Source organism: Sander lucioperca, chromosome 1 (genome assembly GCF_008315115.2).
Source record: "Sander lucioperca isolate FBNREF2018 chromosome 1, SLUC_FBN_1.2, whole genome shotgun sequence".
Lineage (NCBI taxonomy): Eukaryota > Metazoa > Chordata > Actinopteri > Perciformes > Percidae > Sander > Sander lucioperca.
In genome coordinates this window covers 18,602,228-18,671,547 of record NC_050173.1, presented here as the reverse complement: position 1 = coordinate 18,671,547, position 69,320 = coordinate 18,602,228, and the positions used below count along the sequence as shown (strand labels likewise).

The window sequence follows — 69,320 nt, the reverse complement described above, 5'->3', positions numbered from 1 at the left end:
TATACTATGACTTTTTTTTATCACTTTTATCAACATACTATACTATGACCTTTTTTATAAATTTTTTCAACATACTATACTATGACTTTTTTATCACTTTTTTCGATATACTATACTTTGACTTATTTTATAATTTTTTTTCGACATACTATACTATGACCTTTTCAATGCTTTTTTCGACATACTATACTATGACTTTTTTATCAATCTTTTTCGACATACTATACTATGACTTTCTATATCAATTTTTTCGACATACTCTACTATGACTTTTTAATCACTTTTTTCGACACACTATACTATGACTTTTTTTTATCACTTTTATCAACATACTATACTATGACCTTTTTTATAAATTTTTTCAACATACTATACTATGACTTTCTATATCACTTTTTTCAACATACTATACTGTGACTTTTTATCACTTTTTTCGACATACTATACTATGACTTTTTTTATAAATTATTTTGACATGCTATACTATGACTTTCTATATCAGTTTTTTCAACATGCTATACTATGACTTTTTTTTATAAATGTTTTCGACATACTATACTATCACTTTTTTTTACACTTTTTTCGACATACTATACTATGACTTTTTATCACTTTTTCGATATACTATACTTTGACTTATTTTATAATTTTTTTTCGACATACTATACTATGACCCTTTCAATGCTTTTTTCAACATACTACACTATGACTTTTTTTTATAAATTTTTTCGACATAGTATACTATGACTTATTTATCACTTTTGTTGACATACTATACTATGACTTTTTTATCACTTCTTTCGATATACTATACTTTGACTTATTTTATAATTTTTTTTCGACATACTAAACTATGACTTTTTTATCACTTTTTTCGATATACTATACTTGACTTATTTTATAATTTTTTTTCGACATACTATACTATGACCTTTTCAATGCTTTTTTCGACATACTATACTATGACTTTTTTTATAAATTTTTTCGACATACTATACTATGACTTTTTATCACTTTTTTCAACATACTGTACTGTGACTTTTTTATCACTTTTTTCGACATACTATACTATAACTATTTTTATAATTTTTTTGCGACATACTATACTATGACTTTTTATCACTTTTTTCAACATACTATACTATGACTTTTTATCACTTTTTTCGACATACTATACTATGACTTTTTTATAAATGTTTTCAACATACTGTACTGTGACTTTTTTATCACTTTTTTCGACATACTATACTATGACCTTTTCAATGCTTTTTTCGACATACTATACTATGACTTTTTATCACTTTTTTCGACATACTATACTATGACTTTTTTATAAATTTTTTCAACATACTGTACTGTGACTTTTTTATCACTTTTTTCGACATACTATACTATGATTTTCTATATCACTTTTTTCGACATACTATACTATAACTATTTTTATAATTTTTTTGCGACGTACTATACTATGACTTTTTATCACTTTTTTCAACATACTGTACTATGACTTTCCATATCACTTTTTTCAACATACTATACTATGACTATTTTTATAATTTTTTTCGACATACTATACTATGACGTTATATCACTTTATTCAACATACTGTACTATGACTTTCTTATCCCTTTTTTCAACATACTATACTATGACTTCTTATGACTTTTTTCAACACACTATACTATGACTTTTTCATGACTTTTTTGATCATACTAAACTATGATATATACTATAACTATGCTATTTCCCTCCTCAGGTGCTACAGGACTCTCCATTTCAGCACCAGCAGGCTAAGGAAAAGCTTCCTCACCTTAACCTTGCTGAAATCTGCAGTTCTATGACAGCAATCATAAACACTGTTAATACTGCGCCATAATATATCTAGTATATTCATACCCCTTACTGTTAATTCCACATACTGTTGATATAACATTTTCTTCTGTATATACACTGTACATACTCTCCACTTTACTGCTTTTTGACCTTCTGGTTAGATGCTCTACTGCATTTCCTTGACTCTGTGCCTGTACTCTGCAATGACAATGAAGTTGAATCTAATAATGAAATATTTTTTCTTGTCAAACTATACTATGAATAAGAATAAAGTTTATGTTTGTATACTGTTTCTTTTTCATTACTTTTTTCGACGTACGATACTATGCCTTGTTTTAATAATTTTTTTCGACATACTATACTATGACTTTTTTTTAACACTTTTTTCGACATACTATACTATGACTTTGTAATCACTGTTTTCGACATACTATACTATGACTTTGTAATCACTGTTTTCGACATACTATGCTATGACTTTGTAATCACTGTTTTCGACATACTATACTATGACTTTGTAATTACTGTTTTCGACATACTATACTATGACTTTGTAATCACTGTTTTCGACATACTATACTATGACTTTTTTTATCAATCTTTTTCGACATACTATACTATGACTTTCTATATCAATTTTTTCGACATACTATACTATGACTTTTTTTTAACTTTTTTTCGACGTACCGTTCCTGTACTCTGGAATGACAATAAATCTAATAATCAAATCTTTTTTTGTCATACTATACTATAAATAAGAATAAAGTTTCTGTTTGTAATACTATACTATGACTTTTTTTTTATTTCGACCTACTATAATATTACTTTTTTATCCCTTTATTGGACATAGGCTACTATACTATGACTTATTTATCCCTTTATTGGGCATACTATTCTATGACTATTTTATAACTTTTTTCGACATACTATACTATGACTTTTTTATCCCTTTATTCAACATATGACTTCATGACTTTTTTCGACATACTATTCTATGATATATAACTATACTATTTCCCTCTTCAGGCGCTACAGGACTCTCCATTTCTTTTTCAACATACTATTTGACATTTTTATGAATTTCTTTGACATAATATGACTTTTTTTCAACATACTATACCAATATTTTTACAACTTTTTTCGACATGCTATACTATGACTTTTCATGACTTTTTCAACATATTATACTTGGACTTTTTTGTAATCAAATGTTTATTTTAGAAATTGCAAAATAGAATAGAAATTTTACAAACATTTCAAAATAAAATAAACAAGTGGGAATACAAAGACAGAAAACAGACTAAGGTTACAACACAATAACATTAAAACAATAACAATAATAACAATACATAAATACACAATAAAAATAAATAAAATAATACAAAAATACTACTATTAATACTGCTCATATATCTAGTGTATTTATACCCCTTACTGTTAATTCCACATACTGTTGATATAACATTTTCTTCTGTATATACACTGTACATACTTTACTGCCTTTTGGACTTTTGGTTAGATGCCAAACTGCATTTCCTTGACTCCGTTCCTGTACTCTGCAATGACAATAAAGTTGAATCTAATATTTAAATCTAATTGAATTATTTTATTTGGTTTAAAAAGTCATAGTATAGTATGTCGAAAGAATTAAAAAAGTCATAGATAGTACAGTATGTTGATAAAAGTTTAAAAGGCATAGTATGGAATGCAGAGAAAAGTCATAGTATGTATAAAAAAAGTCAAGTCGGATAAACAGTAATAAGGGGTATGAATACATGAGACATATGACTTTTTCGACATATTATATGACTTTTTATGACTTTTTCAACTCACTACTGTGACTTAACACTCTGGAGACTTAATTTAAGAGTGAAATAAGTTTAATTAACATGGTGCTTAATAGGTGGATATGTAAGAGTCTTTGGCAATTAGACTTCTATTTTTACAAGGGGTAAAGAGGCCATGGAAATACAGGAATAGGACAGTGGTGGTGGCGATGAAGGGATTAAGGAAGAGCTGAGGAACCCTGGGCGCTGGGAATGATGAGAACTGGAGGTGAATGGGGTGGAGGAGGGTCACATCGATTTAGCCTGAAATGACAATGGACAGCAGCAGAGAGTAGAACAGATTTAAAGTTTGAATGCAAAAAAAACAAAGCTCACAGAGATTGTGGCAACATCTGGTTGGTTTAACTGAAAGAGTGAACGCCCAGAGTCAGCTGATCATAATGCAGCTGATTAGGTTGAGAGAGAGAGATGAGAGAGAGATGTGAAGCATGGAAGGCTTCCTGAATTATCTTACGATAAGCTTTATCATGATTTTCTATGACTTTTTTCAACATAATACTGTATACTATGACATTTCTGGGACTTTTTTCAACACACTATACTATGACTTATTTTACTTTTTTGACATATACTATACTATGACTTTTTTTCCGTCATATGACGTTTTTGTGAATCACAGTGAGTCCTTCTGTGAATGTGTCAGTGTGTCATGTAAATATCTATACTGGGCCCCTGACAAATTGCAACAGAAGCAAACTCAACTGATTTTGTATCCTCAATATGTCCTCAGTAAGGAAAGAAAATCCCTGAAGAATCCCATTAGGAGAAAGTTTCGAAAAAGACCCAAATATAGCCTATTCATATGCCTATTCATTCTTTTTCTCACGTGAACAGGGTAAACGTTTTAACCTTTAGATATCACCATAAAAATTACTGAGTTGATTATTTACATCAAGACAAACAAAAAATGTATTACAAGTTTTTTGAAATTGTTTGTTAATATGGGCAAACGGTGCATAATCTAATTACGTATGTGCTAATTTGCATAAATACCACAACATTGGGTATAGCCAGGTGAAAATGTTTTGTTGAATCTTGTTGACATATAACAGCAAAGGACTTAATGTTAAGGTCTGAATGGAACCCATTTAGGCTACCCATGAGCATTAATACATAGAGGCAGGGTGAAGTACTCAGCCTTTATTCATTTTTATTGCAGAGATGGGGTTTGGGGCTGGGTCCGTGGGACTGTTTCTGGGAGATGAGTCTGAGGGAAGGGTTAGATTGATGTAAGTAATCAACTCAGTAATTTTCATGGTGATATCTAAAGGTTAAAATGTTTACCCTATTCACGTGAGAAAAAGAATGAATAGGCGTATGAATTGGCTATATTTGGGTCTTTTTTGAGACTTTCCCCTAATGGGATTCTTCAGGGCTTTTTTTCCCCTTACTCAGGACATAGTGAGGATACAAAATCAGTTGAGTTTACTCCTGTTGCAATTTGTCCTAGGTTGACCCCCATTTTGGCTTAAAATGACTGGACTAATGTCCCATATGCCACACTTGCTACTGCACTGCAATACTGGAGTACTGTATATAAGCACATATATAAGCAGACATTCTGCCCCCGAAGTGTACTTGAATGAAGCACAAATGTCCAACCAGCTGCATCAAAGACCCAAAACTAACCTGTGAAAGAACTTGTGGAGCTAAAGAGTTCTCATCATCAACCGCCAGTCTTTTTAATCAGTATTAATCATCAGAGCTAAATGTGGCCCACTTAGAGTGTCAAATAAACCATTGTGAGAGGTTTATTTAAATGTATAATACAGCTGTTTCAACATCATATAACACAATAGAAAATAAGCATTGATGAGACAGGGAATACTTTTGAGTAATATAAAAGGCAAACATGTTTTTTAATTTTTTTTTTTTTTACTATATGGTGGTTACCAGTGTTTTCTATTTCAATTTTCAATATTGAGGCATCTAGAATTTTGATAAATTCCTGCAATTTAATTGACTTTTTTAGTTATTCAGTTGTATCCTGTAAAACACTAGTTTATTACCAAGCAAATATTTTTACTGGCAGCAAATTATTGCCTTTTTGGTAGCTTTATCCTACTAAACATTTCACTAAGTAGCCCTGGAAGTGGTGGGGTGTAAAACTGGAACACAACACAACTTTTATTACAGAAAACTGTATTGTCATAAATCATGTAAGCAACTAAAATATGTTTAATTTTCTTTCCAATAAAAATGTATCAGATTTTCAAATGTGTTTTTACAGTAAATTCTTAAAACATGAATATGTTTATCTGTTTATCTTTAAGTTTTGAAATACACTCAGTAGCCAGTTTATTAGGTCCACTTAGCTTAAATTGATTTGGTCTAATACAACAGCCCTGCAATAAACCATTCCTTCATTAATTGATATACATATATAATTGATGTGGATTCAACTTTATGGTTATTTTGTGGTTTTCTTGAGTTGTATTGTGTTATAGATCAGACCTTTAGGAGGGCTCAGCCCCTAATGAGAATGTGACACAGATACAGTGCCTTGCAAAAGTGTTAACCTCCCCCTGCTAAATCAGTAATTTCATTAGCCGATAATCTCTGAGCTAGCTACTGAACGTCAGCTAAAGTTTTGAACTAAACCTGACACTTTATAAGTCACAGTAATAACGACCAATTTGACACAATGTTCTAACATTCAGCAATTTTAGTTACTTACGTTTCAATTTGGGTTCTAATCTGCTCAATGAAATTACCAACTTCTTCTCTGGGGACTACAAACGTTAAATTTCACAACCGCACTCCTGCTCTCCCTCTGACAGATTAGATAGAGACTCAGCCAAAGGGGAGTCTGGCACAACCACCTCCGATTGGCCAAATCTGTTAACCCTTTCCTTGACTGGGTTACAGGTGCATAGCATCGGCGACAGCAACACAGGATATTAAACCTGTTTCAAGCCCTTTGAACCTGTAATTGTTTTTCCTCTGTCACTAACACAACTCTCACTTGAAGCACTAAAATTGATTTAAAAAAATTATTTTTATTATTGTTATTTTTAGGGGGGCTGAGATGAAATTTAGGGGCTTGAGCCCCCCTAAAAAGGGTCTAAAATCGCCCATGGCTACGGGACTCAGAACCTACACATTTGCGAGCCATAAGACATTTAGTGGATGAGTGAGGAAGTCATGATGAGCATTTGCCAGGTTAACTACATATAAGATGGTGAAAAAAAACCTTAACTCTAACCCTAACTTCACCAAAGATGGGGAGTAATATTTTATCACTACCTCATCTGGTGATTGTGTCTGTGACTTGCCCAGACATTGAAATGGATATATATCTCTGGAAGTGCTAACACTCACTGTCACCTGTACAGCAGCATGCTGATACCATAGAGATGGACGAGCCGCAGGAGAGCAGAGCTCTCAGCTGGGGGTAGATGAAGGTATAATGATAATAAGTACACACGGGGACTGTTATGCACTTGGTTTTTCCACAGCCGGTGATGTCAGCTGATATAACTGATATAATTAATTACTGAGATAAAAAGGAGCATATCTGTAAATCGGTCTGTAAAAATAGCCTGTAAGCAGAATATTGGAGTATTTAGGTATTGCAGAGTTTACATAAAACTCTGCAAAGCCATGCATTCTCTATATAGATGGTAACAGTGTAGACCAGCCAGTGACAGCCAATTATGATAAACTCTTTTATTTGACAATGTTTTTAATTCTACCTTTCTTTAGTGAAAACAACCAGCTACGTATATAAAATACACTTACATAACATCAAAACAGGATGCAGAGGTTGAATCAGAGGTCAGTGTTAAACCTCTAAGCCCTGCATTGCCATTATGTAGGATATCCATTGTAAAAACAAGGTCCTCACTCACAGGTGAACCACAAAACCAGCACATCCAATACAGAATATAATGCTGCTAGTGGGATCAATAGGATATTTTATTTCAGTGGTAGATTGTCTGCTTAGTGAATCTATATTTCATCCTTTGAAATAATCATAAATCAATCATAAAATACAGAATTGACACAGCACCTGTTCCAGTTCTAGTTCCCTATTTTGGTATTACTGTAGGCCAAATGATTTTGTAGTTTAGGTTTTGGTCATGGTTTTTGCTTACTTTTGTATAAAAATTCTGTGGTTGAGCCCAACGGTCCCTTAGATTCTGAACACTAGATGAAAAGCATTTCTTTTTCTTCCAAATTATTTTTGAATTTCCCGAGATGGAACTGGTTACACACACAAGCCCATCTCTCTCCAGAGTTCAGGGCCAAGTAATGAAGACCAATCTATGTCTCTATTATCTCAACTGGCCAGTAGCCAAGAAAATGAAAGAGAGCAAGAGAGTGGTGGCTCAACAGAATGCACTGAGGCTGTGTGTAAAATAAATGATCTCAGAATCACACTACTATTTGCCGCAATCATTTTGATAATGCTAATCACTTCATTTGAACCTAATCTGCTTTATAAGCCAGAAAATTGGCAAGCCCTATTAGTTTACAGCAAAGTGATGCCTTGTAGATATTCCAATAAAATGACTCATAGGCTGACACTTTAATGCTGGTTTTCCCCATGTGAGTTTTCATGAATCAGATGTAGAGTACCATCAATTCATATAGGTGTTTTTTTTCTAAAAGGGTTTTTTTTTGTTTTCAATATCACTTGAAACCACAAAAGCTTAAAATGCAGAAACAAAACCATTTGTCAAACATCACAATGTAGTATCTGCAGTAAATTAAACACGTAATTCATAGGAATAGGGAGGAAGTCACAAATAAAGTTCCTTCTACTTTTATTTTACAGAAGTATAATACTGAAAAAATAGACTATGATATCTTGTTTTAATTTCTGATAGGGTAGCCTACTGTAGGCTACTTGCTTTTGAATCTCAATTTGAATACTAAAGCATTATCGTACAGATAAATACAGAGAGAGAGAGAGAGAGAGAGAGAGAGAGAGAGAGAGAGAGAGAGAGAGAGAGAGAGAGAGAGAGAGAGAGAGAGAGAGAGAGAGAGAGAGAGAGAGAGAGAGGTCAGTCCCATCTAATCGGATTAGGCGACTATAGGTAACAGGCTGCTGTCCCTCTCCGCCCTACATGGGACGGTCGTGTGTGCCGCAAAATTAGGCTCCGCTGTAGCGTTTCTTTTTTTTTTTGTTGCAAAATTATTGTAAACTCAACGTGGTTTCGTTTTTGGGGCGCGCGAAAGTATTTCACTTCATGAGACGTTTAGGGCTCGGACGGGAATAATGTCAACTCTCCGAAAATGACTGATGGATAAATGCAAGCGCAATATGCTTAACTATAATATCGTACCAGAATTGTTGTAATTTAGACTCCCGTAGGTGATGTAAGTGACTTTTTAAGGTGAGTTAGTTTGATTCCGCTTTTCTGGAGAGACGGACAGTCCCATGCAAGCGACCCGCGTGCCAGGCTGCACTCTACCCCGAGGACAGTGCCCTAGGCTCGGGGGTTAGATGGTGCTGATCACGGACGACAGGGATGGAGGAGGCGCTTCGTCGGTCCGGGTCAAACAGCTCCAGCAGCAGCAGAAAGTCGGGGGGAACATCACCCAAGTTCACCCGACCATAGTCGAGGAGTCCAATGATGACGACTACCTAGGCTCGTGCGAGGAGGACGATGAAGAGGACGATGGAGGGGAGGCAGACGATGATGAATTCGAAGAAGTTGACTTTGAGGACTTGGAGGATTGTCGGAGCATCTTGTCGGACGACTCCTTCTACCCGCCGGATGATGTGTTCGCTGACTCGGAGCGCACCCCGTCACCGGAAAGCCCAAAACCGCTGTCTTTTTTCCAGGCATGCTGCACCAACAACTCTGCTATCGTCCGGATAATGATGCGGCATGGAGTGAAGAAGGAGGAGGTCAATGAGAAGGACAGGAATAACAGGGTATGAATAGGCTAACTTCACACAAGTAGCCTGGTGACTAGGCTAACGTTACTTTTACCTTCCGCTTTGACACCAGTGAAAACTTGAGCTTGTAAGCTATCACAAACAGACTATTAATGGATAAGGCTTTGTTGAAGTTTTTTAGTTCAGTTTTATTAAGTAGTAAATTGGCTCCAATTACATAGTAGGCTACTTAGCTAGATATTAGGCCTAGCCTATATATACCTACATAGTATTTTGGTGACATAATTTATGGACAAGATATGGAGCAAATAGGCTAGGTGGTCTTGCTCAGGGGCACTAGCTAAATATTTTTTTGTGTGGGCTATTATTAGTAAGCTAGTAACGTTATCTATTCTGGCTCAACGGATGCACATTGCTGGGATAAAGCCTGAAATAATATCTCCGCTTTTGGGGTTCGCTGCCCAGGACCGTTGTGATTGTTTAAAGAAATACAAATAAGCCGGATTGTTTCTTCCCCTATCCCTCAATCAATGGATAGGCTCCAGCGCTGAGGAGTCTGGCAAAGCGAGACTGATATATCCATGGCTAGTACCAAACTAGCCTTCCTGTCACTCAGTGCAACAAGTTAAATTAAAGAGCCTTAGATTCATTAGGTATTGACCTGGTATTGACATAATTACCTAAGCCCTAGGTTGCTTCAGTGTCTTTGGCCTACTTACCTATATTTCCCGGCCCATGCCGGCCTGCCTCACTGAAAATATAAGTTATTTTACAAATGTCTCATTAAATCTGTAACTTAATTGCAACAATGAATTAATAATCAGATTCATAATAAATTAAATAACATTCAATAATTTCTATGATGTTCATTGAAAAGGAGATGTGGGTTGAAAGTTTCAGTTGGCTTGAAAATGCTTAATTTAAATCTTCTGCATGTTTGTATTATTTCATTTTATTATAAGCTTATTTCTATAATAAGCTCACACTTCTATACTTTATAATTTTTCATACCAAACTGTTTTCTGACAGGTCTGTCTATGTTGGCAGACCTCAGTTTTGGAAGAGGGAGCAACCTCCAGCTCTATAAAACAAACAAGTCTCTCATGGTTAGCAGAACACACAATCCCCTGTGTGTGTGTGTGTGTGTGTGTGTGTGTGTGTGTGTGTGTGTGTGTGTGTGTGTGTGTGTGTGTGTGTGTGTGTGTTTGCGCAAGTGCGTGCGTGCATGGGCTCATGCAGGTACATTCATGTGTATGTGAGTCTGACTACATTTTCTTATTTGAGATTTGGATTCAGTTTGTGGGAGTCTGTAGGTAAACACATTATCTACCAATGAGATGATGGCATTAGTCTGTCTAAGAGCAATTTAAACAGTCTCGCTAATGAACAAAGATGCATTTTTAAGCCATAAATTCCACAATAGGGAAGTAGCAGTGGCAGTACCTGTTGGTTGAGTTATGGACTTTTACCAACATCAAACACTGATACAACTTTAGTCTGTTGACTTTAACTACATAATTACATAAACAAATGAATGTGTGTGTGTGTGTGTGTGTGTGTGTGTGTTTTTTAAGTAATTCATCATAAGAGTAACTGCTTATTGGAAAGTTATTGGAAATCCTTTCTGCAGTGCAATCAAAGTATGTGTCCATTTACGCCTTATGTATCGCTTCACTCCTGCCAAAGAACTACAGCCCAGGGCAAAGAGATAAATCCATAATGATGGAACGCCAGACTAGTTTTTCTTTCATTGGGACATTTTGCTGAGCGTAATTGAATTAGCTGGCAATGGGCACTGTATGCTGAAGATGAATCGCATGCCTTTTATCTTGTATTCAACTCAACTTCATTGATATTGTCCCCGAGAGGCAATTGTGGTGCAGCAAGGCATACATGTAAGACAATCAGACACACAGCACAACAAAAGACAACAAAAGGAAATTTGCATGTATTGTTGGGACTTAGAACAGTACATTTTTGTTAATTTTTTACAATTTCATGCAGACACGAGTTGACAAAGCCCTTTTTCTCATTACTAGCACATCATTTTATACCATCAAATATGGAAGATAACTGTAGTTTTGTCCCATTGGCAACTAAAGGGTACCAGTAGAGAAATTTGGAGTGCAATTGTAGTTGCTGAGGGAGAAAGTGTGTTTTATTAATTTACTTTCTCCAGTGAAAATTCCCCAGCTAGTCTGTGTGATTTCATACTACTGATCTTACATCACAAATCTGCGTCTCTAACATTGAGGCTACCCCCATGTCTCTTTGCCTTTCTACTATTTCACCATCATCTCTCACCAATTCTCCTTCCTTATTTATGTAGGCCTATGTAATAACCGATGAGGCCATGGGAAGGAATGACATCATTGGAATGTAAAGATATCTCTTCTCATCTGTATGACATGAAGACAGAGGGGATTCAAAACAACATGCTTGGATATAGTGTGTGTGTGTGTGTGTGTGTGTGTGTGTGTGTGTGTGTGTTTGTATGGCAGGATGTGAGCTAGTGCATTCACCATTTGCTTTGCTATGCCCTGTGACCTCAGGGATGTGCACATACTCAGGCACAATACAGGTTAGGCAACACCTCCATTGGAAACACATGCTGATATGTATCTGGTAAGATTAGTTGTGCATGTGTGTGTGTGTGTGTGTGTGTGTGTGTGTGTATGTGTGTGTGTGTGTGTGTGTTCTGACACATCCTGACACAGATGTCAACATCCTAATATAGCAGACAGCCTGACATTGTGGTTTGCAAGACAAAGAGGGGTGTTACATCCCAGCCTTGGATTTGACCAAATACAGCATGTACACTATTTCCCCTTTCCCTCATCAGCAGTTTAAAGGGTGATATATTGGATAACTAAAATGGCTCTGAAGATACAGGAAAGAGTGTACATTTGCCTGGTTCAGCCTAATATTTGACACACATATAATACATTGTTGCCTCTGTTTTCTGTGGTCTCCTTCAACAGATAGGTCAGAGGTTAATGGCAGCTACAGAATGGCAGCCCAGAAGCTGCTAGGGATTCTGTGTTTTGAATAAAGGTACTTCCAACACTCCTGCCAACACAGGAGATTAATCCTGAGCCTGAGGTTAATTGTAGTCTGAGTAGTACATTCAATACCTGCTGCACAATAAGACAAGTTCGTTTTTAAAGGATGTGGCTAACATAAGATGTGTGTTTTGATATATAAAGGCAAACTCTCAATCTCTTGTCTCAATCCAGCCTTTGAAAAGCAATACAATCGTACCCTCCACTGCCAAGCGCACATGTTGAAACTTGATTAACTGTAATCATGATCACAACATAATAAGCCATGTTAAATGTAGCCAGAACTTCAAATAATGAAGTAAACATATTTCAGAGAAATCCCAGTTGGCAAAAACCTCAGATTTCCCAATGTTCTCTACGCTTCGCTTTCAACGTTTTTTTTTTTTTTCTACTCTTGCCTCGGTGTCACGTAACACCGAGCCGGGTTTCTATGATTGGTCCAGGCAGGCTATCGCAGTTTTTTTAGGCTACTGCTGTGTTTACATAGGACTATCTATATCCACGACCTTCCCCTTCCGGGATTGCCCCGTTGCCGCTGGAAATTCTGCCGTATGTCCCTCTTTTTGGATGGATTTTCATTACTGAACGCTTTCTTTGTTTTGGAATTTTAAACTCCGGTCGATTTATGAGGATTATAGTTAACTTCTCTTCAGATCTCTGCAGGGTAAATCGAAACAGCTAGCTAGACTATCTGTCGAATCTGAGTTTTCTGTTGCGCGACTAAAACAACTTTTTAACGTACACGTTCCCCCAAAATAAGTTCCTTTCAGAGGCTATTTTGCAGCGGCACCATGGCTCCGTGTGGCACTTAGCGCCGCCCATGACGATTGTGATTGGCTTAAAGACATTCCAATAAACCACAGCACGTTTCTCTCCCATCCCCGAATGCTGTATGGACTAGCCAGACCCTCCTCCGCAGCACTGTGGAGGAAGGTCTGGCAAAGTGAAAATAACATAGGGCTAGCTACATGCTAAGTCAGGGAAAGCTGTAATTTTGGGTACCATTGTTGTTAATTTCTCCCCAATTTTGGGTCACATTACTGCTGAAACGTATCTGGTTGGTATTTCTCTGATCTACCCATTATGTGGGTCAGAAGTGCCTGTATTCAATTATCCTTGTATATGATTACGGCTCAGTAATTATATATGCTGTCAGTGTCAGAATCCTGACAGTAAATTCTCAGGGTTGTGACTGGGATAGCGGATATGTTGGATGAGATTTCAACCATTTATTGGCATTGTGTTGTAAAAGGTAAAAGATGAATACAAGTCCGTAAAGTCCGGGTTATCTCTTCTGAATGTTAACATAGCAATGTTTTCAGGAACCTCTGTTTAGACAGTGTGTGTTCTCCTTGCTGTGAATTGGATAAGTTGTTATGCTTGTATAAAAACTCAATAAATACACACACACGCACGCACACACACACACACACACACACACACACACACACACACACACACACACACACACACACACACACACACACACACACACACACAAAATTCAATCAATCAATCAACTTAAATGAGGCCACCCTGCCTGGCTGTTACCTCTCTCTATCTTGGCACTAGAGAGGGTAGCAAGCCTGATGCTGCTAGCAAATACAGATGAGTGGAAAAATCAAAGCGTCAGTCAAATACATCTGCTTTGATACAGCCATGTGAACGCTGCAGAAAGAAACACAGTTAACAGGGAGGCCATTGACAGAAACATGGCCCAGTACGTCTGTGTCAGTGCTTCTGGTGTATGTGATTGAGGGCGGTCTAGAGGGTATTTGCCCGTGTGTGTGTGTGTGTGTGTGTGTGTGTGTGTGTGTGTGTGTGTGTGTGTGTGTATATATATGTCTTCGAACACAAAGGTGTACTGTAAAAAGCCAAATAAATGCAACGTTTTATACTTGGTTAATGCAGGCTACAGAGACACAGGTTGTCTGCCGCTGGGATGATTTGCAGGATTTTGCTTTGGCCAATACTTATTTGGAAGTTTAAAAAATTACAGTGTGGGTAAGCCCGTATTTTGAGAACAAGAAGGTAGTTAGATTGGTTTATTGAAGAAGTCACAGGCTCTTGGTTGCTTTAGCATGAAGGGGCTAATACTAGACATTATGGGGAGATTAAACAGGTTTCTACTTGGCTGGGATGCTATCCTAGTTATTTTATATAAAATGCTGCTACAGTTTTGTTGTAATTTAACAGCAGTATCATAATGATAAACATCACAGGGCATAAAGAGGCAGTTCACTGGACTAATAAGGATTAGGACATAGCTAATATCTGATTAGTTCCATCAATTTTGATCATCGGTTACAAACTACTTACTGTATCCGTGAATTTAATTATTCTAGATCTTCTCTCATTTCAGTGCCAGCTGAAGTCAATCACTTCAACCATGCTTATCTCAAGATGCTGTGTGTGTGTGTGTGTGTGTGTGTGTGTGTGTGTGTGTGTGTGTGTGTGTGTACTGTACTAATGCACACATGCACTTTGGTCTGCTTTACATGATTTGATTAAGATGGAATTTATAACATAGTTAAACATTGGCTGGGAAACCTGTATTTATTGTGCGTTTATAAGGAACTTGAAGGGTTACACTGGGTATTGTGTCATCCTTGTTGGAGCCAATTAAAGCATTCTCACTTCAATTGTAGATACACAGTTACGTCTGTCTCCCTCTCCGTCTGTCTGTGTCACTGACTGATACGGCTAAGCCTTTCTATTCCTAGCTCTGGATGTTCCCCAGATTACTTTGTAAGTGTGTGTGTGTGTGTGTGTGTGTGTGTGTGTGTGTGTGTGTGTGTGTGTGTCTTTGTTCGTGTGTCTCTGTATGTGTGTCTATATGGGCTAATAATAAATTGACCAGATTATTTGTGTGTGTGTATGTGTGTGTGTGTGTTGCCAGAGAGAGTAAGACTGTGGGTGCTATGTTTTTTTGACAACTTTGTGTGTGTGTGTGTGTGTGTGTGTGTGTGTGTGTGTGTGTGTGTGTGTGTGTATTCAGACTGCATCAAAACCATAGACTGTATAAAATAGAACTCACTGACCTTGATTGCAAACACAAGTTTTAGTTACAGTAACTAAAATAATACAAGTACAACTGAAATTAAAAGTCATTTTTGCTAAGGAATTTCTATGTATCACCTTGGTTTGGTATGACATATGCACTTATTTGGTCAAAATTGTCATAACCAAAAATAAATCAAAATTTGAAAACTTGCCAGCACTATGGATCCTCTCAAATGTTGAATGTTTTAGATGGATGGACAGCTTTGATAGCTATTAGATGGATAGAAGTTATGTTAAATAGATAGCTATGCGAAAAAAAATGCCATTCACATGTATAGGTCATATTAATGCGCATGAAGTTGCGACGTACATGTATTAGATTTGAGTAATCTTAATTTAGAAGAGCATGGTTCAGTGTTGATACTGCAAGTATCAAAATATCAGACCAAATACCACTTCACGCCACATGGCATTTTGGCTTCAAACATAACATATACTACTTTATACTTTACAAGCTATTATGAAAGAAAAGGTCAAGAAGGGAACTTTTGGCCTGCATTGACTTTATTATTATTTTATGAGGGCGGTTACAATCCAGTGTAAGGGAACAGAGGAGATTACAGTCAGGGAGGGCATACTGTATGTCTATGTCCATCAGCATAAAGTAATGAAAGCTTTAAATTTGCCGTAGTGTGCATCTTCAGTTGACCTACATACAAATACATAATCCTCCCAAAAAACTTAAAGTGAGGATTTGAATCTCTGTCGTGCTCAAAGTCTCACTTTACATTTTACTATATCCCTATCTCACACACGTGCACTACACACATCCATCCCTGGAAGTACCTCTCCTGATTGTTTCAGGGTTGTTGAGCCACCTGGTAGTGTTATTTTTATCCCTTTAGCCTTAGAGTAAGTCATTGAGTGCGTAATAGTGTAGCACATTATTGTCCTTTTCTCAATTCAATGTGTGTTTCTGCAGTTGTATGCTGTGCATTTCGCTGGTGCTCTTCTCTCAGATTCTATAGTCACCAACATTGCCAGCAGCCACTCGTAAAGTGCTTCAGAAGAACACAATATATGTAAGAAATATTCCAAATAGGGATGTGTTGAATAGAAAACTAGAGCCTGGGATAAAAAAGGTAAAAACAGAAGTTAAATGCTTGTGTGTGTTTGTGCGTGTGTGTGAGAAAGGTTCACAGAGAAAATAGGCCCATTGCCAGACGACTAAGATTGCTCCAGACATGCTGCAGGGCATGCTGCTAAAGTAAAACACAGCAAGTCTGGAAGCTTGCCAAGAATGTGTGTGTATGTTAGAGAATGAGAAAGAGACATAGACAATGTCTACACGTGTGTGTCTAACCACAAAGAGCAATCTGAATCTCAGCCCAGAAGTGAACTTTTTCCAGACAATCCACCAGTTACTCCGCAGGACCTCTCTCCACGTTTTTACCCTTAAAACTCTCAGGGCTGTTTCAGCCAAGTTTAGTTTATCTTACATGTGAAAAAAACATCTACTGTACATGTACTCCAAATGCTGCAAGGACTAAATGATGTTGATGCTGTTCATGATGTAGCATGATGCTGACAGTCTTAATACTGGTTAATTAAGGATAATATAAACATTCTGCAACTTGATAAACAGATTGCTGTAGTAAAGTGTGTGTGTGTGTGTGTGTGTGTGTGAGTAATAGGTAGCTATGGACAAGGTTGGCACCAACTTTGTATGTTTTTTCTATAAAAGTTCAGGCACTCTCTGTACCAATCTTCAGTCATTATTCTATTTGTTCATTTTAGGGAGAGAAAACTTTTGATCACATCCATAACACAGTTTGAAAGAATAATTTACTGGAGTAACACGGTGTGCTCGGGAACCAAGACTAAAAACCTATTGTGCCAAGAGGCGCAACACATCAAGTAGATTTTATGAGTGCTCTCATGAAGAGAACATCATGTCACAGAAGCAGGCTCACGAATCGAGGAATGTCAAATGTGGAACAAATTGTAACCTAAATACTATAATACTTAATTTTTGCCAGCAAAGTTGAAATTGATTTCTTAAGTCTGATTTTTAACTCTTTATGACGCAGGTCTGATATTCACATGGCATTAAATATGTAAGATAAAGATGTCTAATGTACAAAGAGGTTGTGGCTGCATGGTGTCTTTATACATAGTCGTGCAACAGAAAACTCAGATTGGACAGATAGTCTAGCTAGCTGTCTGGATTTACCCTGCAGAGATCTGAGGAGCAGTTAACCGTAGTCCTCAGAAATCCACAGGAGTTTAAAATTCCAACACAAAGAAAGCGGAAGGTAACGGACATCCGAGCGAAAAGAGCGTGATCCGGCGCAATTTCCGGCAGCACCGGAGCAATCCCGGAAGTGGAAGGTCGTGGATATAGACTATTATATAGAGTATTATTACAGCAGCTGGGAGATGATAGTTAGATATTGTTTTCATCACCTTGTATGTGCTGGATTACTTTACAAACACAGGACATGTACTTTCATTATCTTAGCATGCAGGGTTGTCCCAGTCATCTAATATTTACCCCACTTTTAGCAAAGTTGGTTAAATCTCAAGCATTGCATTCACTTGAAAAGCCTTTACATTTGAAAATGAAAGAGTTGTAAGTGAATTGGGGATTTATTTTGTTTCTCAAAATACAATGTCTAAATGAAAATGCACTATGTTTTGATTTCTCTCAGCAGGCACCTGTAGCAGAATACATAGATATTTTGTTCGTGCAGCTGATGCATGCACTGTCTGCTTGTGTCTGACTGGTTGACCTTTTCCAGCACACCTGCCTTTAATAAAGCACTAATTAAAGTCCCTGTAGGGTCTGCTAGCTTAGCAATCAATAGGTAGTTATGAACAACACACTGTTTGTTTGTTTGAATTTTTCCGATAGCTGCTGCTTCACAAGTTACGCCTGTCAGCCTGAGTTGAAATACAGTAATACCATCATTTTTATTGAAGAATGCATAGAATCCACAGTTTTGTCAGTTGCCTAGAAACCATTTCACAACTTGAACCAATTGAATATGGAGAATATTGTGTATTTTGCTTCTCACATTGAAAACAAACTCCTGAGTTCCATTCGATAGACTAAAATAGTTCCATTTGAAGGACTTACATGCAAGTGTTATGCCTTTGATAGAACAAAACAAAAGACACCTGTGACGACACAAAAAAGACACAGTAATATTGCTAAAGAGGAATGACATAAGCTTTTAAAAGACACAAGCCAGACCTACTGTAATGCATGTTAAAAACAAAATAGATGGGGCTAACATCAGATATCAAGTGACAAATATACAATTTGTTGCCTCCTAATGTCATAACATTAATCCCATCATTTACATATATTGAATAATTTGTGAATTTTGGCTTCCTGTAGGGAGCATTTATCCACCCATCTGTGAAAGACATGTCTCTCTAACAGAAATACTTCATGTATATATACTGTACACTGTGTATATGATATGTCAACTGAGAACTCTGTGTTCCTCCCCCCCACCTCTTCTCCTCTGGTGGTAAACTTGTTTGTTTTGGCTGATGAAGTGTGCACCTTCCGGAAAGTACCCAACTTTTACAGGAGTTTTCCAGGACTCACGCAAAAAAGGGTTCCTATTCTGGCATGAACACACACACATACACACTAAAGTACACAACAACATCAGACGGGGAGACTAGCTTATTTTTCCACTGGGTTCAAGACGATTAAATTCTCAATGAAAAGACAACAGATGTCACATTTATTCAAGAATATTAGTTTCAAAAGATGCACAGAGGTCTCCTGGTCTTGTGGGTTTCTATGTCAGCACTTTACTGCAGTTTTGCTGATTCTAAAATTAAGCCTCTCTTCCTTTCCCTCATCTTTTACCTACTCTCTTGTCACTTTTCGTCTCAGACTGGGCTGTTGGTTGCATGTTACCAAGGTTTCGTGGACGTCGTCATAGCACTGTCTCAGTGTCCGTATTTGGATGTCAATTGGCAGGACAGCGAGGGAAACACAGCTCTCATCACTGCTGCTCAAGCAGGTAACACACACACACACACACACACACACACACACACACACACACACACAGAGCAGTATATCAGACACTGGCTTAGATACACACAGCCGCTGACAGGCTGGTTCACAGCACTGTTGAACACATGCACACACAGACACAAACATACACACACAGGCAGTTTGGCACTAATGTTGACACAAACACACAGACGAGCATAAAAAAACACAAGTCTGCCCTTCTCGCTGTACTTAAGCTTTTTGAAACAGAAGTGATGAGTGTGTTGTGTGAAAGCGAAGAAGCACCAGCCGTATGGATGTGGAACTCAACCCAAATTATGAGTTGTTACAAGTGTGAAATAGCCTTTTAGCTGCTATTATCCAAGCCAACGTTGTGTGATCACAGACTGTGATGAGTGTGTTGTGACCTACAGTAACTACTGTCCTAACCCTAACCCTTTGTACCTCAAGGCCACATAACAATCACCAACTATCTGCTGAACTACTACTCTGGGTTGGACATCGAGAGGAGAAACTGCCACGGCTTCACCGCTCTGATGAAAGCTGCCATGCAGGGCAGAGTGGAATGTGTGCGCTCGCTCATGATGGCAGGTGAGGAAAATGTGTCTTAGCAATCAGAAAGGAGGACATGGGTAGATTTCATACACGGACACAAGTTTGTCGCTTTTACGTCTGGATTTAACATATTACCTGGATTTGTGGGGCAGATTTGACTGATTACAACCACAAAAGATGTAGTTTATTCTGCCATTACTCTGCCATCAAGGCAGATCAGAAAAATATGAGCAGTATTTCAGTATTGGGGGACAGATGGATAATTTCAATAAGTTTTGGCAGTGATCCAGGTTTTATTTATTGGATGATTATTCTCTTTTTAGCCATAACTGTAATTATTAATGGAGAGATTTGACACCAAATCATCAAGACGGGGGGTTCAAGTCAGGATTTCATTTTAACTTTATTGATAGAAATGACTCCTTTAGATACATTTTTCAACATGTTCATTTTGGCCATTTAATAATTCTATTTCATTTCTTTTTGTTTGCTCTCCTCTTTACTTCTGAATACATGCAACTCTTTCTGTTTCCACCTTTTTATCTTTTAACCCATATCTATTTTTATCCACCTTCTGCTATATCCTTTCTTTGGCATATTCTTTGTTGTGTCACCACTAGGAGCTGCCCTGAATTCCAGGGACTATGGGCGCCACTTTACTGCCAGGGAATGGGCCTTCTTTACGGGCCGTTATGAAACTGCCTGGGTGATGACGTGCCTGATAGAACAGCCCTGCCCGCGCCAGTTCTGTGATACATACAGGTAAACTCATAGATGGATCACATTATTTCTCTGTATGGCTGTCTGTCATGGGTAATAGCACAAAGGTACACAATATAATATACTACAGATGCATAAAGCAACACAAAAACAGTAACCAAAGTAGTCTTGAGAGGGTCTATGACTTACTTTTTGATGGTGTAGTAGATGGTGTGTAAGAGTAAACCCAACAGGGCCTCTGTGCAGTGGATTTATATAAAATTTGATCTCCCAGTCTAGAGTGGCCTCCACTGGCATCACTGGTGGCCAAAGCCCAGGAGCCCCGTGGCTGTCTGAAGCGCCTGTCGGACAGTGTGCGGAACGCCTTCAACATAGCGAATGTCACCAACCCTGAGCCTGAAGGTGTTATCGACCACATGGTTTCTATAACAACTGCCTTGAGGAGCCCGTTCATTGCCGTGGCATGCCATACAGTGAGTAATTAAGCTCGAGATCATGTTTACGCTTCATTATCCCCTTATTCATTAATCAGTATTAAACAGTATCCCACGAGATCCAAGAAAACATTAACCCCAACCCACACGTTTCTCACGTTCTCCCTCACACAAACAAGCATTTTGCAAATGTAAGCTGAGATAAGGTGAAGCAGGTAGCTACTCTTTGTGATAACAGAAAGGATTATTTAAAGTTGCTCTCCTCTGCATTATTCCTGGTGGGGTCTTTACATATTCAGCATAGTTAGAGATATCAGGGCTTATTCTTTTTTTTTTTTTTTTATCTCCAGATGGAGGCAAATGTTTTTGTACTATGTTGAAACCACCTTCCACAGACTTGATATTTTACTGTTTGTGTTTTTGTATCAGTGTCTAAATCATTTCTGTTTCATGTTTATCAAGTAGTAGAATAAAGTAGATCTAGCACTGCTGTTTCATAGTCGATGTGCAAATAAACTGCTGATAATAGTGTGGTAATGATGCTATTAAAAGGATAAATCAGGCGCTAATTTATCTTTTATTTTATCAGCAAATTCTCTGCTTTTCATGGGATTTGCTCATAATAATTAAAGGATATAATTAACGGCAGCCGTATCGAATAAGCAGGTTATTTATGCAAGATTACCGGTATTGCAATACTGCAAACAAAAGGAGACTGAGCAGTGCTTTTTGTAAAAAAAAAGAAGAAGAAAAAAGCAGTGTTACTTATATTGATATTATAACACAAATCTGGGACCGTTGATTTTGTTTCAGGTGTGTCCTGACAGCCCCCCATGTGTGGGCAAACGGCGCTATGCAGTTCCTGAGGTAATCCGCCAGCAGCGCGCCAAGGAGCTCCGCTCTATTAACCCTGGCAGGGTGGAGACCCACCTCAAACTCTTCCAGAACTCCCGGGTCACACTGGTGGCCAAGAACTCAGTAGACCGCCGGGCCAGCCTTCAGATCCAGGGCCTGAGCACGGTGGCTCATACCGAAGCCCTGGAGCTGCGGAGAACCAGCCTGCTGCCCATGCACATGGTGCTGAGGAGGAGCAGCGTCAGGCCTGGGTTCAGCATCCCCAAAGTGAGGGTGTCCAAGGCCCCTACGCCCACTTATGAACCAGAAAAGATCCGGAGGAAGAGCAGCGCCAAAGATGGAAGCGGACAACTGCTGCAAATACCAAAGTGGCGGTACAAGGAGCTAAAAGAAGAAAGGAGGAAAGCCGAGGAGGCCGAGAGGAGGAGGCTGGAGGCTGTAACCAAGAGACACCTTGCTGCCGGCAAAAGGAAATAATATCATTGCCTCAGAAGATGACATGCACACTACCCTAAAAAGAGACTAAATCTGTACTAGGGGTGTCCCCGACTAAGATTTTACAGAATCGTCAAGTCTTGCCTATCGTCGACTGTGGGGGGGGCTAATACATAGGGGGGTTGACTACAGTGTTGAAATATTCAGCTGTGATAAGGTTGTGTGTAAAGCTCCTTTTGTATGAAAACATGCAACTGATTAGGACCCAGTCACAAAAAGAGTAGCTTCTTATTGCATAAGTGGTGCAGGGGTGGAGAAGATTAATTGAAAGTTGTTTACAGCAGCGCGCTCAGTTGTCACTCAAGCAGTCAGCAGCTGGCCCCCGGTAACGAGAAGCGGAGCACACAGAGCTAAAGTCTGCTGTCATGCAGCGTGCGCTCTGTACTTCTTTTACGATTCTCTTGTGATAATGTTTTTCCGCCACAAACGCAACTGTTTGCCTCGTCTACATCAGGCATATAACGCAGCGGCTTGCTGGTCTGGTGTGCAAGATTTGGTGATCATTGGGGTGGACGGATCATGCTGTGGGCTGCGCACTGGACCACGGCTGTGCTCTGTATCGGCCGGTGGCACACAACTTGCATCTTACTTTGGATCATCTTTTACTATGTCAAAGTGAGTAGACTTTCTTTTCCCCGACGTTTTCAGTTGAAGGTTTAAATCCCTACCGCCAAGATGCTCCTCCATCGGTCACGGATCATGGAAAGTGAAACTTAAATCTGATATGGGGTGGTTGGATTTATTCACGCGCTTTCAAAAGATTTATTAAAAGCTCCTTTCTTTTCACATTTTTATTTACAGCATTATATGTTGTTATTTATATCATAATATTTAACTCATTTGGAGAAAAAAGGTAGTTCTATGTAAAATCTGACTGAATGAGCACCCCTATATAGCCAAAATGGCATGATCCTCGTTTCATAACGCCTTTGCAAAGATTCGACTGTGAGATTGTCAGTCGAATCAGGCTTCTTTGATCGAAGCATCAAATATTCGACTATTCGGGGTCACCCCTAATCTGGACAGACTGTTAAATTAGACAGATTTGGTTTTAACGTTTTCGATAATATATACATAACTGTAAAAGCAGTGTTCCTAAAAGAGGACAGAAGAATGCTTGTATCTGCTCAGTTTTGCAACGGGAATGGCAGTCAGCCTCTTAAAAATGGCTGCCGGAGCTTGGACAGCATTAGAAGTGCACAATGCTCAGTGTCCTTTATGATGTCAAACAGTGAATACCCAGGGGATTTGATACTTGAAATGTTTTTAGCTAACTTATTTTTCATATTTATTGCTTTTTGTTGGATGGCCTAGTCTATATTTTGTTACGTTTTGGGTGCTCAATACAGCAGTGTTTTGTAGTGTGTTACACTGTATTGGAGCAGAAGACACTTACCATTACTAACACATATTCCCTCATACTGTAACCACAGCAGACATTGAATAATGTCTTTAAAATATTCAGTGGAGAATACTAATGGGTGTGTCATATTGACTGAGAAAGCTAAACCTAAGCTTATATGAAAAGTAATGGCATTTGACAGCAATATTTTTAGATGCTTTTTGTTACGCTTTATAATGACAAACCCATGAATGAATTTCGCATGTATATCATATATTTATATGCTTTTTGATGACAAACTTTATTTTTTATTCAATATAGACTTTTTCAAATAATGCTATTTATATATAAATAACCTATTTATATACAAACCATGTTTTTTAGTCTTAAAGTTCGAGACCAATACTGAAATGTGGAGCACTGTTGTGATGTAACACTTAAATCTTACCTTGTGGGAATAAAGTTCAAGCTTTTTCCAAATGTTTACATTGCACATTCACATTCATTGCGAAGAATGCGACTCTAAGATTGAATTTGGTGTATACAGGGTACAGATGATGTGAACAAAATAAATATACTTTTTCTGACTGTGGCTGGGATTGCGATTGAGCCAAATATTGATGCTTTATTGCGGTTAGAATTTCAAATGTCTCTCAGCCATGTTGTGTTGGAAAGTTAATAAGAAAATGATGGGACTTTTTTCACTCTTGATCTTCATAAAACATCTTAGCATTGCGGGCATGCATTTAACCTATTAACAGTTGCAGAAGGGTGAGTCTCGGCCAATGTGACAGTACAAGTAGAATTGAAGTGATAATCCCTCACATATGGAGCCTTTGCTAAAAACAGTCAACCCATTATAGAGCAAGAGGTCAGCTCCCTGTTTTAACATTAGAACAGTGAAAATAATGGGGCGAAAAATAGCCGTGAGTTTAAAACACACTGAGCCGCCGGGAGAGCAGTGATATAACAGTGTCAGGATTTTTCAGAACACAATTTCACGGTCCTAACTCCTCATGGCGATTGCAGCTTAAGTACCATCCAAGAGTGCGTGTCTAATATACATGGTGATGAGTTGCTAAGGGGTTACAAGGGAACTGCACAGCAAAAATCATTCCTTCAAATAAACTTCATTGACTTCAGAGTGGCAATGTGCTTAGACACTGCCCATAAGAAGTCATTTGAAAATGACAAAAGATGAGCAAACAGCAGTGATATCTGCACAACCGCTGTAAGTGGTTGCAGGATTAACATATTTAACATCAACATAAGAACATGTTTCATATGAAAATGGCTTTTTTTGCTGGCAATGCAGTATCATGGCCAACAATGTTTAGTGGGTGCAGTTTGTTATGAGGCATCCTAAGTTTGCTCACTATAGTCTCGCTTTACCAGACCCTCCTCCAAAGCGCGCTGAAGGAGGGTCATGCTACTCCACATAGCATTCGGGGATGGGAGGAAATCGTGCTCTGGTTTAATGGCAATCGTCATGAGCGGTGCTAAACTCCGCAGAGAGCCGCTGCAAAATAGTCGTGCGGGAGAAAACTCAGATTGGACAGATGGTCTAGCTAGCTGTCTCAGTTTACCCTGCAGAGATGAGGAGCAGTCAACAATAGTCCTCATTAATCCACCGAATTTAAAATTCCAACACAAAGAAGCGGAAGGAAACGGAAAATACATGCCTCCGGCGGAATTTCCTGCAGCACCGGAGCAATCCCGGAAGTTGAATGCGAAGGATATAGACTAGTTCAGCATGAATAAAAACTACATTCATTTGCGATGGACTTCTCTGTTAGTATTTTGTGAGTCGGTATGGAGCATTGTTTTGGTAAGGTTTCTGCAGGATTTCTGTGTGCACTGGTGAAAGGTTTCTCTGGAATACAGACTGACGTTGAGATTAGATACATCACATGCACATATTTATGACAGGATATTGAATTATGGTATCAATTATTTGTGTGTTTTGATCATCTATTCCAAGTTCACTCATACGGAGTGTGGAGAAATGAACTGTATGAGAGTGTTGCGTGTGTGTATGGGAGAGACACAAAAACCTATTAGCCCTGAATGCATCAGATACTATTAAGGTCATGGTTGTAGCTCAAACAGCTGTTGGTTTAAGATTGTAACCTGAGATTATGAAACACTACAGGCTTGGTCAGCGATTCCCCTCCCACATCCCTTATAGAAATTCAGAAGTGGCCAAATAAACAAGGCGCTATCCACTGATAGTATGACAGCTATTATGTCATGTTGTGAACAGGCTGGGATTTAAACAGGATGACCTGATTTTAGATCAGCACTAAATAAGTGCTTCTGTCAAACCTGTGAATAAGAGTGAGAATCCTTAGTTGGGGCCCTCTGCTGGTTGGTTTTTGGTACAACACAAGGATTTCTGCACATTATGGGCATGAAGTGTATTAATTCAGTATATTGCTGAATAATCAGAGCAATAGTGTCATTTCTGATAGAACTATTTATTGCTTTGTTATTACTTATTTACATGCTTTTTGATTAAAATATGTCACACCTTTATTTAAGAAATAAGCAATAACATTGTGATGTTTTACATGCAGATTTTTTAGTTTAACACATAATATTGCATCTTGATAGGTTATATGATGTCGCAGTTATTACATTGTCACTACAGGTAGGTGTCAAATCTTAAATATGAGATGTTAATAATTTGAAAATATGTATTTTATGTGCCATGAAATAAGCTATTAGTAACAAAAAGCAATATCGGTGTGTGGCTGAATATATAGCACAGGAAGTTATTCTCCTTTTTGTCACAATTACGTTCTCCATATTTTCTCAGATTTAGCGAGAACTAAATTTAATCTATCTCAGTGCTCAAGATAAATTGATTTTTTTTTTTTTCTGTGAAATGATACTGTGACGCAATCAAGGATAAAGTAGGTCCTTCTTAATGAATTCCATTTCAGAAAAGCTGAAAAGTATGAATAAATGAAAAGGTCTCACAATTAAATCAGCATTAAATCAGAATTATCTACATTTGAAGTAAAAATGAACTAAAAGTGAAGTGCAAGTGGTGACGCCCTCACTGATATGAAGTGAGGGAAACTTGGCAGAGAGCAGCTTTCTTACACATAGAAAAAATCTTCTCCTAGGAGTATTGAAAACACCAAACTTGAAAAAGAACTGCATTATACTTTCTGTTAGACATTTTCAGCAGTGACACTAGGAAATAGGTTAGTTTTACATAAAATCCAGTCAGTGCTGTTTGAGGGTTACACCTCAGTCAGAATCCTGAGATTAAAGTCAGAATTCATAAAAAAAAAAAAAAAAACAGTCAGAATTCTGACTTTATTCTCAGAACTCAAATACATTTTCCACATGTGGCCCTAATCCTCTTCAGTATGAACTTTAAGTTGTTGTTTTGTTTATTTTTTTGTATGTTGTTCAAATTAAAACTATCCATTCATTCATTTAAGCCCTGATGCAATATCAAAATGACCATGAGCACAGAGGTCCTGATCTAAATGACTGAAATACCTTTTCCTCCCACTGTTGCCTGTTGACTGAGTACACCACAGCATCGGTGAAAGGTTTTCAGGTGGCTGTCACAGAAATGACCAGTCTCAACAAGCTGGAGCCTGTTCTAATGTTTCTTAGGGTCACATGGCTAACAGCCGGTAGTGTATGCTGAGGGCTAATAAAGTTGCTCTAAATGAGGACTTAGCACTGAGGGTTAAGTGCTTCAACTGTAACTTCGACATGTTTTCACAGTGTTGGAAGAAAAACTAAAAAATATACGGTAACACTTTACTTGAAGGTATCTACATAAGAGTGCCATGACACTGTCATGGCACAGTCATGACACATGAACCCTAACCCTAACCCTAACTTGTCATGACAAAAACCGAATGACACTTACTAAAAGAAGCATTGTCATAAACATTTATGACTTGTTTATAATGTTTATGACACGTTCATGACAGTGTCATGTCACTCTTATGTAGATACCTTCAAGTAAAGTGTAACCAAATATACTCCCACAGAGGGCAGCTGTTTGTTGTTATTGGACACCAGTACTGACCAGAACAAATCACTGAGCCAGATGAGCGGGTCTACCAGCTTAAACAAAGCTGTCACTCTACTCAACTTAATAAATGATGATATGAGAAAAGGTAATGTAGGTTTACCTTTTCTCATATCATCATTTATGAAGTTGAGTAGAGTGATCGCTTTGTTTAAGCTGGTAGACCCGCTCATATGGCATATCATATTATTTGATATTTGACACTTTGATCTACAAGTCAAATTTAAATAGACACACAATTTATTTTAAATTGAATGGGTATTTCAAAGCACTTTTGCAGTACCGCAACCGACAGCTTCTCTTGTATGGTTGGTCATAGTTACAAATGAAGAAATCTTTGCAGTGCAGTGTCATTTTTCAAGTGCTAAATACTGAGCTAATGTTTACTAGCTAGACTAGAAATAACAAGTTATCCTTAAGGAATAAATCTTGATCCAATTTACCTTCTTTGTCATTTGGAATTCATACTCGCACAACCAGAGATTCCTGAGCACTGTAGTATAATAAATCTTTAGCAGTGTCTCACTCTCATTATGTTCTCCCAGTCAGTCTAATACGGAATGGCAGGGGATGAGAGGTCTGGCACATTGAGAGTAACTATATAAAATCATGGAAAGTCAAGGAGATTGGGTCTGCTTTAATGGGGTGTTGCAGCTTGCTGACAGAGGCTCGTACCAACTAAGCCTGCACTGGCTGGTTTATTGGGCGAACATAAACTGACAGAACACCTGGTTGCAGATGCTTGTGTAAAGATGGATTACATGCACTGACACCTGGTGCACTGTGTATGTGTGCGTGTGTGTGTGTGTGAGCTGCCGGAAAGAAAAACAGCAGACAGCTCTGGGTTTCATTTCAAAACACCACCTGAGCCTTAATCCCTTGGTGCAGGGTGCTAATTCACCAAGCAATGCTCAAATACTCAACAGGACACAAACCATCAAGTAGGATGAACGTAGTTTGAACTACAACCTACGAAGTAGGTTGAACTTGAGTACAACATATTAGAACTGTGTCATTCACCGCCTCGAGTACTGAGCTAAAAATATTTTTTGCATGACAAATGTTACAAATGAAAGTTTTTTGTCCAGTCATCCTCTTTTAATTCAAATGCAGACAAGCTGAAAAAAAACACATTAAGATAGTATATATCTTTGCTTACTATGACAACCAAACCTAATACCTAAGTCCACTCAATGGCTAAAGATTTGTACAATTTGAACAATTTACTCAAAAAAAAAAAAATAACAGAGAAAAACAAATATAAAACTCTTTTTAAACGTAATTAAATTAACATAGGAAATCATTCCTTCTTGGCAAGATACATTTTTTTTCTTTCTTTCCTGGAAACCTGAACATTAGTGTTGCAATAAATGACACTTGAGTGTAAGGGGATGGGTGATTTAAGGAAAAGGGTGGTGTGTGTGTGTGTATGTGTGTGTGTGTGTGTGTATTGATATGTGTTATTTTCTAGGAAAGTGCTGATCATGACTTTGGGGGCTGATACAGATCTCTGATATGCAACGAGCCATACCTGCAGATATCCTGGCAAGTAGAAATAAATGTATTGCATTTTCTTTGTACACTGACTAACTGTCACATAGTTAAACAGATTTGTTCAAACACTTTTCTATGGAACGTTTTTGCACGGCGATTACTACCTTCATCTTACAGTTAGGAGCCTCACTATTTTCTGAACTACTATTCTGCAACGCTTTGTTCCGACTAATGTTAAAAAAAAAAAATACTGCAGTTGCTTCACAGTATCTTTTCATTTCATTACATTTTGGGCTATATTTTCATTCCAGTTGACTCTGGTGCAAAGCAAATAAAATTTAAATCCATGCGAGTCAAATGAGACCAAAAAAAAAAAATCTAAGCAAGGAGGCACTGATGGGAGACTTTAACTATGAAGCAGGTTGAGTTTGCATTCAAATTAACATTGCCAGGGAATGATTGACATTATTACAGCTCCAAGAAAGCAGGCAAAATGGAGAGTAGATCAGAAATTTAGGACGACTCCTCTCTGTTAAATGAAGGTAGGGACAGTGACACAGCAGGAAACTGCAACAAAAGCTATATTAGCTTCTGCTAAAGCTATCTGGAGTCATGATACTAACAACATGCATCAAGTAGCTACTTGGGTAATGACAGCCATCATTACATAAAAGTGGGTTTTGTTTTGCATTACATTGGTTCTCTTAATTGGGCATCTATAATTTTGAAATGTAATGCTTGTCAAAGCTGCCACCGGTAACCTCAGCGTTTGGGCTAATAATGCGGTCATGTAATTAGCTACTTTAACTCTCTGGTCCATGCTGTACCCGTGCAGTCTGGCAACAGTCTCAGTGATACACACACATCAAACTGAGTTTTGCAATTTAGTAGCTGCTCTCCGTGTTCTTTTTGGTTTGTGTTGATAATGTAAAACTGGTGTCCACCTCATGAGTTGTTGATTGGTTCTTTTGGTCTGTGAAGATCATAGGTAGAAGGCTGGAGCTTAGGCTCATCACTGTGAGTTCATTGGTTGGTTAGTTGGCCTGATTGATATGTTGCCATTATTGGCTAGTTGCTGTGATGCGGTATTGGTCGGCACATTGCTGGGGTGAGAGTTCCCCCCACAGACTCAGATTTCTCAATTTATGTTTAATCCTAGAACAATAGTCATTTTACAAGACCCTCCACCCATTTAAGACTATACAACTGTTGAAACAATCCCTCTTAAGGAGAGGATACAAAAGTGCAGGACTAATAGTGCAGCAACAATGCAGGAGGGGTTTAACGAGGAGGACTTCTGCAATGGCTGTATTGGCATTGGTGTATGTTGCTGATTAATTCATCCTACATGAAATGCAACAGGCTAACAAAAACTACTCTGAATATTTAGAGATCTGTGCCTGTTGGGGAAACATCTTCATCCTATGTGTTCCATTGGGAAAGGCCGGCTGGTGGAGTTAGCGTAGCCGATGTAGCTCGCTGCCCAGTTCACTTGCGGGGCTGGTGGATGTGCTGGTTGATGTGCTGGGAAGCGGGCAGCTTGGAGACACAAGGCTGGGGCTTCTGATGAGCCACCTGGGCGGCTGCAGGGGTGAAGTCCTTATCACCCTGAACAGAACACAGGCAGTCAATATGTCTTTTATTTAATTTATATAATAATGAACTGCATGCACTGTTTTGTACAAAAAGCCAAGAACCTCAAGCTTACAGCCTAAGCTGCAAAATATGTAGTCTTCCTGCTAAACAATTTGAAATTTGGTGCCAAAACTACTTGACATTTTAAGACATGTCCAACACCATTGCATGCCTATTAGTAATGGAAAGGAACAACTGCTGAATTTTGACATAGACTTTATTCTTGATGGCCAATATAAAATGCTATAATGTCATAGTTTTTTCCAGTTTTTAAGTATTTTACCATCACATGGAGCATACAGACAGGTGTAACTGCACATGAAGCATGAACCTCCTTGGCAGTAGTGCTCAAACCATGAATGAAAACATTTGTCTTACATCCCCTTCATCTCATATTTGCCAGTAAATCATGATCAGAGCTCAACTTTCACTTGATGCTGCCCATAAGCTTTGCTGCATCGTACCTTGATGCAAACCTACCGTTGCATCACACATCAAATATCCATCTCACTGAAGTTAGCTATTAAACAGTGGGATACTGATGTGATTGTTATCAGTGAGAGGCTCATTAGCAAAGCAATGCAGACAAAATAAGAATATTACAACTAGTGTTAAGTAGAATTTACAATAATCATCAGTGCACGATATAACGCGACAGTGAACACAACAGGAATGTGTCCAATAAAGTCAGCACACAGTATGCACACTTTATGCCCCATTTTTAAATCCCTTCCCTCTGATAATCGTAATAACAATGAGGGTATCCTCTAAGTGAAGGGTAGAGTATGGAGCGCTCATCTGTCCGCGCTCATGTGCTCTGCAACCTCAATCTCTTATTCCAAGAAAAATGCCCATAAACAGCCGCTCGCTTCTAAAATCGGATCAAAGCGGGAATTTGATGATTCACAGGGGAATGCAGAATTTCAATCAGACTTACCACGATCATGACTAAATTCCTCCATTCTTTTTTATCTTTACCTGCCAGCATTCTTTTACTTCCTTTACTTGTCTTCCTCAATGTTTTTCTCCTTTCTTACACAGATTCTTTACTGCCCTGTTCTTCACTGGTTTGCATCTTACTTTCCCCGTTTTTTTTTGTTTTTTTTTAATGCAACACTTCTCTCTTACCTTCTTCACCCCCATCACATTTCTGAGAAACACATTAGTTTAAGTGGATGGATGAGATTTATTGCACACAACACACTGCAGCTTACGTGATTATTTGGATTAATATAGCACGTTTTTATTCTTTCACGTAAAATGCTCCATTTTAAGTTGGTGTTTTGCTGATGCCATATGTGGTATTACTTATTCCCTCATATTCTGATTTTATAGGATGTCCACATAGATAAAGTTATATAACCAACTCACTCTCTCTCTCTGACCCTAATCCTCGGTTTGTGTTAGTTTTCTACTGCATGAGAGGCCGTGTACTAGTTCTACTGTATGTGTGTATATGTGTGTAGGTGGGCACAAAACGTGTGTGTCTTTTTTTCATTTAAAGCCAATTCCACAGCTAACAGCATGGGATGTGGATGGATTTGACATATTTTCTCTTCTGAAGCTCAAAGCTTCTCTCTCCTCTATCTCGGTCCTACTGAAGGGAGGGAATGCAACAAATTAACCGTATTATTGCACCAAACTGTTAATTGAAGTCATGATGATTGGCAGGGCCAGGGTGCAAACTACAGGGGGGCCAGAGCTTGGCTCCTCTTAATAAGACATAAAATACTGACAATATGCATTTCTATTTCTCTGTATCTTCACATCATCACTGCGATGTTTGGTTTCGATACACGGGTTGAGATTTGATGTGGTTATTAACTGATTATCAGATGTGGGGACATAAAGATGAAGTTATAATTTATGAATCCCGCAAGGACAATTTTTTTCTTTTTTCATTCTGTTATATATTCACACAGGCCGAAATACACACATGCACAAACAGGAACTACACACATGCATTATGTATGGGGAGATGTCAGAGTGAGGGGGCAGTTGGGGGTTTGGCCCGGGCAGTTGGGGGTTTGGTGCCTTGCTCGAGGGCACCTCTGCAGCGCTCAGGAAGCAAACTAGCGCCTCTACAGCTACTAGTCCACACTCTACTAGTTGTCCCGTGCGGAGACAAGCCAAGTCCCAACGGACTGAGCTACTGCCACCACAAAATCAAGCAAGTAGGCCTATGAATGTTTTTTGCAACAAGAGTCAGTCAGTCCCACACTCTATTTACGTCCATGTGGCTCAAGATGACATACTGCTTAATTTATTGAATAGTTAATATTAACATCATATTGCAAAAAAAAAAATTTAAGATGTTTTTAGAAAGTGGAAAAAAGTTGGTGTAAGATCATTGATTTTGTTCCGTGCATTTCGAGAATTTGCCTACAACCATTTGTATCGGGTTTGATCCCCGGTCCGGGCAGGGCTAGGCTACTCCTGCCATTGCCCTCGATAGGCACTGGCATTACAACTGGAGTTGGTCTCCGGGCGCTCGACTATGGCTACCCACTGCTGCCAATTAGTTAGGTTGGGTTAAATACAGAGGATACATTCCTCATATGTGTAAATGTACTTGGCAAATAAAGATAATATCAAAAAAAAGAAAAGACAAAAAACCGTTAAAAAATAAATAAAATTGCAGTATGCATATACCCAATATGGTGATTTTCAGCATTACTAAATGGGTTTTATAACTGTCAGTGTATAATACAAAAATCATAACAAAATCTCTTTCTTCTGATATCCTGTCACAGACTCTTTTTGCTGAGATATAATGATGACATATTTCGACACGAGGATAACGCTGTGACTTTTTTGGGGGGGGTACAGAATAGGAAATTCTAGTGGGATCTGACACCAGAAGGCAGAAGGATATGTGGTCTAAACTACAAAACCCAACTCTGGACATGAGGAAGGATGTATTACCTGAACTAACTGTCATTCTTTTCCTACAGATATTCCACTTCTAGTCTAGCTTTAGATGCCAACCTTTGGTACCGTGGGTTAAATATTCTCAGGTGTTTTATTCACACAAAAACACCTGAGGATCCCATTCTGTCATTCGAAAGGACAGATAGAAAATACATAGCCAGGAAAGGCCTTTTTTTTCTTTTTTTTTTTACATTTAAAAAAAGAAAATCCCAGCAGGCTACAAACTTCACTTAGCTCCTAAAAGGCTTTTCTGAGGCTTTGTGCAGTGCTAGCCTCTGGGTTTGATGGCAGTGATAGGGGGCGAATAGGACGGCTAGAGGAGGATCGGAGGATAAATGGGATGCCTGCCACCTTGCTGATATCACTGCAATCTTCCGCAAACAGTCTGCTTTGACTTTGACACACACACACACACACACACACACACACACACACACACTTCACAGTCAAAGCAATCATATAGTTCTGCAATAAAATGGCCTTTGTGAAGCTTACACTGTTTAGTTTTTGGGTGTTGATTTGACTATATGGTTATTTTTTATGCTACAATTTTTTTATTTATTTGCAGTGTACTGAGTAGTCTGGAAGTGTTACCAGATTAAAACATATTAACAGGAATAGGTAATAAACCTAAAAATTAAATATAGAAAGTAGGGGTGCATGATTCAGAAAATGTCACGATTCGATATCGATTTTCAGGCTCAAGATTCGATTCAAAATCGATTTGATTCAAAAACGATTCTCGATTAAAAAAAACGATTCACAGTATGTAAATGTAGTTACTTTTCCAATGTGATTGCAGTAGACATACAATTAAAAAAATAAATAATCATATTTGTTAAAAAATATTAATTGATTTTTGGAATTCTATGAATCGATTTTGAATCGGTAGAGCTTGAATCGCGATCCGAATGCGAATCGTGAATTTTTTTGCACCCCCCAATAGAAAGGTTGTTCTAATGCATTTTTCGGAGTCTGGACATTTTTACAGACACTTTTTTAGAAGTGTTAATATTTTCTCTATTTTTTAGGCTGGAATTCAGGGATGTGTACCGAACCCCGGTATTAAATGGGCCCCGGGGGTAAATTATGGAAGACCGGAGCATCGATAAGCTCCGACGTTATCGGTTTTGCTATAGGTACTGGAGGAGGAAATCTTTTATTGCCTATTTGTTGCTTCATAAAAGCAATAATAATTTCATCACAATTCCAATTCCAAGATCTCTCCCTCTCTCTCAGAACCTGTGTGCGAGTGGCGGGGTTGGCTGAGCGCTCACTCACACACGTTGCTGCGCGTGCACATATACGCACACAAAAACCTGTTTTAGCGATGGCGGAGAGAACTAAACGTTCAAAAGTGTGGTTACACTTTACTATAATGGATGATGACAAATAATCCTTGTTGGCATAACTGCAACAAGTATTTTGCATGTAAGGGCGGAAACACGAGTAATCTTTCAAAACATTTAAGTAAAGTCCATCATATACAGATGGAGAAATCAAGTTTTCGACCATCTAGCTAGCTCATCTATCGTTGCCCTAGGCATGTTGTATGCTAACAGCCTGAAGCGCACACACGGAGTTAAGTAAATAATACGACAACAAGAGTTAATGATTACAAGTAATTATTAGCCAGCTGACTGTTGTGGGCGCGTTCATAAATTCAGTCTGAAATGATCAGAAAGTGTAATGGTAGTGAGCTGCAGGGAACACCATAAGCCAGGAGAGGTCCCGACTTCTGCCAGAGAAGGCAAACATGTTGATCTTTTCTCCAGAAGAACAGCTAAGAACTGTTAGGCCTTTTGCAGCCTATCTGCATGTCTCACCCGAGTCAAATAACGATATGTTAAAAAAAAGAAGCTGTTTCCTTTGCTGTAAAAATATTGTTGATTTTTTTTTTTACATTTCTATAATCTGCTAAAAACAATGCTTTTGTAGTTTTGATCTCAAGAATGTTAATTGATATACACTACATATGAGAAAATAAAGCAGCGTCAATTCTGTTGTTAATTTGTTTAGTTTTTCCTTAAAAAAAAAGTAACAATCAGAATACCTTATCGATTAGCAGTATCGGTAAGAGTAGTAATACCGTTAAAATCAAAACGATACCCATCCCTACTGGAGTTAGAAGAAATTGTGACGAATTGATATATCGGGACAAAATCATCCAAATGTCTTGGTTTTCACCGATGTGTTCCATGGCGAGGTTACACTGGTGGTGTGCATAACATGGATTTATAGATAAAAAAGGTTATTAGCAAACTATTAATTAATTTCACAGCATTTTCTTTAATTACAGATGTTATGATTACATATCCTAACCTCTCTTGTCCAACAATCTCTTGTTATATCTCAGCACTAAGCCTCTACCTCTCCCTCTAGGGCTCATGTCTCACATATAAACAACCTTATCATGCTCATTTCAACACTGGTGGTCTGTGTATGTGTGTGTCAGAGTGTGTGTGTATGGGTGTCTTACCTTTGTCACCACTCCAGACACAATCACTGGTGCCTTTGGTGGACTAAAAAGGAGACAAAATGAAAAGAAATTAAAAAAGGATTTGTAGAATTTAACAATATACATTTCAGTAAGCAGAGAAGGTGCCCAGTGCTTCATTCTGTGGTGATTGTGTGTGTAATTTAGTCATATTGTGTGCAGGCCAAGGGTGCAGCCTACTGGATGGCAACGTTTACAAAGGTTTACCAATCTGGCTACTTCAAAACCTCCAAAAATCCAAAGTTGTCAAAAAAACATAGCACCCACAGTCTTACTCTCTCTGGATGGACCTGCCAGCAGCTTAAATAGCTCCCATTCATCCTGGCCAAACACTGGGGCTCACAACTTCTGGATGGAAAGCATGAGAGGAGAGAGGGAGGGAGGGAAGTGGGGGAGAGCTGAGGCTATGAGAGGAAAAGAGAGTTGAAGAGGTGAATGATGACAAAGGGAAGGATTTGGGAAGGAGGAAAAAAGGAGAGGAAACAGAAGTGTAGGAAAGAAAGGGGGCGAGGGGGTAAAGGCAGGGCAGGGCAGATATAGGAGGGGGGGATAGCAAAGGGAGGCGAGAGGGCAGGGAGGAGAGGGGATCATAATAGACTGTTAGAGGAGAGGAGAAAAGGATGGAGGAGCGAGGGAGGCGAGCACTCACTCAGACATAGAGAAAGGAAAGGGATGGAGGCAGAGAAAAAGATGAGGAGGAGGAATACGGAACCCGAGGTAAGTATCGACCTTGACATGACAAACGAGCGCCGTCTAATTTTACGGCGGCGTCACCCCCCCGGCAAAAGAGTACAGTTGTGGTAGCCACCTTCAAAACTCCACTCAAAGACATTAGCTATAGCAGCAAGCATGTCCAACTTATGGCTTACCTCATTAACAGCATAAATAGGTTGAAAAGATGAAAAGTTTCTCACACAAACTGCAGCCTCAGCAGTGAGAATCCACATATCATTTGAAACATCTGCTACTTTCTTATATATTTCATGATCCATGCACAACTTTCAACACATCTGGCTAACCTCCATCTCTGCAATCAACATCTTGGCACTGAATAGCCTACTGCTACTTATCTTAATGGGTGTATTTACATCTTGCTATTAAATGAATGCTTGGATATGTTGAATTTCAGATTATTTTCTCACTAGCCACTTGTCAAAATGTGGGGTTGAGAGGTTCTCTATTAGCAAGTCAATTAACTACAATATAACATATTAGCATGTTCCTCATTCAAATGAATGCTCTGCTAGCTGTGAAGTGGTCTTGCTAGCTTACAGCTAACATTTGGCTGGAAAGTAGAGTTTTAAAATTGTTAAGGTTATCTGAGGAAAGGATGGGGAATAAATGAGCATAAGTGCCAGATGAAGAAAAACCTCAACTGTGGAAAAAAAATGCTACCGGGAGATTCATTTAGTATGTTTATGTGCAAGAACTGTGCTAAACTTTCATCTTAAAACACATCTGTATCTGTATCTGCTTGTATTACACACATTATAGTTAACTGAAAAATTGGCATGCTAGCATTATAAGATACCAGATTTCCTCATTTATTCTAACAGGCCCTCCTCACGCTGGGTTGTCACTTGTCACATGTCTCTATTCTATTGAATGCCGATCTCCATGGTGTAATTTGAGGGTAAATCCTGAAATATTGACAACAGATTGCAAATGGAGGGGAGGTATGAAAAAACCCAGGATGAAAGGAAATCTGTATTGCATTGAAGCATGTTAGCATCAAACTTTGCGCATTGTAACAAGGATTGGGTATGATAGAGACAGAGGGCAGACAGATAAGACATTAATAGACAAAGAGACAGAAGGGAGGGGTGTAAGCATAGATATAAAGCATCGTTTATATATATATATATATATATATATATATATATATATATATATATGGGTGTAAGCCTGTCAGAGATACAGACAGCTACAAGCATCTGACTCCTTCAAAAGTGTAAAATATTTCTTTTTTAAGTCGGACAAAGAGTGTAAATATACTTACAGATACTATAGACACATGTTGTAGACAGGCAGACACAAATGATATACTACTGACACCTATTTTTCATCTATTCTATCTGTATAGTAAAATGGAAAGAGAAACCAGAGAGAGAGAGAGAGAGAGAGAGAGAGAGACCTCTGCTGTGGTTTGGTGTGATTGGGAGGAGGGTATGGAGAGACAGAGGGAGCCTTTAGGGGGCAGTAGCGAGCTATAGGGAATCCTGGGGAGGAGTTTTCTTCTTACCAGGAGAGTTAGAGGTACAGGAAAAGGAGCGGGAGAGAGAAAAAGAGAGAGATACAGAATGCTAATTTTAACTAATAACTGTGATAAGAGTGAAATGTGCATTGATGGTATGGTGTTTTCTTTGGTGTCTTTGGCACCGAAGCCACTCCTCACCACCACCACTACCCCACCCATCTCTTTGCTTCAGCAGAGCAGGAAGTTTGTTGCCGTGGGCGAGGTGGTGGTTGCCATGGAAACTGATGCCTGTTGCCTGTCTCCACTTCTTCTCCTCCTCCTCCTCCTCCTCCTCTTTCCTACCCTCTCTCTCTCCTCTCAACTTTTCACCACGGGCTGTGAGCTTACTGCACATTTCACAACAGTTCCTACGGTCAGTGTATGTGTGCAGCGATTTAGTCAAGCGTGCACACAGCACCACCCGCTCTTCTTTCCAGAGGCTCTGGAACATATACACCTCTCACCAAAAACATGCAGGAGAGGAGACAGTGCAACCGACATGAAGCCTATGATCACCCTTCTATGTCGTTTTTACACATGGAGCTCGTCGTCGGTGTGTGAGCAGTTCATAAACCATGCATTCCCTTTAATAAGAAGCAATATAAGTGATGAAACAACCACCCGTTTACCTCCTTTTCTATGCCTCCCTCTCTCCTGCTCCTGCTTCTCTAACTGCAACATCGCAGGTTTACACAGAAGAAATGTACCTGGGTACTTTGAGACATTTACTCCTTATTTAAAAAAACACATTCACCTGACAGCCAGTGGGCAGTGTGGTGGAATTTCCAGAAACACCACATTGTTGTATGATGAGACTAAAAGGGAAAGCTTAGACGACATCAGGTCATAAATAGGTCGCAGGTTAGGGGACAAGAATATTCGGCCAGTCTCTAATAACCAAAACTGTTCATGTATAATTATGTTCCATCTCTACAGATTTAGGGAGTCTAGGCAGCTGCATGATAAGGGAATCTTTTGTCTCAGGACTGTCTCCTTTTGGAAGTCGGTGGGCCAGCCACACTTTAGCACACGTTCCAGAGAGAGCGATAGGCTGAACTAGGCTTTAGTATCTGTGTTTACGGCGACTGCATTATCTTTGTTTACCTTAAAGGTTCAGCTAAATGTAACGCCTCCAGCATGAGTTTAAATACACCTTCAGGAAGACAGGAACTTCAGAGAGTTGGGACAGCACGATACAATAACACATTGTGGTCAAACTGTACTGCCTGCCTAATTGTCTCCTCAATTGAGAGTTGATTTAATACTTCAGTGGAAGTGTTAAAGTTCTCATATTATGCTTTTTGGCTTCTCCCCTTTCCTTTATTGTGTTATATATCTTTTTTGTGCATGTTATAGGTTTACAAAGTGAAAAAGCCCAAAGTCCACCCCAAAGGGACTTACCATCTCCAACAGAAAACACTGTTTACAAAACTGCTCCAAACAGCTCTATTGTAGTCCAGCCTTTACTTCCGTGATGAACATGCGTCACTTTGTAACACGCGTTATAATGCTCGCCTAGCTGCTAGCATGGCACGCCCTCATACTCTGCTTCTGACTGGGTAGTAGTCCTTACCTAGCTACTGCGCATCTGCGACTCCCAACAAAGATGGTACAGAAGTGAGATGCCTCACTCTGTAGCTAAAACGGAGAGCTCAACACACAGGGTGAAAAGAGGAGCTGCAGCAATGTGCAGTCCAACAAATATATGGTGTTTTTTGAAAATTAAACCACGTAAACCTATTCTGATATAACTTCTAAATACAATTATGACCCTGAAAATGAGCATAATAAGAGCACTTTAAGTCTCCTGAACCTTCTACACGTATGTGAATGAGTTGTGCTGCTCCTGAGTTTTTCCTTAACAGCCAAGAAGCCGCTACTGGGTCACCAGCTTGCTCTGGCTTATGCCTCCCTTTCTTGCCTGTATCTCAAACCCTATCCACCCATCTCCTATTACTCCCTCTCTTACCAAGTAAAACCTTTCCTCTTTCTTATCTTCATATCGCCAAGGCATCACTCGCTTTCCATACCATAATATTTATCTCCTCTCCTCCTCGCCATAATCCCAGCCACCTATCTTTCTCCCTTCGCCCCATCTGTCCATCTCGGCTAGATTGGGTACGGCAGGTGTTCCCCTGACTACAGCGCTTCACTGGCTCCTACTAATGTGAAATTTACCCAGTAGCCACCTGCTAGACGTCCATCAGCGTGACACGGAGAGGGACAGACAGTGTGTGAGACAGTTTCATGGACTGCATTTACTGATGTAGTGCAGTTACTCAGCCTCTCTTTTTGGATGGGCTGACAGGTCATTTTTAGTTAAAGATAAACATTTCACAGGAGGAAGGAAAACCCGCATTTACACAGCCCGGCCGAGAGGAGTTTATCAAGCTAAAGGATTGAAATGGTTTTCCTCAGTGATTAAAATGCACTATTTGTCTAATTTATTTTCACAGCCCAAGCAATGATTCCTCTTCTTTGACTGCAAGCTCTAAAAGGAAACATTTGGAAGAATACATAAATACTCTAAACCCTGTATGACTGTTGGCCAGTTTACACATGAGGGAAAAGAGTCAGAGATATTTAAATCCACAACATTTTTTATTTGAGTAATAATCAAGTGTTTATTTTAAATTAGAGCTAAATCGCTTAGTTGATCGAGCATTGATTTTTTAAGCAAAAATAGCACACATTCCCTGGTTCCAGCTTTTCAAACGTGAGGTTTTGCTGTGTTTCTCTGTTTAATAGTGTAAACCAAATATCATTAGGTTTTGAACTGCTTAATGATAGGCTACTCTTGATCATCGTCACATTGGGCTCTAAAAACTTTTAATGGCCATTTGTTTCCACTATTTTCTGACATCCCATTGACTAAATGATTAACTGGTTAAATAATTGGAAGAGTCATTCATAAAGAAAACAAGTTAGTTCCAGTCTAGGGCTGCACGATATGAGGAAAATATCTAATTGCAATTATTTTGACTGATATTGCGATTGCGATATGATTCACTATATTGAAGAGAATGATCATGTTCGTATCATTATTCTCATTTTCATTGACTAATATCAAATCTTAAAAAATTAAATGATTATAGTGTGATTTTTGCGAGGATCTGTACCAAACAAAGATGTTTTCTGTAGTCTGTAGGATAGGATTTGTAGGCCGGGACGTCTCTGCAGCACCACAATACTTCATTCAGAATGGTTTGACGTATATTTTGCCTTGAACAAATATTGTGCCCCTCTGCGATTTGGATATTGCACTAGTCCATATTTCGATAAAATTGCGATTAATTGTGCAGCACTATTCCAGTCCCAATGTAATTATCCAAGATATACAGTATGACTCCATATCCTCTGAAGAAAAACAATAAAATGAGGAAGTGCATATTCAACAGGCTGGAATGGCGTTTACACCCTGACCAATGTCTGCTACAACTTAAGGGTTTCTCCTATTGCCTCTTTCTCAAGCAGGCCTTTATCCTTGAGAAGTAAAAGCCAAGCTTGCATGTTGTTTTTGTACTTGTAATCTACTTGACCCCACTTTTCTGCTCTGTCTATTATTGGCACAAAGGAAATGGGAGCAAGAGGAAATTACTTATTGCCACGGACAGGCATGACACTATTCCTGCTCTGAATTACAGGGAAATACTCAAACAACAAGCACGGTGGATAAAAAACATGCAATATATATTTCAGCGTGCGAGGTGTGTACAAGTGTACAAGTACACACAAAATTTCTTGACTGCTGGCAATGTTCTTGACCCTGCTCTTGGCTGTGCTTCTCATTTATCACACACACACACACACACACACACACACACACACACACACACACACACACACACACACACACACACACACACACACACACACACACACACACACACACACACACACACACACACACACACACACACACACACACACACACACACACACACACACACACACACACGAATATGCCACCTGTACCAATACTGAATATTGAGTAGACATATGTGTGTAAAAGCAGACTCTTGCAACAACTTGTAGGACGGAGTGACCTCAGTAGAAACAATGCATTCAAGCAGCAAAAACCAAACATGACAATAAACAGAACAAGTATTGTCACTCAGAAATAGAGCTGGTATGATGTAAAACATGCAAACCAAGACTGCTTATGGAAAACAATAGCGACTGCTGAATGGGCTGTCCAAGTTAATGCTGTAATTATGCAGTAATTATGTTGTTTACCGAATTAGCTGGCAACAGAACACAACGAGTCTGCTGCAAACGGCCTACAGTACAGCCTTACAGAAACGTAGAAGTGGCTATTTCGCTTATTTGATAATTTGCAGGGTGCGTGTTTGTGTGTGTGGGTGTGATTAACAACGTACAAATCACCACAGGGTCCTACATTGCACAGACAGTCGCTCAATCTAACTGCAGAGGGCACTGAACCAGCTTTACCTCTGCAGTACATGTATGTAGCTGTTTGTGTGTGTCTTTACTGTGTGACAATGGGCCCCTGGGTTCAGATATGACACGGCCCCCCCCCACCTCTCTAACATAAGGGCAAAAACACCCCGACTCAAAGAGACATAAGACAAATGTTAATGACGTGGCCACGTTGTTTTGTTCTCTTTGGGGTCCTTTTGTGTGTCTTATATCCCTTTCACACCGAGGGCTCAAACAGGGTTGACTTTGTGTTTGAAAGGGTTAGCCGTGTTGATCGACTAGGCTTCGCGACCCAGGTCGAGAGATAAGTCCGACGTGGGGCTATTTCAATGTGAATTGCATAAGACCGGGGGGGGGGCGGCACAGTCGTCAAAGGTCGCCATTTCAAAAAACAACAACATAGATGTTTTTCCTCATTGTGCTTTAGAACATAGACATTTTATTTCTCTCATTCACAGCTCTCTTTTTCCAACAAGAAATGTTACAGTCACTTACAGTCAAAGCCCAGGGGCCTCCTCACCACTTGGGCCCTTGTGCTGTAGGCCCATTCAGTAATCTTTCCATTGTCTATATCTACGACGCTCCACTTCCGGGATTGCTCTAGTGCTGCCTGAATTTTTGCCGGATAACGCTCTTATCGCCCGAATGTCCGATATCTTCTGCTTTCTTTGTGTTGGATTTTTAAACTCCGGTCGATTTATGAGGACTATGGTTAACTGCTCCTAAGATCTCTGCAGGGTAAATCCAGACAGCTAGCGAGACAGCTAGCTAGAATATCTGTCCAATCTGAGTTTCCTGTTGCACGACTAAAACAACTTTTGAACAAACACGTTCCACCAAAACAAGTTCGTTCCTGAGGTTATTTTGCAGCGGCACCATGGCTCTGTCGAGCGCTTAGTGTCGCCCATGACGATTGTGATTGGTTTAAAGAAATGCCAATAAACCAGAGCATGTTTTTCTCCCATCCCGTAATGCTGTGTGGACTAGCCAGACTAATCTTTCCATGACAGTGTGGGTGTCCTACCTGCTGCTGACGTACTCCTCCTCGTCATCATCTTTCAGCAGTGGTTCTGGAGCTGCAGCGGCAGGAGCCTGCATGTGCTTCTGCACTATCCTCATACCTCCGGCCTTTACTACAACACACACACACACAGTGACAATTTGTTCAAGAGTTCATAAATGATCAATGTATAAACAGCCAATTAAAATAGTGAGAAAGTCCCTAACAGTTACATTGCCAGTAGTCTGTTTGGGACTTCTACTTTAGTTAACTAGAATTTGTCACCTCTATATTGTTTGATTTGGACATAATCGTTTTTAAGTAGCACAGTAGGTTAACATAGTGAGTTAGAAGTCTGTTCCTCAACTGAAAGACCATGGGTAAAACGGCTGTGGTGACAAGCAGCCATCCTGCCGATGTGTCTTTGAGCAAGTCCCTAATTGCTGCAGGACAGCAGCTGTTCTGATGCTGACCTCTGAACTCACTGCAGAGGCTCTGGTTATAGAAATAACATTAATGATCTGCAGTGCTCTTACATTTAAGTTAGCACACCTGCATGTTTGTTACAGACTGAGCTATACATGCTGTGTGATTCACACTAACCAAAGGTTGGGTGCGAGGGGCATTTATCTTATCTTATCTTTGTGAGCTATCAGTCCTGCAGCTGCTGAGGCCCAGTGACCTGCCACACTGCCCATGTCCACGTACACCTTAACTGTTTTTCCACAGTCTGAATCCACAAGACTGAGCCTATGACCTCCACGTCATCGCCTACCAGCTGCAATAACCGCGACATAACATAACACGTTAGACTGCGATGATTACCAATCGCTACAATATCACCAGGTTCAATATGCTGTAAGATCTCACGCCAATCAGGAAGTAAGGAAATGTGCGAAATTGAGAAACATGGCCGATTACACTGCATGCATCTTGAACGTTAAGACACGTTGTCAGCAGCTGGCATTTGCAAGTGTAGTGATTGCATAAGTATTAATCATCATCATGTGATTTTTGGTTTGACACAGTGCAAAAACACAGGCCTTAAGGTTTAATGGAAGCTTTCAAAAACAACACAGCAGCACAAAGAGCTTTACCTGCAGGGAGATGTCCTCCTTTGGTTTCGACTTTCTCCTTCGGCGGTGAAGACATGTCTGCTGTGACAGAACTCTGCAGCGAGAAAGCACCAGAGCGTCTGACAAACAAATTCCTGCTTTATTCTGCCTCAAATTGGGTACTACACTTCAGTGTGGAACGTCAACGTGGCTTTTTCCTGAGCATTGTTTGGAAACGATGCGTGATGACGTCATGCAAAACCCGTAAGGAGCGCGCTGACGTCGGGCGTAGCCATACAGTGGTCGGAGCCAGAGCCATGTCTTTCTCTATCACTCTGGTCGGAGCAAGCAAACATCCACTTTTACTCACTTCAGAATTTAATTTCGGAATTTTTTTTGAGTCTATCCAAATTATTAATAATAAAAAAAAGTATTTATATAGATGATGTACTGCTAGATTGTTTCAAGGAAATGTGATTATATAGCCTACATTCCATTTCACCTTTTCTTTGTATTGTATTTTCTGTATTTTGTATTGTTTTCTTTTTTTATTTACCTTCTTTTTTCTCTTTGTGTATTGAAGTGCCTTTCTTCTTGAGTTTTATTTTTTTTATCATTAAGTAAGGTTGTAATGTTCATTAGATGGAAATGAATATCTTTTTATATATGTTGTAAGTACGATAACGAATTGTTCAAACACTGTATAAGATATTTGTAAAAGCATGCAAATAAAGTATAAAAAAAAGCAAGCAAACATCCATGGTAGCCAGCGTGTAACATGCAATCTGAATATGTTTCAAGCTTATAATACACCCATGGTTTCAAGCAGGTTTCAAAAAAGTTTCCCAATTTAATGTTTTCACTTACACTACTTTCTATTAGTTTATGTTTGCATATTTTGTGTTACTTTATTGGCCTATGTATATAATATATATGTTTAAAGTTAACTAGTCATATACAATATCATTGTATTGTTAACTGAATACAAAAATCTGAATATGTGATTTTTTTTATAGTTTAAATGTATTGAAATGTTTTCAATTGTTAAATCAAAATGATAATATTGTAATTTGTTAATTTAGTTATCTATAGTCTAATTGTATATCCATCTCCACTATTCCCGTTGATCTCATGTACTCAAATGTATACAACACATTATACTACCAAAAGAAAGTGAATCACTGAATGTGCGCAACCAATATATGTATATATATATATATATATATATATATATATATATATATATATATATATATATATACTGTATATACTGTATATAATGTGTTTGTGTCTATAAAGGTGCTGTCAACAAAGCCTGTTTCAGGAAGTGCTTTGTGACAGAAAATTACAAATTTAAAGATCCAATTGAGCTCATAAGCTAATGTCTGACTTAAATATTATATGCAAATGTTAATTGGGAAAGTGGGAATAAATACTGTCGTCCTTCAATCAATAAATTATTTAAATAAGAGCAAATTACAGAAGTTGACTGACACAACTTAAAAAAAGAGCCTAGTAGCTGTCCACCTACAGCGTCTAATGACCCTGACACACCAAGCCGATAATCGGCCGTCGGACAGTCTGGCGAGGTCAGTGACTCGAGTCTGTTCGGTGTGTTCCGTCAGAGGAGCTGTCGGCCTTCATTTTGGCCGACCTGACTTGCTGGGTCGGAGGGCAGTTACCAATCTGATTGGTGGAGTGTTAACCCGGAAACGGGGAGCAGAATGAGCGTGACAAAGTCTCTCAAAATGTGACGAAAATCTTTCAAACTGACCTTTGTCAATCTGAAATGAAGACAGATTCAGCAACTGCATGGCCTATTTCTCGCTTAAAATGTTTTCAGAAACACGTTTCAGTGAACTATCTTTGTAAAATATGAGATCGTATTTTGAACGAAGCTGCCACTATGCCTGGTTGAAAATTCCGGGAGCAGCCAGACGTGACAGCTGCCGGTTTTCATTTTTTGGGCGACAATACAGATTAGCGTCGCCTGCTGTTATGGAGACGTATTACGCCTTGCGCACGCACAGAACGTACGCTCAAGTTGGCGTCGCTTTGGTGTGTTCTGAGGCACTTTTTGGACGTCGGGGAGCCAACTGATGCCAACGGTCGGCCGTCGGGTTGGTGTGTCAGGGGCATAAGACTGAAGCATTTATCAAGCAGAGTACTCTTCTAATGAAGCAGTTTCCCTCACTCACCTTTGAGCCCACTGTCGTGACCAAGCAGCAGCAGCAGAAGCATCAGCAGGATGAGCAATAAAAGGCAAAAGAAAGAAAAAGAAACCAGGTGTGTGTGTGTGTGTGTGTGTGTGTGTGTGTGTGTGTGTGTGTGTGTGTGTGTGTGCGTACGTGTGTGTAACAGTGGTGACCTCTTTGACCACCTACTTTCGGTTTTTGCACTATAAGCCCACAGTGGTTCATTAATTGGCTGATGTGGCAGTGCCCTTGGGCAGAGCTGAGAATTGCAGGTAAAGCCTAGAGGTGTTATAAGTAACCGAGAAAGAAAAAAACAAAGTAAAGAAAAATGACACTAAGGATACTAGTTCTGCCTCTGCTTCTGTACAATATGGCCTATGGGATCTATAGGAGGCTATGCTTATTTGTGGTGGTGGAGCATCTGTTGATTTATAGTTGTTTATACTGCAATGTGCATTATGGGATATGTCTTCAGAATAATGAATCTGATGAGTGTGCATACATTTACATGAGAGGTCATGTGAAGAGTGTGTGTGTGTGTGTGTGTGTGTGTGTGTGTGTGTGTGTGTGTGTGTGTGTGTGTGTGCATGCGTGGATGCATGCGTGCGTGCGTGCGTTGTCACAGTGATGCGTGTAGACCAATCGTCAACTCTGTAATGGCATAATTGCAGTGTGAAGTGGCAGCTGCGTTCTTCACTTGGACGTTCGCTGCAGTCACAGTCCTCACACACAAACACACACACACACACACACACGATTGCACAAACACCAGTTTTAATAGAGTACATTTGAATTATTCATTGACATACACAAAAAATATTAAGACTACAGATGCAATCAGATCATTTCCAACACACACACACACACACACACACACACACACACACACACACACACACACACACACACACACACACACACACACACTGCTGATTAGCAATGGGTTTTGGCAGAGAAGATGTGGTCCGAGCATCACATTTGTCCTGAAAGTGCATGAATCTGTTGCCAGGGCATTGGTGTCTCTGAGGAAGGGTGTTGACAACCAATCAAAAGGCCAGGAGTTCACTCGTAGGTCAGGAAGCAGTCTGCTAATAAAAGGATGCATTGTGATGTCTAATTAAAATGTTTTGACTCTTACATGTTGATTAAAATGTCATTCTTACTTTCAACAGTGGCCTAGGGGAGTATTTCTGGCACAGAGGGAGGACTCCTGTAGAGTTCCTATACTATCAAGATTTCTATTAGCATTAAGCCTGAGTTGTCACTGCTTTGGCAGACTGGACTTCAGTCTTGGCTGAGATGTGAAGATGTGCATGTCCCTAAATGCCTGGATTGTCTCACTCCCTTCCTCCCTCCCTCTTATTTACCTAATTTATTTATATATATATTATTCCTCCCATATGCATCAATAAGTTGTTTTCCTCAGACTCATAAGACATAGCAGCGCTGTGGAGGAAGGTCTGGCAATGCGAGACTAGGTAATATGAAACTCTAAATTAAAGGGGTGCTCACTCCAATTATTTAGCAGTGTCCTTCCATAAAGATGTTGGACTTGTGAGAGACAAACTTAAAAAAAAGGTTAACAGTAAAGCAGCAGAGGCTAAGTTATCCTGACTTTTAGTCTCTATATAAGTTATCATCATATTTCTCATAATGCAACTTGACAGCATCTTTTGTTAGACCCTCCCTGCCTGGTAAATATTCACATCTTTCAAACTCTACACCTCTAGTTTGTAACTCAGGATTTCTATTATAAATGCGTAGGCTCAATTTCCAAACTGGGATAACCCCCATGACATCACAATATTATATTATTATTTTTAATATCATAATATTGATTTTAAGCATTTCCACCAGCCCTACAGCAAGTGCAATCCAGTCACCTGTACGTATGTGTTTATGTGATACTGCCTGTCACTGCAGACATCCATGAATGCATGCATGTGAGTGTGTGTGCATGTGTGGCCACTAGATGGAAGAATGCTGCTTTACTGCATCTCTCAGTTGTGTATGTGGGAGTTTGTGTCCTGCAGGCTATGCTGTCACTCCAACAAAGCTTGGAATGTGATGTCCCAGAAAAACTGAGGAGTCACTGATAGAAACTGCACAACTCCAAAGCAGAAGATACAGAGCTCCACATCTAGCTAATTTTGTCCTCCCTCTCACGCCTTTTTCTCTCTCTGACAAATACTTGCACACATGCAAGACTCAGAGAAAGGGAGAGCATTAATTTCGCAGGGTGAAAATACATGGCACATATTCAAACTGCCATAGGTGAAATCCTCTTCAGAAGTCAGTGATCTCAACACCTGCCCATGGCTGATATGACTGTGTGTGTGTGTGTGTGTGTGTGTGTGTGTGTGTGTGTGTGTGTGTGTGTGTGTGTGTGTGTGTGTGTGTGTGTGTGTGTGTGTGTGTGTGTGTTGCCTGGGCCTATGAGAGGAGCACTCTCAGTGATGGCTTACAGAGAGACAGAATGAGGACGTCACAGGTGAGTGAATTTGCCCAAACTGACAGGTGTGTACACACACATATACACACGTGTTCTCTTACACACATGCAATCATTTCTCGGACACACACTCTCCATTCCTCCTTCTCTCTCTCTCTCTCTCTCTCTCTCACACACACACACACACACACTATCCGTTTATCTCTCTCTCACACAAGCACACACACACACACACACACACACACACACACACATGCAATCATGTCTCCGACACAAACATACTCTCTCTCTCTCTCTCTCTCTCTCTCTCTCTCTCTCACACACACACACACACACACACACACACGGACAAAGCTCTGAGGGAGCCAGCTGGGTCCTCTGCAGCAGCACTATCACACATGAATAAACAAGGCTTCTTCTCTGCTCTGCAGCATTGACCATTCAATACCTGACAGGGCACCTTATGGTGTGTGTGTACGTGTGTGCATGTGACAGAGAACCATCCATATGAGTGTACACTTAGTTGCATGTGTCCATGTCAATCATAGTCAAACTGAAAGAGAGCGGAAAGTGAGGACAGGAAAAAGGAAAGAAGCGGTGCAACAAGCACATTGATTATCAATAATGTGATGCTTTATTGATCACCACAGGTTTACTCCCTTTGCTCTAGTTGTCCTCTACAAGGAGGCTGAGGTCAAGTTTAGTAAGGAAACAGTAAATCTGGAACTGATTTTGCTCACAAGCACTTAGTAAAGTCAGATACCTACTGTGTAGGCAGTCTTCCAGTTGCCTCAAGTGGTAGTTATTGATGGATTTTGTTCAGCATGATGAAAGATGTCTTGGTTGTGCTTTGTTCTGCATACTGGATCATATTCTGGGGTGTTAATAAATAAAAAAAACCTACTTTTTTATTTCTTCCTGAGCACAAATTTATTGTAGCTACTACGGGAAGCAAACTAAAGGTCGCTGAGAGGCCAAAGTCAGGCCTGGTTTGCTTGTATGACACACTTTCAAAAACAAAAGCTGAAATCCAAAATGTAAGTTTGGTTAATTTTGTTGTAAAAGATCAACTTATTAAAACACGTACAAAATCAAAATCAAAATGATAACAGCGATCAACGGAAAGTAGCAATCAATAAAAAATATGGCGACCCCCTCACCCTCTCTAACACACCGCACACAGGTGAACAAGTGTTACTATTGAGTGTCACTGCATCAATTACCAAGGCAAATTCCAGGTAGGGGTAACTACTGTGGCAATAAACTCCTTTCTGATCCTGAAATCCATGTGACCCAACTCTCCCAGTAATCATATTCAAACCATAATAAATAATATCAAACACTAGCCAGCTGCTATCTAAGGTATAGTTTGATTTTTAGCCATGCTAGGCTTTAGGGTTCTAGGGATGGTAGGTCCACAACTTTAGACCAGACTGAAATGTCTCAACAACTACTAGATTGCCATGGCATTTTGTTCAGACATTCATGGTCCCCAGAGGATGTAACCTAATGACTTTAGTGATCCCCCTTTAGTGAAATGTCTTGACAGCTCTTGGAGCCATTGCCATGAAATTGGGAATAGACATTCATGTCCCTCTCAGGAGGAATTGTAATAAGTGAGATGATCTCTTAACTTAATGGTAGATATAGTAGATGTAGCGCCAGCATTAGGTCAAATGTGACTGATTTGTGACCAAATACCTGCAAAACTAGTGACATTCCCAGCTGTGCTTAGTGCAGTCTTAGTGAGGTCAAATACTATACTAAAATAGACTCTTATTTACTCTTAGATGACTACTACTTAATGGACCACAATTAGTATGTTTGCAAGGTTTAGCACAGTTTTAGACTTCTATTTTTCTACTCTTATAGGCAACTATTGGTCTAAGATTTCCATACTGCATCCAGAACATCCAGACAATAGCAGAGAAACTATGTAGCAGCCGAGAAAGCTAGCAAGCTTGTCAACAATAATATCTTGTTGTAGTTTTACATTATCTGTGTTATATATTTATAAATATGAACTCCAGTCATAAGATGGGTGACAGTTTTCTTTGAATGCACACAAGGTACAGTCATTGGTGAAAATGTTAACGCAACCCCACACAATTTGATTACTTAGAAATGGGGTCATTTCAATTGTTAAATTTGAAACATTCAAAATATAATCACAGGCTGTATAAAAGAAGTGGATGTTTGAAGGCTATAATTTAGCATTTTGGGAGTCACTATCTTGTTTTGTTTTTTGGAGCTAGATGTGACCATAGTTGTACAAGAGGGGTGGAGCTAAGTAATCAGCTAACGCTAGCTAGTTTAGTTTATTAGTTTATAATGTCGTGGACAGTCCCCCTTAATTAACTATACAGTAAAAGGAGCAGCTTTAGCTTCAACGGCTAATTTCCAGCTAACATAGGCATCATAAAATACAATGGTTAACATATTAAAATGAGTTACATTACATCTATAGTAACAGCAGTCCTAAGCAAAAAAGGTTAAACATACAAAGAAGTGGCACACAAACAAACAAACTCAGATAATTGATCCACTAAACATCCTCTGATCTTTACTATTCGTCCAAGTAATCCATAAGTTCTGCTGTTTTTAACTAAAGATATTTGGTATAATGTCATATAAAATAGGTTTATTGACCATGAATGTTTTCAAATTTGACCCTGAAAGACTTGTTCTTGGTCAACTGGGAAGACAACACAAGGGTTAAGGTGTGTTGTAAAGGTGGAATATGTATGTATATCTTTGATTGTAGTGGGCAATGAATTCCCGTTTTGTAATGCCGTAACAGAAAATGGTAATTGGCCAAATGTACTTTTCCTGAATGGAATTAGAAGGTTACCTCGTGCAGTGCTTCTAGTGATCTGACTGCTGTTGTTACGTTGTGTTATGAAAGAGTTCAAAGGAGTAGGAGCAGTGTTATGCAGAATTTTGTACACCAGACAATTGTTTTTGTATTTAATTACATCTTCCCAGCTCAGCAGTTTACAGTTATTTAGGATAATACAATGATGCGAGCTGTTCGGCTTCTGGTCCAAAACTTTGAGTGTTTTCTTGCAAAGAGTAGCTAGTGGCTTTAATGATGAGCTGTTAGTTTGTCCCCAGCTTGTCAGACAATATGTTAAATGTGACATAATCATGGCATCCATAAATAATTTGGCAGTATTAAAAGTTAGGGCATTACTAATATATTTAAAATTTGCTAGGCTAAACTTGACCCTATTGCACACTTTCTTAATATGTGCTTTAAAAGCAAGATTAGAGTCGATAATAATCCCCAGATACTTAAATTGTACACAATCATAATGTTCTGCCCTGAGATGGTTATATTTGACACAAATGTTACATTGTCTTTTTGTGAAAAACATTCCTACAGTTTTATTTACATTAAGATGAAGGTAGGAACGATTTAGCCAATCGGTGATCTGATTCATGGCTGTGGTAAGTTTGGCAGCATCCAGATGTTTTGTCTTGGCATGCACATATACTACGGTGTCGTCCGCATACATTAGTGTTTCGCCTTCAGGGCAAACAAACGGCAAATCATTAATATATAAACTAAACAAAAGCGGTCAAGTATCGATCCTTGTGGTAACCCTGTGCATAAGCCAAGAGCTGATTAACGATAACCGCTCACAAAAACATATTGTTCTCCACCAGTTAGATACGACTCAATCCATTTTGTTGCTAACGGGGAGACATTAAAATAAGACAGTTTTGCAAGAAGGACCTAATGGTTAGCTAGCATGGTTAGCAAGGTGCATATGTAATTCAGGTTAACTGTAATATTAATTGGTTATTAATTTTCAGTGACCTTAATGCCCCAGTGTGAGCTGTGAATATTTGAAATTGGCGAATTTATAGTACTCTCACTGGGCATTGTTAAGTTGCTGTATCACGGTATGTCAAATGTTTTCAAGAGATATGTGAGTTTTGTAACACATTTGAAGTTTTTTCAGTTTTATCCTGTTTGAGTTTATTCACCAGTAAAAATAGAAACATGACTAATTTGTTTATCTTTAAGAAAAAATAAATAAATACAACGTAGATAGCTATTAGCAGAAAATGTCACACTATAATATAATTGTTTCTCCATGATTGCTAATTTTAAGAAGTAGTTATAGTCATTGCAAGGTTTTTGACAAGAAGGCGATAAGAATCCCTAAGTGCCATTAACGAGCGCAGATTTCACAAGTTTAAGAAGGTAATTATTCATGAGAAATGTATGTTAAAAAGGGCAAATGTTCCACTCAAATTAAGTAGTATTTGTAATAACTCCGACAACAACAGATCTTGTCACGTATTTGCTTCTTTTTCTTTTTTTTTGTCTCCCTAAAGGTGCAATAGAGCACAGTATAACACAAGGCATTTGGATAAGAAGTTATATTAGTGTTTTTTTAATTTGCCTTACAGCTAGAGAGTAAAACGCCATACAGACAGACCTGATATAAGGAAAATAAATGACAGATATTCAGCTAGGGTGTATATTTCACATGCTAAAGTTATTCGTTATTGAGAGATGTCATGAAAGGTCACAGTCATAAACAAACCCATGAGCTGAACCTATGATAAGCACATCGAGTCTCACAGGGATGCCAACTTAGCACCTTGAATCACTTTTAGTCAAAGACTGTCACTATTTCTGTAATTACATTTAGTTGAGAACTGCTTAAGATTTTGATTCCATCCTTATATAGTTTTATATCTGGTATTCTTTATAATCATTTCTACCTTATTGCTACATATTGTTGTGTAGTGTATGTAGTACTTATGTACTTTAAAAAGTCAAAACAAAAAATAAATGAAGGAAAGAAATAAAGACTACCTCACAAAGACTGTCAGAACACGGACCCTTATACCCTTCAAATCAAGACACCCCCCTGTAGGATGGTTTAACACGTTTAACTAGTTTTTTACACCCTTAAAATTAAGACACAGGCGGGGCTCCCCAGGGAAACTGAAACTGTTTCAGGGGAGGACCAGTGAATGGAAGTGAACAATTATTACATTAGTTATTACATAAGTTATCAATAAAAGATCTTATTGAATAGCCTAAAATGTATGAACAGATAGATCAGAGATTACAGTACTTTTGGTAGAAATCAAATAACATGAACAGGATGATTAGATGGTTAAAAAATTGTCTGGTCTCAACTAAAGCTAGGACCCCCAAAACTATGCACTCATGTTTCCAACTTCCCTTTATTACATTAATTATATCACATTCATAATTACTATGGTGCAGCCTATTTGTCAATCAGTGGCCTAGCTGTCAATTAATATCAGTGGATCAGAACTATAAACAAAGTCTTAAAGTAATTCTTAAAATAATAACTATTGTTCTTAAAATATAAACAAAAACTACTTTTTGGATCCTACAGTACTCTTTCTCCCCATTTTCACAGAGTTAGAAACTAAAAAATGTCTGAGGACAGACCATTTTATGTATTTGATCTAAAGTTACATCAGACATTATTATTATTATTATTATTATTATTATTAGGCTATAATAGCACAGATGGTTGAAAACTAATGCTAGGATTCCCCCCAAAAAAACATTGATGTTGAGCACATGATTGAAGATTGTCGACTGAAGAAAAGTAAATCTCTGCTCCAACAAAGATTTAAGTAAAAAGGTTCTTTGGTACTATTTCCTGTTTCTGATTTACATTTTCCGGATATAACTATTTTCTGACTTTCATATATACGCCCACTTCCGGTTTACTATTTCCGCTTCCGGTTTCATAGACACGCCCACTTCCGTCCACCATTTTAGCTGCAGTATATTACTACTAGTATAAGCCATCACAGTAAACAACAAGTGTGCAATAATTGTTTTCAATGTTTCTTTAGTGTAGGTAGTCCAAAGACATTCAGGTATAGCTACTTTGTGACTTTAAATTGCCGGCATGTGTGAATGTGAGCGTGAATGATTGTCTGTCCCTGTAATTAACTAGGGATATGCAGACAGCCAAAACAAATACAGTGTCAATTAAATGATCCACAAAGCACTCTTCTATATAATTAAATAAATAAAAAACATAACATAAAAAAATCAACACCATATAACACAACTTACATTAAACGTCTGACCTCTTTGTTCCCTTTTTATCAAAGCTATGTTTTGTTCAGAATTGTTCTTCCTGCTGAGCTTTTCACAAAGGTTTACCATCACTGCCGTTGAGTGAGGCTATCTTCAGCTGTTTAATTAGCAGAGTTTAGTCTTAGTGCACTGTCAAATAATTCTTGGCAAGGATCAAATTGAAACATCCTGCCACTTCCCGCAGGTGTAAATGAACCATGATAACGTCCTTGTCAAACAGCAGTAAACGTCTCGCTGTGGGGAGGCTCCCTGACATTTTTATTCTTCTTCTGTTGCTTAGTCGGTAAATGCAGCAGAATTTATGACAGCAGAGGAAATGAGAAATGAGAGGTTCTACTTGATTCAAATGAGCGGGGATTTGGGAGGACTGCTCTCGAGTCCCTTTTTTTGTCTGCGAAAGCCTGTTTTATGCCTTCTCCTATCTCTTCAATCATGTCTCATCCTAGTCCTCTGTAATTTTGCCTCCATAATCATACTCCATCCTTCTCCTTACCTCTCGTTGCAGCTTCTCAGTCATCTGTATACAGAGGCAAAGCTCAGCAGACACTATAAGCCAGGAATACACAAACCCAGCCTTTCCATTTTAGCAATCTAACCACATATGTCTTTATTATTTAACATAATAATGCAGTATAAAATAGGTTGTTTGTAGAAAACGTATTTATCAGTGCTTTTCTGCTTTGGTTGGTGGACGAGTATTTATGAAAATGTTAAGCAAGTAACTGGAGAAAAATGTACTGTATGCTACCTGTCCATCACCAAACAACCGGCCCAGTTAGCAACTAGCTGAATATAATGGAAAACATATTTCCCTCAGCAACTAGTAGAGACCAACAACCAAAAACAGAGCTGAAAGTGGAGAGAATACTGGACTTATATTCATCAGGTGGCCAAAAATATGACTTCAAATGAATGCTGATGTTTCTCTGTTTTTTCTGGATGTGCAAATAAGCAGCTTCTTGCTAACAAGTGTGCTATATGAACTTAAAAGGTGGATAATATGTCAGTGTTGTGTTTACAGCTTTTTTTCCACTGCACCTAGGTGGCTAACACAGTTAGTTATTGCAGGTTTAAGGGGTGAGCATCTGTTTCAGCAAAATTAACCTTATCTTTTCGATAGTGACTGTTTAACTTTGAGTAATAAATCAACTTACTGCTCTTGCATATTTTTCTGTATTTCACTCATGATTTCTTTTAATTTGAAGTGTCACCTGCTCTCAGGGTATATGCAAATCCAATTCCTTTTTAGGGTTTTGATGTGTTCAGAGCTTTCAAAACACCTTAACAGAGGGCAGCCCATATGATTTGAACTAGCTTGTCCCTGAACAGGGCTCTAATTTCAGCTGCCAGCTGTTGCAGACCCATTTGACACATCCCTCTTAGCTGATAAAAAAATAGAAGAATTTTAAGATGTTTTTTTAGAAAGGCAACATTTTCTTGGGCATCTCTCATTTACCATTATTTTTCATAACTCAAACACCTAATCAGACATTTTCAAGATTCCTTATGCCGTAAGTTTCTCCATCATTTCAAAAGTCTCCACGTCCTTCTCTAACCTTCATTTCCTACCTTTCCATCTTCCTCTCCTTCGTCCATCCTAGTCCTCCTCCTCCCACCTTCCTTCTCCTTCAGGCTCCACCCTTCCCTTTCAGATGAGAGCATTAATTTCTCAAGGTCTATCTGTGGCACACAGTGGCTCCATGGAGCCGGGCTTCTTCTTAAACACAAATTGATTTCACGCTCAAATCCTCAGAGTATAAATCACAGACCCTCCACCTGCTCCCCGCTACATCTCTGTCTCCTTCTTTTCCCCTTACATCTCACTTTGTGTCTCCCCTTCACCCCCTTCACGTCCTCTCCGGCTCTCCGCGGACATGCACCTGCGCACACATACATGTGTACACACACATACCTTTGAGTCCCGCCCGAGGTGTGTGAATGCACAGGGATGCTTACAGAATCAGAGGGAGAGAAAGCTGGGAGAGAGGAAGTGAAACAGTGAAGGCCGGAGGCATCTGTAGGGTGGAACAGGGCAGAGAGGCTGTGCGTAGGAAAATTGAGGAGCTATTTTCATGCCACATTAAGTTACACCAGCCTTCCACTATGGGACTGTGCTCAGACAGAGGAGGCTTGCCTCTATTGTGAAGGCTAATAATCAACGCAATGGAGTTATTACCCAACACTATATTTCACAGGCCTTACCTAGACAGCATCAAAGAAGGAGAGGGGAGGGAGAGAGGAGGGGGAGACATGAATTCCAATGGATTGTAACAAATGCCGCTATCGCCTGCTCAGCCTCAGTCATTTAATATGCTTCAAGTTCAGTTCAATCTGAGGATGGATATCTGGATGAATGGAATCAAAGTCGGATGGAGGCGACACAAAAGGGGAACAAAACGATGGGAAAAATATACATTTCCATTACTGCATCTTGGATGTCTGTCCACTGTCATTATGTAACAATTAGGTGGATGTAGGAGCCCTTGAATTGGCTTTACATCTTGTGTAACACCACTCTAACCACATCCCACCGCTGTCTCTCTGAGGCAACATCACAGTCAATTAAGCCCCTGTCATGTTTATACATGCCTATCACTGCTTTGCTGTGTACGTTAAGTACATTAACACAAAGGTGTTGATTTAAAGGGGTACTGAAGATATTTAGTACTGCACTTCCAGAACATAGCAGTGGGGCTAGAGAGAAAACAATTATTAAAATACAACAGTCAAAATGATATAGTAGCATCCTGACTTTTTAGCCTGTAATACTGTATATGTAAGTCAAGCCCCAAAAACCTTTGCTCCTACTCTTATGCAACTTTATAGATTCTTTCATTAGACCCAAACTCCACAGCCTCAGTTTTTAATGCAGGTTTTCTGAGTCACAACTGATTGTGTATTTTCTCAGACTTAAAGTGCTCATATTATGCTTTTTTTTTGGCTTTTTCCCTTTCCTTTATTGTGTTATATATCTTTTTGTGCATGTTATAGGTTTACAAAGTGAAAAGGCCCAAAGTCCACCCCAAAGGGACTTACCATCTCCAACAGAAAACACTGTTCACAAACTGCTCCAAACAGATATATTGTAGTCCAGCTTTTACTTCCGTGACGAACGTGCGTCACTTTGTAACACACGTTATAATCATACCTGCAAACTCAGAAGGGCTGAAAAAGGTGACACATTTTGTACATGTTTATTGCTAAGGCCACAGGGTCAAAATTAAATGATTTATTAAAAATGTAATAACAATAACTTATAACAATAATTTATTTCCTTAATTCCTGTTAAACGACAAAAACAACCACTTGATGGGAAAAGGGTATTTTACAATAACTTTGAATGCAGCACGAGGCTGGCGAGGCGAGTTTCAAGCGAACGCAACATCTGTGTTGTTTTTCCGACAACAGCAGCTGCACACTGTCATACATTCCTCTCCAGTGAAATACAGACAAACTTTTACACCGTTTAGCTCTCAGCATTTTAACCGTGTTTACTCCAGCTGCTAGCTAACGGTAGGCTAACGTTACCTGCTGCCAAGGGTAGTGTTAACTAGCGTGACATGTGGCGATGTTTCGGTTGCCTCTCACGTCCGTTTTCGGAGCATCAGAGAGAAGTGCAGGCATTTTAGTGGCACCGAAATCCGCGTTGCAATTCGGTCTGGTAGATAACTGTCAAGGCACCGGTGCCGTATTAGCACCGGGTCTAAAAACTCTTCGGATCTACACGATTCATGTATTGACATTTTCCCATTCAAGACGGCAATTTTTGCCGAAAAGCGACTAGTTTGCAGGTATGTATAATGCTCGCCTAGCTGCTAGCGTGGCACGCCCTCATACTCTGCAACTGACAAGCTAGCAGTGTTTACCTAGGTACTGCGCATGTGTGACTCCCAACAAAGATGGTACAGAAGTGAGATGTCTCACTCTGTAGCTAAAACAGAGAGCTCAATACACAGGGTGAAAAGAGGAGCTGCAGCAATGTGCAGTACAACAAAAATATGGTGTTTTTTGAAAATTAAACCATGTAAACCTATTCTGGGACAACCTCTAAATACAATTATGAACCTGAAAATTAGCATGAATTTAAGAAAGCTTCTCCAGAGCCACAGAAGACATTATACAGCTGTTTGGCAGGCTGTATAGCAAACTGAACATAGGTCAAATCAGTGACCCTTTAACGCTATGATAAAATTGTGGTAGGATTTAAATAGACTGGATCATATTTGACATTGTTCATTTATTTTGTGTCAATGAATGGACACTTTACAGATACGGCATTAACTAAAAGTGGTCACTTAAAGCTTTCCAAGGTAGTGTTTGGTGTAGGGTTAATGCTACTGACATCTATGTTGTTGTACACTGTCCCCTTGTACATTCAACATATATTTACAGTAGTTACTATGTTCTAAACATGTATTTGTACTCAGCATCTTGTTGTTTGGCCTGATTGGATATGTAATGAACTCCTTTACCTGTTATTGCTATTTCCGTTTTTACAGAACAGTTTTTAAAAGTCTGGCTCAAAAACCTAAGGAGGGCTGTGGGAAGAAAACTGTCATGCTATTAACTCTTCAAAGGCAGCTGAAGCCCTTTTGAATAAAAGAATGAGAATGGATGTCCGTTACCTTCCGCTTTCTTTGTGTTGTAATTTTAAACTCCTGTGGATTTATGAGGACTACGGTTAACTGCTCCTCAAATTTCTGCAGGGTAAATCCAGACAGCTATCTAGACTATCTGTCCAATCTGAGTTTTCTGTTGCACGACTAAAACAACTTTTGAACGTACATTTGTTCCACCAAAACAACTTCCTTCCCGAGGCTATTTTGCAGGGGGACCGGGGCTCTGCTCGGCACTTAGCACCGCCCAAGACGATTGTGATTGGTTTAAAGAAATGCCAATAAACAAGAGCACGTTTTTCCTCCCATCCTGGAATGCTGTGTGGACTAGCCAGACCCTCCTCCGTAGCGCTGTGGAGGAAAGGCTGGCAAAGCGAGACTCAGCCACGCCATACATCACGTGATTCTTTTTTTTCTTGTGAGTAAAACACTTTATAATGTACATCTGAAGAAAACATCGGACACATCCCTATCTACAAGTTCTTCTGTTTAAAATGATCAACAGTAGTGGAGACCATGGTGTTTGATTGCAAAGAGTCGTTTTATTTTTCCTTGTGTTCAAGTACGGTCCTCTCTCAGCAGGGTCATCTAAGAAGCATGGACACACAATAACACACAACTCGCACCAGAGCCTGAGCATCTTTAGGTGGGATTTCTCTTTTGTCTCAATAGGTGGGGGGGGGGGAGAGCGATCAGCAGCTTCCACGTTTAGGTCAAGTGAACAAGAGTCCTGTTGTACACCACATAATCATTTTTTCTCTGCGAACATTTGTTGCATTTAGGGACACTGACATCGGCACATAAAAATTATATATATATTTATATTTATATTCATATATTCATAGATTTGTCATTCTATATCAACAATTCATTCTAGTGATTTTTACCTTGGTTTTTCATGTTGTAAAACTGGACAAACTGTCGGTAGGAATGCCTTGTTTGGACATTGATTTACACAGGAACGCACACGCACATACACGCAACAGAGGCACATACACACAACTACACACATGCATGCATAGATACGCTCGCTCAAGTTTACGTGTACACACACACGGGCCGCACATTCTGTCGCATACATGCACACGTACACAAACTTACACAAACACACGCACGCACGCACGCACGCACGCACACACACACACACACACACACACACACACACACACACACACACACACACACACACACACACACACACACACACACACGTCCACACATGCTCAGTCAACACAGAGAGGCAGGTCTGTACATCTATGAGAGGGAGATGTTACTCATGATCCCCAGCAATAAGTACGGCATCACCTGATCAAAACACAAGAAAATAAAAGTTACAAACAGCAGAGGGAGTCATCGTCTGTAAACTTCGACAGAATGTCCCTTTAAAGTCCTTTAGGACTGGTCCACGAGGTGTCAAAGTTTGGCACAATGTCATGTCTCTCTCTTTCTCTTCATCTCTACTGTACACTAAAATGTGCAATAGCCATGGCGGCTCTTGTCAGATGGACCAGTTTTTATGCACAAGTGATGATGAGAAACCACTGAAAGTTGACATGGTCAAACATATCAGCTCCCCAAAAGGAAAAGACAACCCTTTCCAAAGACAGGGAATGTGCTTTAAACATACACGTATATTCTTTAGGCAGTGAAAAAGCACTTTTGTTGACAGGGACTTGGGAGCGTTGCTGTTCTGCCAATCTGATGCTCTGGCATCCTTGAACTGCTCTTGACGTTGGAGCTTGTCCACAACAAAATTCATTTGATGGAGAGAGAAAAACACAAACACTGTGGGGTTTCCTCTGCGGCTTGGAAAAGGGCAAAACAAAGGTGTCCACTGACATCCATCATGGCGATGTCTGTCTTTTCTGCTTCTTGTGTTTTCATTTCACTTATTTTTGTTGCTTTTTTCTTGTTTCAGTCAGTAGTCAGTCATGGAAAAAAATCAGATTCATCAATCAATCAGTCATAGTCATATTTTCACAAGTGGCCACATCAAAAACATGTGTAATATACACACTTTATCACTTTTGAACTGTACACAGAAAATAAAAATGATTTTGTGAAAGTGAAAATTTACAAAAGTACAAATAAAAAAAAAAGATGTAAAAGAATAATGACAAAAGAAGAAGTCTATTGAAGATGAAATTCCTTGGAAACAAATTCAGAAGCCTCCGTAGGCGGCAAGGCCATTGCAACAAAAAGGCGGCAAATAAAAGCAGTGCTACGTTTGTCACTTGGGTGAAATGGTAAACTTATATATCTTGCCTTGTGCCTGATGTGCTTTCATCTTTTTCTGTGCTTTTATTCCTTCTGACCTCCTTAAGAACCCTCGTGCCATCTTTTGTCCTTCCTCTCGTCCTCTCTGTCTTCAACAAAAGGTCAGGCCACTTCCTGCTCCTACAGAGTAAGAGCTCACCCTGATCTGCTCCCCATTATTTCTTGATCCCATCTCTCTCCTCTTCTCTAGCTCTCTGCATACTCTCTACGCCTGCTCATTTTCTCTCTTTCTTTATTCTCCCGCGTTGGGAGTCCCGCCCACTCCTCTCTCACCCCTTCAAACACACTTCTTCATATCTATTCCCCCCTTATCCACTCACCGGTGCAATGGAGCTGACTTTGAAGAAATAAAGTGGTCTGGAAATAAAATGAAAAATGTCCACATGCACATGCACAGTCTCTCTTTGTCACTCGACCTGACCTCATTTCTTAACCCCATCTAGCTCTGTCTTCCCCCTTATTTTAGAGAAGACAAATGTCCTGCCATTGGCTACAATATCCAACATGCCACTTGCTGTTACTTTTGTTAATCTGCTATTGATCGCTTGCAAAAATAATCCCTTTCACACACGCACTCACAGACTCTCTCTTGCCCCCCCCCCCCATCATCATAGTCTAACTAGACCCAGGAGTCGGGCGAGGCCGGGTAGTGGCTGGTCTCGTAGTTCAGTTCGCTGTATGGCCGAGAGGCCGAGTAGAAGTCTACGTAGTTGCCGGTGGATTTGAGGCCCAGATGCATGCGCAGGTCCTCCCGCGGGTCTCGAGGCGGTCCGGAGGAGCTCGGAGGCTGCTGGGGTTGGGCCTGAGGCTGGGCCTGAGCCTGGACCTGCGGCTGTGGCTGGGATGGAGGAGGTGGGGGTCCCTGGTCCTCGTAGTAGACCTCACTGAAGCTCCGGCTCTGGCTGTGAGGTGGAGGCTGCGGCGGCTGAGGCTGGGGGAAGGAAGGAGGGGGAGGATAGGGGTCGTAGTCTTTTAGCACCGCTGCTGACGGGCTGTCCTGCAGGGGCTGGGGGGGCACGATGCAGGGCTGGACTGGAGCCTAGTAAGGGGGGAGTGGTGGAAGTGGCGGAGAAGTGGTAGGTGGGGGTTAGATGCAGCAAGCAAGAATGGAGAGTCATCAGGGAGGGAATTAAAGGTGGAGAGATGGAGAGGAGAGCAGGGAGAGGCAGATAGAGAGTGAGCACATGGGAGAGAAAGATTTAAAAAGGCAGGCAGTACAAATAAAAACGCTCAGATAGGAATCAATTGGGAAGACTCATGCTGCCAGTTCTCTACTCTACATGCAGGTAATGAATTTATCTCTAACACTAACTCTCACAGGCTTGTTTCTGTATGTATGAAAACATATGTTTAAAAAACCTTTGCTCACCCATTTTAGTTATTTAGGAGAGTTTAACTGCCAGTGGTAAAACCAAAGTTTTGTATCCAAACAAAGGACTTATTAAATACATAATTACTGTAAATTATGTATTTAATACATATAATAAAAAGAACACATTTTCAACTCTAATCCTCCTAGTCGAAGGCTATGCTGCTTTCTGTTACCCCTCCCTATTCACCAGCAGAGTCATTTAACAGAAGCAATAATTAGCAAAATTAGCCGAGGTAATGATTTCAACTGGCAGTCGGGTGTGGTTTCAGGTTGTAGCGATTTGACACTGCCTGAGCTGAGGGCGTATCTCCATGCACATTCTGCCAGTGCGTCTCTTATCACAGTGAGACACCTTTTGTGTGCATGTGTGTGTGAGCCTCTTCCATCCTGCCACTATCTCTCCTAATAACCACCCTGTCATGACAGCATATGCCAATTTAGGAGAGCCCTGACGACACGCATGCACTGCTAAGACCTGCTGTGCTTGTGTGTGACTGGGTGCACATATAAAAGTGCAAGTGTGTAGTACATTTATAGACTCCTATTACTCACCTGGTTTTGCTTAATGTCATCACTGGAGGTCAGGTAAGAGTTTCGGAACAACGTAGATGTCCCACAGGATACTTGAACTGGATGGATGGAAGACAGAAAGAATCGAGAAAGACAACACCTTTATGTAAATATATGATAAAGATGATTAGCACCACTACTTCTGCTAACAATAATTATAATAATTCAAAGACAGACAAAATCGTGGGAAACTCCACAATTGGCTTAGTCAAAAATCAGCAAATTAGAGCCCAAATCTTCCTGCAGTTTGTCTAAAAGTCTGGCAATTAGTGTCTCTCGTGAGCATTGAACATTTTGAGAGGAAGACAAAAAAAGAAAAGGAAAGAGACCAATAGATAGAAAGAGAAACATAGACAATGGAAGAGAGAGAGGAAGAGAAAGAAACAAATAGAGAGAGGAGAGATAGTGAGAAAGCAGAGAGAGAAAGATACTGGAAAGAAAGACTGGCAAAGATAGTGAAAAATCAAAGTGTGTGAATAAGAAGAAAAATAGTGTGAGGTCAAAAAAAAGACAGATAAGGGGAGAAAGTGAGAGGAGAAATGGGGAATGAAAATAGAAGAGAAAGAAAGATAAAGAGGGGGATAAAATAGAATCATTTAATTCTTCTCTGTCTCTCCATCACACACACACACACACACACACACACACACACACACACGTGCGCACCTGCCATGCCGTCTTTTCGGGATGTGTGCTCTCCTTTGTTGCTATGGAAACCAGCGTTGGTTGCCGTGGAATCGTAGTCCATCTTGCGTTCCTTCAGACTCATCATCTCTCTGGGGGAGGCTGGAGCGCTCGCTAAACACACACACACACACACACACACACACACACACACACACGCACACACACACACACACACACACACACACACACACACACACACACACACACACACACACACACACACACAATAATGAGCAATAAACCCTGAACAGCATGTACCTTCACATTCTGCATGCTTATATTTGTGTGAATGTGTATGTCTTGGTATTTCAAGGTGCACAGTCATTATTCATGATTTAGCTTGTCAGCATAAAGGATCACCTCCAGCATGTTAAAGGACATCTGGGAATTCACACACACATGCATGCACACACACACACACACACACACACACACACACACACACACACACACACACACACACACACACACACACACACACGCACACACACACGTACACACGTACACACGTACACACGCACACACGCCAGTTTTTGGACACATTATTTGAATATCAAATTTCTATCTGGTACATGTTTTATCCATTCAACAAACAATGTTTGTCTTTTTTTGTTTGTGTTTAAAGCTCAGGTGAAATATCCAGATCTGAAACTGGCAAGCGACACATTAACTGCTGGAAAACAGAGAGAGCAGCAGTTAGCTCTACTCTGCTCGTGGCACACTACACAACTGTACACTGGACATTGTACCATCACAAAGACAGGCCTTATTCTTTTGTCCTGACAAAGGTTCACTTGAACAATGTCCTGACTGGAAATGTAACCACTAGTCATTCAGTGTGTGTGTGTGTGTGTGTGTGTGTGTGTGTGTGTGTGTTTTAACTTTACAGTACAGCAGAGCTTGATGGCTGATTTCTTCACAAATACTATCCTATTGGAATTTCAATGCTATTTTAAGTCTTCAAACCTCACAATTCTTTTATGTCTGTCACTTTCTCAAGCTTTTGGACTGGGTCTATTTTACACACATGAATGCATCACCGCACACATGCCTGTGTGCACCCATACATGGTGAGGACAGACCCAGCACACATAGTACATGCAATGTCTTTTCCCCTCTTTCTCAGACACAAACACACACTCAGCATGTCACAATGTAATCCCCTTCTAGCATTCTTGAAGTGCTTACTCAGTCCCTGTTATCTTGCACATTGATTTGCCAAAATCCTGCCTACCTGTGTGTCAGCCCCTTCAGCCTGCTTAGCTAAACACTCCTGTAACAACCCACCATACATACAGTACATATACAGTATATATAATCCATACCCTCAGATGTGACGCACATTCTAAAATTAAGCTCTTTGGACTTGCACCTAACTTTGAGAATTGCAGACGACTGTCGGACTGTAGCTACTGGAGAGAAACACATGCATCAATACTCAATACAGTATGTGTGTGTGAACACACACACACACAGTTAATGGAGAGCACCAGATGTAAAGCCCGCCAAAAATCTGTATAAAAAAAGCCTTTGTTCCCTTTGGCTGTTCTCCTATACATAGATAATAGCACTGAAGCAAAACACTTGTGACTAGCCAGAGAGAAAATAAAGGCTTTTAAAGTGATTTTTGGAGTGTCTTAGAATCTCACTTTATCTCTTTGAATACTAACAAACTAACTTTTTTATCCAACCTTTTAATATTTGACAATAAAAGGAAAAGGGCATTCTAACCTCTTCTGTTCCCCAGCTTTTCCTGCATTTTACCGAGATAATGTTGTATATGCACACACACAAATCTATAATACTAGAGATTACTTGGTTGTGGTGAATGAAATTACAGACATTTAGTAAAGCAAGAGAACATGGGAGACAGGAGCTATGCTATGCTTTTATAATGTTTTGACATTTTTGATATTTAATTTTTAGCATTTGTCATCCCCCGCAGCAGATTCCATTAAGGTGGATGCTCAAACCTGTCACAGACACCCCCAGAGACAGCGCCATCACTACTGGTTACGGTTACCGTGGGGACCTGGCTTGTAACTGCTGCATATGAGAGGCTGGGAGCCTCGTTCTATCAGCGCAAAACACAGCAGGACCCTGTGGGGGCCATGATGGATGCAAAGGTCTCTCTCCCCCTTTGTTTCTCTCTCTGTCTCTCTGTCATCCTCTGCAGCGTGCAACCTCTCCTCCTCCTCTCTATCTCTTTCACAGTTTCACCACTCTCTCCTTACACTAACTCTTTCACTCCTCCTCTCCCAGTGTGCCTGCACGCCATCATTACTCCTTCGGCTTTGATCCATCTCCAAGGGGCCGGATTGCTGTCTGGAGCATATGCAGAGAGGAGATACAGATGTGTGTGTGTGTGTGTGTGTGTGTGTGTGTGTGTGTGTGTGTGTGTGTGCGTGTGTGTGCGCGCGCACTGAGGCAGTCTATAAAGAGTGAGAGATCAGAGGGAGAGGTGAGAAGGAAGTAGGATTACCGCAAAGAGGAGGCGGAGGAGAAGAATGAAACGGGTGAATGAGAATCCATCCCTCCCCACCTCCTTCACTATACTACAGACATCCACAAATTTCTCTACGCACCATGATCTCAAAACTCCTTATTTTTAATGTCGCTGGCCAAAGTCAAATCCTCACCCTTCACTTCCTCCTCACTGCATTAACCATCCCTCAATCCCTAATTCTTCTTGCCTCCTTGCTTTTTCTCTTCATCTCCCTCTCTGTTTATCTCATCCCTCCCTCTTTCTCTGTCTCCTCACACACACACACACACACACACACACACACACTTTTTCTCCCCCTCTCTCACTCCCTCCATCTCTCTGTTAGCTGGGTCCTTGAAGACCTCTCTAAGCTGGGAGGAAGGAAAAAGTACTTTTCTGCCTCATCAGCTTGCTTAGCCCGGTGTGGAGAAAGCACAGCTAAAGGCTCTTCTACTACTGATGCTAACAGCTAATGCTAATGCGCCCTTTACTAAGCATGAAGGCCAATGGGCTCAAGCTAAAGGCTAACGATAATCATGCTTTACAGCATGAAAGCCTGAGGGGTAGCGAGCACTGACGCTAACAGCTATTTAGCCCCGATGTAAAGACCTATCGACTGGTAAATGTTGATGCTACAGGCTAATGTTTAAATTATAGCATATTAGAATCCATTTGTGATCTGTACCTTCTGGTTGTATTCATGTCCCACATTCATGTACATCAGCATAGTTAGTTGTATGCTTGCACTTTTTGTTAGACTAAATTCATTCCCTAACTAGGGGGATATTTTGTCTCAAGGGTAAGATGAGAACAAGCATTTCTAACTGCACCAAATCTAGAATAAATTAAAACCTTAAATACAATTTGAATATCTGCTGTTGTTACAAACTACCACAACTTGTTGGTTTTAAATTTCTATTTATGTTCAATTTAAACAAACTAAATATAAAGAAATAATAATAACATTTAATTTATTTATCTCAGCTAATTGCCTGGTGGAGCTTCTACACACAGAGTGATATGAATAACGTAATGCTATAATACCTACCGTGCCACATATACCCAAAATGCTGACATAAGAAGTGAAACCAAATCAAAAGATAACATCCAATAAAAAAACCTCCACCCCCTTCTCTTGCTTCAAGCCTTGAACCATATCTATAGC

The 69,320-nt window shown here is 39.6% G+C and overlaps 3 protein-coding genes and 1 long non-coding RNA gene across 9 annotated transcripts in view; 1 reads left to right on the top strand and 3 right to left on the bottom strand.

Moving 5' to 3' along the window:
• Positions 1-9,132: 9,132 nt before the first annotated feature.
• Positions 9,133-23,174, top strand: ankrd33ba (ankyrin repeat domain 33ba). Its single transcript, XM_031301329.2, has 6 exons — positions 9,133-9,567; positions 19,513-19,642; positions 20,089-20,229; positions 20,814-20,955; positions 21,188-21,386; positions 22,161-23,174. The coding sequence occupies exons 1-6, from the start codon at positions 9,133-9,135 to the stop codon at positions 22,677-22,679; spliced, it is 1,566 nt and encodes a 521-aa protein (XP_031157189.1). The 3' UTR covers positions 22,680-23,174.
• Positions 23,175-29,518: 6,344 nt separating this feature from the next.
• Positions 29,519-45,658, bottom strand: LOC116051085 (death-associated protein). The gene is made up of 4 exons (XM_031301331.2): positions 45,433-45,658; positions 44,360-44,468; positions 36,642-36,684; positions 29,519-31,204 (listed from the first exon to the last, which is right to left on the bottom strand). The coding sequence occupies exons 1-4, from the start codon at positions 45,485-45,487 to the stop codon at positions 31,085-31,087; spliced, it is 327 nt and encodes a 108-aa protein (XP_031157191.1). The 5' UTR covers positions 45,488-45,658; the 3' UTR covers positions 29,519-31,084.
• LOC116051086 lies at positions 32,239-34,567 on the bottom strand. Its single transcript, XR_004105262.2, has 2 exons — positions 34,059-34,567; positions 32,239-33,802 (listed from the first exon to the last, which is right to left on the bottom strand). It is a non-coding gene; the product is annotated as an uncharacterized LOC116051086 (long non-coding RNA).
• A 15,628-nt stretch (positions 45,659-61,286) lies between the features above and the next one.
• The window catches only part of ctnnd2a (catenin (cadherin-associated protein), delta 2a), a 270,891-nt gene continuing 262,857 nt past the window's right edge, over positions 61,287-69,320 (bottom strand). For 2 of the 6 annotated variants that reach the window (XM_036006801.1, XM_031301332.2), the window contains 3 exons: positions 65,650-65,781; positions 64,966-65,042; positions 61,287-64,080 (listed from right to left, as the gene is read on the bottom strand). In XM_036006801.1, the coding sequence (XP_035862694.1) occupies positions 63,661-64,080; positions 64,966-65,042; positions 65,650-65,781 (629 nt within the window). In that variant the 3' untranslated portion in view covers positions 61,287-63,660. The remainder of the gene's footprint in view (positions 64,081-64,965; positions 65,043-65,649; positions 65,782-69,320) is intronic. The other 4 variants (XM_036006802.1, XM_036006809.1, XM_036006806.1 and 1 more) reach the window with 4 other exon arrangements.

Bases quoted from the DNA above. Each gene is read 5' to 3' on its own strand.
- ankrd33ba (XM_031301329.2), top strand. From the start codon at position 9,133: ATGGTGCTGATCACGGACGACAGGGATGGAGGAGGCGCTTCGTCGGTC. The intron at 9,568-19,512 runs GTATGAATAGGC...TTTTCGTCTCAG, and splicing joins AGAAGGACAGGAATAACAGG to ACTGGGCTGTTGGTTGCATG. The intron at 19,643-20,088 runs GTAACACACACA...TTGTACCTCAAG, and splicing joins CATCACTGCTGCTCAAGCAG to GCCACATAACAATCACCAAC.
- LOC116051085 (XM_031301331.2), bottom strand. From the start codon at position 45,487: ATGTCTTCACCGCCGAAGGAGAAAGTCGAAACCAAAGGAGGACATCTC. The intron at 44,469-45,432 runs GTAAAGCTCTTT...TGTGTGTTGTAG, and splicing joins AGGAGGACATCTCCCTGCAG to TAAAGGCCGGAGGTATGAGG. The intron at 31,205-36,641 runs GTAAGACACCCA...TGTTCTGTTCAG, and splicing joins TGTCTGGAGTGGTGACAAAG to GGTGATAAGGACTTCACCCC.